The sequence below is a fragment of the Schistocerca piceifrons genome, chromosome 4, assembly GCF_021461385.2.
Source record: "Schistocerca piceifrons isolate TAMUIC-IGC-003096 chromosome 4, iqSchPice1.1, whole genome shotgun sequence".
Classification (NCBI taxonomy): Eukaryota; Metazoa; Arthropoda; class Insecta; order Orthoptera; family Acrididae; genus Schistocerca; species Schistocerca piceifrons.
Window position 1 is genome coordinate 469,448,465 of NC_060141.1, and position 72,089 is coordinate 469,520,553.

Genomic DNA, 72,089 nt, shown 5'->3' on the forward strand with positions numbered 1-72,089 from the left:
ACCAATCTCCTCCTCTTCTTCCTCCTCCCTACCACACCTCGACTGGACCGCTAAATCACCTGATTTTAATACCATGGAAAATGTCTGGGACTATATGGAACAGCGGGCGAAACGTAGAAATTCACATCCCTAGACTATGTTAGTTCCACGGCACCTAACCGTTGATGAGTGTGTTCACATAGATGTACGATGCGTGACGAAAATTGTGGACGCTTTCGTCGACGAACCGACCCCATTATTAACGCTACAGACGATGTTAGACGGTATTAGTCTGATGTCTCCTGAAAGCAACTTTTTTTCTATCCCGTCGTGCTTATGTCACAATTGAAACACTGTGTGATAATTGCCTAGATGCTTGCATAACCACACTACTGGCCATTAAAGCTGCTACACCAAGAAGAAATGCAGATGATAAACGGGTATTCATTAGGACAAATATATAATACTAGATGTGACATGTGGTTACATTTTCACGCAGCTTGGGTGCATAGATCCTGAGAAATCAGCACCTAGAACAACCACCTCTGGCCGTTATAACGGCCTTGATACGACTGGGCATTGAGTCAAACAGAGCTTCGATGACGTGTACAGGTACAGCTGCCCATGCAGCTTCAACACGATACCACAGTTCACCAAGAGTAGTGACTGGCGTATTGTGACGAGCCAGTTGCTCGGCCACCATTGACCAGACGCTTTCAATTGGTGAGAGATCAGGAAAATGCGCTGGCCAGGGCAGCAGTCGAACATTTCTGTATCCAGAGAGGCCCGTACAGGACCTGCAACATGCGGTCGTGCATTATTCTGCTGAAATGTAGGGTTTCGCAGGGATCGAATGAAGGGTACAGCCAACGGTTGTAACACATCTGAAATGCAATGTCCACTGTTCAAAGTGCTGTCAATGCGAACAAGAGGTGACCGAGACGTATAACCATTGGCACCCCATACCATCACGCCAGGTGATACGCCAGTATAGCGATGACGAATACACGCTTCCAATGTGCTTTCACCACGATGTCGCCAAACACGGATGCGACCATCATGATGCTGTAAACAGCATCCGAAAGAATGACATTTTGCCATTCGTGCACCCAGGTTCGTCGTTGAGTACACCATCGCAGGCGCTCCTGTCTGTGATGCAGCGTCAAGGGTAACCGCAGCCATGGTCTCCGAGCTGATAGTCCATGCTGCTGCAAACGTCGTCGAACTGTTCGTGCAGATGGTTGTTGTCTTGCAAATGTCCCCATCTGTTGACTCAGGGATCGAGACGTGGCTGCACGATCCGTTACAATCATGCGGATAAGACGCGTGTCATCTCGACAGCTAGTGATACGAGGCAGTTGGGATCCAGCACGGCGTTCCGTATTACCCTCCTGAACCCACCGATTCCATATTCTGCTAACAGTCATTGGATCTCGACCAACGCGAGCAGCACTGTCACGATACGATAAACTACAATCGTGATAGGCTATAATCCGACCTTTATCAAAGTCGGGAACGTGATGGTACGCATTTCTCCTCCTTAAAAGAGACATCACAACGTTTCACCAGGCAACGCCGGTCAACTGCTGTTTGTGTACGAGAAATCGGTTGGCAACTTTCCTCATCTCAACACGTTGTAGGTGTCGCCACCGGCGCCAACCTTGTGTGAATGCTCTGAAAAGCTAATCGTTTGCATATCACAGCATCGTCTTCCTGTCGGTTAAATTTCGAGTCTGTAGCAAGTCACCTTCGTGGTGTAGCAATTTTAATGGCCAGTAGTGTATGACCAGATATCCCTCCTGCCTAACGGCAAGAGAAAGAAAATACATTCGCAACACAGTTCGCCTACCACACTCTCAGTGCTGCTATGGAGTCTGCTTGCAGCGCACTGCATTCTGTTCACCTTGCCCACCGGTATGTGCGGAGTTGACCGCAACATTCAACGTTCATCGCTACACTTTACAGCGTCCGAAATAGTTGTATGGTAACCAGGTCTTATTTACAGGGCCTATTAGCTAATAGGCAGCTAGGCAGCAACGACTGCCGAAGTTAACTGAGAAGTACAGTATGCGGAAAGTATCCTGACCATTGGAGAAAACTGCAGACGATCGACCGACGGAATCTATAAAACACCCGGGGGCTGAACAATGGTGAGGCTTCGTCTGTAAGACATTATACATTATCCGTTTTGTCATCACAACAAGATGGCTATTGATCACTGGTTCAGGCCCTACCAACCTGATTTATTCTCTGCTCCACTTCGCACTTTAAATGTTACCGAACTTGCCACCACAGATTCGATCACATCAATAGGACGTGTTCAAATTGTTACTGCTGTGACCGCATCTCTTCTCTTCGTAATAATGATGCCAAAGAGCAGTTATGTCAACAGATGAGCAAATTGCTTTCATTCGGTCTCCGTAGGTAACAGGTGAGACAGGAAATATTCTGAAAACATGTCTCTTAAGTAATACCATCCACTGACGCCATAGAACAAAGGATGAGGCAGCAATCTGTCGGCATCGCTCAGGACTCTGTTATTTTGTGTCCTACAATTATTTCTCTCCAGAAACGGTGTCGGCAGACGTATTTTTCGTTTGGTTTCCTAAAACCAGAGAAGAGAGCGACACAAAAGTTTGACATGGGACGCTAGTAAGGATCGAACCCGAGCCAAAGACTGAGCCGTCTTGTGCGCTATCATCTACGCTATGCGAACAACAGACAATAATTGTATCCGGCCGGCTGTTCGAATTTGCGCACGCAACGGCATGATTGGCTAACTTCAGTGCTAATTAACCCGGAAACGGAGCAAAGTATCGATTTTTTTCTTAACAATTGTTTCTTAACGCAGGCTACCATACAACACTCTATCAACTTTTCAGACTAACTACTCTGTATATACATAGCAAATTATTTGTTAGAAGTTACTGCGCCTCAATAAGTGTCCAAAAAGCCTTGGCTTTCTGTTTCAAATAGGGGCTACAAGATTTCATTCAATTTAACGTCTTCGGGAGTCTGCTACATATTTCCGTTGCTTCTAAATGCTTCTTGTTAATCACAACAGTCTTAAGCATTCTCAGACATCGTTTTGACAAATTGTTTCTTTCTTTCCATGTATTGTGAAAAAAGTAGTAACAGTTGTCTTCTCTCTCTAACAACTCATTTTTCTCTTGAAATTCATCTTCTTGCAGCTTTTCTTGTACTTTATATTTCGTGATTCTTCTGTTAGATTGTTGCATGTCCAATAAAAGTCCCTCTCGTGCTCCCATTTTAATACCCAGCAGAGGCGCAGAAGACTGGATCTTAAGAAGCAATTATGAAATACATGAAAACATAGAACAAACAGAAACAGTAAGAAAAAGAAGAGAAACATTTTTGGGGATTTATACAGAATGATCTACAAAAGCCAGACAAAACAGAGGCTCACGTTTCTCCGGAACAAGACATTAACAAGCTACATCCGAGAAGTGAAAAAAAATAATTATAAATACAAACGATAACATGAGACGAAGCAGAAATAAATGCTTTCACAAGGAACGTATTAAAATTAGAAGGAGTGGAAGGCAAAAGCGGTAAAAAAACCGGTATGAGCAAGGAAACCACCAACAGATTGAAAATGTGGAATGCTGGAGGAGAGGAAAGAGCGAATGAGAAGTAACCGGAACCGGTACTTCATGCTTAGCTTACCCTAATGGAAATAAAAACTGGTTCACGCGGAAGTGACACATGACACCGGAATTAGAAGATGTACTGAAAATGCGCTCCACGTAAACTTCCCTCAGTTTACCACCTGGTCCTTCTCCGCACAGCAGTAAAGAAGACACTTGGAGGAGACTCGAAGTGGTAAAAGAAGTTTAAACCGTGAGCTGCAAGAGTTACTCCGCACCGCTCGCTTCTACCTCGGCGCTTTACTGCGCAGTTTGTGTTTTGTGAAGTAATGTTAGCTCAGCGCGTCAAGATTACGTTACTAGCAGCGGACCGGCAGTGACTCACGGAAGTTGCTTGCACGTGATCCCTTCTCCAATATTTCGGTAAACCATCAATGCGATATCGGTATGTCGTATAAGAGAAACGCGCTGTCCTCCATTATTAACGTCAAGCGTGAACATCACTAAAGTGAAAAATTACTTTACAGAAATCATGGATCTTAACTGTGCAATAGGACTCATAGGGTGATATTAACATATTGCATCACGGGAGCAACACTAAACTTTGAATGGGAGAAAATACAGTGGTCAAAATAAATGTTGCTTATCGCCGGAACTTTAATATCGAATGTTATGATCTAGAAATATGTTATTATGTCAATACATTGGTTTGTTCGTAACGTAAATCTTGTTTGTCCGTAACGTAAATCTAGCGGGAATAGCTCATGTTTCTACCGTGAGAGGCCAGTATGTGCAGTCTGTGGCAACCGAGTGACATGTAAACATTGCAGTGCTTGGGCTGTGTGTCATTACGAGAGTTATATTGCTCGAGGACGGTTCATAAAACGATAACGTATCGTCAAACGCTCCATATAGGCACGCTAACGGAGCAGGGAATGACACAGGTGGATGTCGCAGCGAATGTCGCTGTAAGTCAAAGCGTGGTCTCGAGAATGCGCAACAAGTTTCTGGCAACGGGATCAGTTGATGACCGTCACAGAAGTGGCTGCGGAAGGAAAGCAAGATGCGTGCAGGACCGATGGTTGGTTTAAAGGCGGGAGAAGGGACCAAACTACGAGGTCATAGGTCAGGACCGATATCCGCGTATAACAGCAAGCAGAAACCATCAACACAATGCTTCCAGACAATTACAGGATTGCAAGTGTTAACGCAAACGGTACAAAACAGGCTCCATGAGCAGAGACTACGTACCAGAAGACCTGTCAAGGCTCCTCCTTCGAATCGGGTTCGGAGAGAAGCTCATGTCACATGGGCACGAAACCACTCTACATGGGGCAGGCAGCAGTGGGACACAGCGCTATTTTGTGATGAAACCCGTGATAGTGTCCACCCTAACGATCCTGATATTCTTGTCTGGAACCAATGAGGACAACGTTTACATCCTAACTGCAACGTAGACCGCTGTCCTTATCAAAGTGGTTCAATAATGTTTTTGATTGGAATTATGTATAGCCGCAGGACATTCTTTGTGCCAATACATAAGAGGATAACTGGTGCGAAGCGGCCGCGCAGGATTAGCCGAACGGTCTGGGGCGCTGCGGTCATGGACTGTGCAGTTGGTCCCGGCGGAGGTTCGAGTCCTCCCTCGGGCATGGGTGTGTGTGTCTGTCCTTAGGATAATTTAGGTTCAGTAGTGTGTAAGCTTAGGGATTGATGACCTTAGCAGTTAAGTCCCATAAGATTTCACACACATTTGAACATTCTTTTGGTGCTAAGTGTCAGGACAACATCCTTGCACGCATTGTGGCTTCACTTGGTGAACATATTGGAGTTCGATTCACTCTGATGGACGACAATGCAAGCCCTTATCGCCACAATCTTGTGAACACCTCCCTAGTGGAACATAGACTCGCAGGACGGAGTGGCCTCCATATTCTCCATATCTCAGCTGGGTTCAAAATGCATGGGCCATGATAAAACGAGCGGTTTGCAATCGTCGTGTCACACCATTATAGAGGCCGCTGTAGAGGAATGTGACTATATGCCACATGATTATCTGGACAATTTGCTAAGGAATATTCATGACCACATTCAGAAGAGTCTCGAAGTACGAGGAGGACCGATTGCTTGAGAAACAATGTGTTATGCAACATGAAAGAGAAAAGAAACTGTAGTGTTTCTAGTGGAGTCTTTTGTAAGGTTTTTGTACGTCCATCCTTCTGAGTGAGGACTTGAGGGACTTCGGCCGTTCACTTATGTAACAAAATGGAACACCTACAGCCGTCTTTCCGATGTGATTTATTGTACTGCTACCAGTTTCTGTGATTCAGTATACCATCTTCAGCCTTTAATGGAGGAGAAAATGTCCTACGAACATGTGTTCGGAAATGCGTAGTTGTCATGATAGATGGCTCTGACGAATGAAACTTCCTCTGACCACATGTCGTGTGTTCCCTGTGTGTTGCAGGCTGTGTGATTGACTCAGCGTACTATAAGCAGTAGAATGGTCCGTTATTCATGTAATGAATAAGCCGATATGGTGTTTGTGTACGTCCAAACAGGTAGAAATGGTCGAAAGGCAGCACGGCTTTACCAAAGAAGTATGCTCACAGACACCAACCACATCACACAACATTTCTAGCCCTTTTTGGGAGTTTGTTTCATCATGGGTCCTTTCAGAGAGACGAACGTGGGTACATCAAATCTGGAGGACTGGGGTCTACAGGATATGTAGACCAACCCTAGTACAAGCCCCAACCAAGTGGCCCGCCGACATGGAGTAAGCCAAAGTGAAATTACTTGTATCCTGCATGACAACTGCTACCATCCCTATTATCAGCAACGGGTGCAAGGATTATCAGCAGCGGATGTTCCTCTACAAGATAGGATTTTGTCGATGGTTTTTGCAGTCCTCTTTACCGGCGAAGCAACCTTTACCGGAATTGGCATCATCAATCTGCACAATCGTCATTTGTGTGCTACAGACAATTCTCGGAGAATGGCTGAGGTGGCTCATCAGCATCAGTGTGTGGGCAGGGATTCTTGGCGACCACATATTCGAACCGATTATAATTCCACAACGTTTCGATAGAAGAACATATCTGGACGTCCTGCGGATACTCTGCTTGGGCTGCTTGTGAAAGTGCCTTTGGCAATACGACACATTATGTAGTTTCTACATAACGGAGCACCACCTCACTTACGTATAATGGTTCGCCAACACCTCAACACCTTCCACAAATGTTGGAAAGGACGCGGAGACACTGTAGCGTGGCCTCCTAGGTCACCAGACCTGGATTTTTACCTCTGTGGGCATCTGAAAGGGGTTGTGTATGCTGAATTGTGATGTGCAGACCGTTCAATAGCGCGTTTGAGGCGTGGCGCCTTATGTCGCTCCTGTCTAGAGCCTGTTCAATGGTTCAAATGGCTCTGAGCACTATGGGACTTAACTTCTGAGGTCATCAGTCCCCTAGAACTTAGATCTACTTATACCTAACTAACCTAAGGACATCACACACATCCATGCCCGAGGCAGGATTCGAACCTGCGACCGTAGCGGTCACGCGGTTCCAAACTGTAGCGACTAGAACCGCTCGGCCACGACGGCCGGCTCTAGAGCCTGTGTATCGGGAGAATAACTTATGTGTGCACAGTGACAGATGGTCTGAAGTGGGTTCAGTGGAGTACGATGATCTAATTTTCATCCACCAGAGTACAGTAGTGCGCTGAAACATTCAAGAAACAGTTCAAGAGAATATTTTTGCGAATTGTTCTGTTTATTCCTTGAAGGTTCTTATTGTTTATTTATGTTTATATAGGTTTGTATATGCTTTTAGTAGTGTGAATTATTCGTGGATGTGGTCAAAAGTAAATAAATAGATCATTGTTCTACTAATGAAAGTCGTAGTGTGAGAAAGTTTTAAGACAGTGTGAATGCAGACGACGGGAAATTTTGCGTCACAATGTGTTAAGTAAGTTTATGGTAAAAGGAAAGCTAATTCGACCGCAAAAGGAAATAGTTAATGACGTAAAGTATAACAAAATATCAGAATGTTAAATATTTATTTCGGGAAAAAGTTCGAAAGTGTGTTATTTGTTAACTGATTAGTCATGAAAAGCAAGGACTAACGCGGGAGAACAATGTTTATCTATTGGCCTTGTTGAGAACCCTTCCTGGCACAAAGAAACAATGCGGAGGCGATCGAACCGCGGTATTGACCGTCTAGGCACGGCTGAACTACAGACAACCTCCTTCCTAGTGGAATGACTGGGACTAATCGGCTGTCAGACGCCCTCCGTCTAATAGGCGCTGATCATGCATGGTTGTTTACATCTTTGGGCGGGTTTAGTGACATGTCTGAACAGTCAAAGGAACTGTGTCTGTGATACAATATCCACTGTCAACGTCTGTCTTAGAGTTCTGGTAACAGGGGTGATGCAAAACTTTTTTTGATGTACGTGTGTTGCAGCTACAAGCACCTGTTTCCTGTTTCGCAAAAACTATATGACGGACAGTAGTATGTTTTGGACTTCCGCTAGAGCTCCTACGTGTAAAGTGACTCAGACCAACGTGAAGTCTGTATTGCTATATCGGTATCGCGAAACCCGGAACCAGTTACCATTTGCTTATCTAACGGCTTCCAGAGACAAGAAAAATTTTATTTTAAATATTTCATGTAATTATTGACCGAATTCAGAAACTTAAAATGCTGTCATAATCTTCTTATTAACAAACACAATCTTAGGTTTAAAGTTTAGCGTAGTAACACAACTATTACAGCTGGAAACCGTACTTTTGCCTTGAGACAGTGGAACTACCGGCGTGAAAATACCAGGCTATATTCAACCAGCGATTGAGCACGGCATTTAGCGACAACCGATAAACTTAAAGCACAGTTTCAAAACATTTCCTATTCCTGCTTTCGTTTACATGCTTAAAGCCCAATGTTTAACACATTAAGTCATTTGTAAAGTAACCAGAAGTTATAAACGTTATTTAGATGTGAATTCAATTCTTTAAAGGATCGGGGACTAACTAGTGCTCAACAGTCGACGTACTGCAACCTAGCATCTGCTTCTCCTGCAGATAAATGCAGTCAAATGTTTAACACATTAACTCATTTGTAAAGTAATCAGAAATTATAAACTGTTATTTAGATGTGAATTCGATTCTTTTAAAAATCGGGGATTAACTAGTGCTCAACCTAGCATCTGCTTCTCCTGCAGCTTATTTTATATGGTCGTGTGAGACTTTAGATAACTCCGAATACATACACTTGGAACGATTCGTTGCTTCCACGTTCTGCGATTAAGTGTTACTGAAAGGGGTGGATGTTTCATTATTTGATTACGTATTCCTGGATTTTTGTAAGAAGACACATTCCTAAAAACGATTTCAGAGACTAGGCAATGAGAAGGTAAAGGAAAATGTAGGAATATTTTCTAACTACAAGTACACCTAATTAGCAAATACGATATTGCAGTGTTTTTCTGATTACGATGCGAAGTTGCTTTGGGCTTGCATGGAAGTCCAAAGGAAAAGGCACTGTGGCGACTACAGCCTTTATGAAATACATTAAATATGTTCGCAGTTGCGAATAAGGATAACCACCAGATGTAGAATGGAGCGACGACAATGAAAATTAGTCCGGAGCGGGACTCGAACCCGTATTTCCTAATTATCGCGACGGATCGCTTTACCATTTTGCTATCCGTGCATGACTCACGGCCACACCCAGACTTCCATATGCCGTCAACCATGCGTGTACGACCTGGACTCGTACACCTATTATGTATTTTCCCTACAGGTCAGACGTTGTACATGAAAGTCGCTTACCCGGTATCGACAGAGAAATACGATATTGCAGCGTCTGTGTTATTCCGATTACGATGCAAAGTTACTTTGGACAGGCATACATGTCCAAAGGAACAGTGACTGTGACTCTCAAGTATAACGTCTGACCTGTCCGGGAATATACCGGGTGATCAAAAAGTCAGTATAAATTTGATAACTGAATAAATCACGGAATAATGTAGATAAAGAGGTACAAATTCACACACTTGCTTGGAAAGACATGGGGTTTTATTAGAACCAAAAAAAAATACAAAAGTTCAAAAAAGTCCGACAGATGGCGTTTCATCTGATCAGAATAACAATAATTAGCATAACAAAGTAAGACAAAGCAAAGATGATGTTCTTTACAGGAAATGCTCAATATATCCACCATCATTCCTCAACAATAGCTGTAGTCAGGGAACAATGTTGCGAACAGCACTGTAAAGCATGTCCGGAGTTAAGGTGAGGCATTGGCGTCGGATGTTGTCTTTCAGCATCCCTAGAGATGTTGGTCGATCACGATACACTTGCGACATCAGGTAACCCCAAAGCCAATAATCGCAAGGACTGAGGTCTGGGGAACTGGGAGGCCAAGCATGACGAAAGCGGCGACTGAGCACATGATCATCACCAAACGACGCGCGCAAAATATCAAATGGTTCAAATGGCTCTGAGCACTATGGGACTCAACTGCTGTGGTCATCAGTCCCCTAGAACTTAGAACTAATTAAACCTAACTAACCTAAGGACATCACACACATTCATGCCCGAGGCAGGATTCGAACCTGCGACCGTAGCAGCAGCGCGGCTCCGGACTGGAGCGCCTAGAACCGCACGACCACCGCGGCCGGCCGCAAAATATCTTTCACGCGTCTAGCAATATGGGGCGGAGCGCCATCCTGCATAAACATCGTACGTTCCAGAAGGTGTTTATCAGCCAGGCTGGGGATGATGCGATTCTGTAACATATCGGCGTACCTCTCACCCGTCACGGTAACAGTTACAAAACCAGAACCACGCATTTCCTAGAAAAAAAATGCCCGATAACGGTAGATGTGGTAAATCCAACCCATACCGTGACTTTCTCGTCGTGCAATGGAGTTTCCACCACAGTTCTAGGATTTTAGGTAGCCCAAATTCTGCAGTTGTGGGCGTTGACGGACCCTCGGAGCGTGAAATGAGCTTCGTCGGTCCACAACACGTTACTCAACCAATCGTCATCTTCCGCCATCTTTTGAAACGCCCACACCGCAAATGTCCTCCGCTTCACTAAATCGCCAGGTAACAGTTCATGATGCCGATGGATTTTGTACGTATAGCATCGGAGGGTACGCCTAAGTGCCAACCAAACAGTAGTGTATAGAATGCCGGTGCGACGTGCGACTGCACGAGCGCTGACTTCCCCGTGCATAGGCGAACCCACTACAGTCTCCATTTCTTCCTGAGCTGTCTCAGCAGCGTTACGCCTTGTGCTTGGTCGGCCACTACGGGGTCTATCGTCTAAACAACCCGTGGCTTCGAACTTCGATATCATTCTCGCCACAGCTGCATTTGTCAACGGACTTTTACCCGTTCGAATCCCCTTCCTATGGCGATAGGATCGTAACGCTGAACTAGCACATTCCCTATTCCGATAGTACAGCTTCACTAAAAGCGCCTTTTCAGGTAACTTCAACATGCTGCGACTGCTGGCGCATGTGATTCTCTCTCCCATTACAGCTTCTTTTATACACGAATACACGATTGTCATGCGCAGTCGCTGACGTTTTGCTGTCCAGCGCAATCTGACGGACATTTTGTGAACTTTGTTTTTTTATTTTTATTTTTTTTGTTCTAATAAAACCCCATGTCATTCCAACCATGTGTGTCGATTTTTACCTCTCTATCTACATTATTCGGAGTAGGTATTAAAATCCATGGAGAAGAAATAAAAACTTTGAGGTTTGCCGATGACATTGTAACTCTGTCAGAGACAGCAAAGGACTTGGAAGAGCCGTTGAACGTAATGGACAGTGTCTTGAAAGGAGGATATAAGATGAACATCAACAAAAGCAAAACGAGGATGATGGAATGTAGTCGAATTAAGTCGGGTGATGCTGAGGGAATTATATTAGGAAATGAGACACTTAAACTAGTAAAGGAGTTCTGCTATTTTGGGAGCAAAATAACTGATGATGCTCGAAGTAGAGAGGATATAAAATGTAGACTGGTAATGGAAAGGAAACCGTTTCTGAAGAAGAGAAATTTGTTAACATCGAGTATAGATTTAAGTGTCAGGAAGTCGTTTCTGCAAGTATTTGTATGGAGTGTGGCCATGTATGGAAGTGAAACATGGACGATAAATAGTTTGGACAGGAAGAGAATAGAAGCTTTCGAAATGTGTTGCTACAGAAGAATGCTGAAGATTAGATGGGTAGATCGTATAACTAATGAGGAGGTATTGAATAGGATTGGGGAGAAGAGAAGTTTGTGGCACAACTTGACTAGAAGAAGGGATCGGCTGGTAGGACATGTTCTGAGACATCAAGGGATCACAAATTTAGTATTGGAGGGCAGCGTGGAGGGTAAAAATCGTAGAGGGAGACCAAGAGATGAATACACTAAGCAGATTCAGAAGGTTGTAGGCTGCAGTAGGTACTGGGAGATGAAGAAGCTTGCACAGGAGAGAGTAGCATGGAGAGCTGCATCAAACCAGTCTCAGGACTGAAGACCACAACAACAACATCTACATTATTCCGTGGTTTATTAAGTTTTCAAATTTATACTTACTTTTTGTTCATCCGATACATAATGGATGGTTGCCCTTATTCGCAAGTGCGAATACATGCGACAGTGGGGCGCAGATGATAGCGTCTAGAGTGACCAGAAGAACGTTGTCCCATGAATACAGCTGCGGTGTGTCCGTGCAAATGAACGTTTCTCTTGATGGCTGTGCTGCGACACAGGAAACGGGGCCGGGCAGCGACTTTGGGCAGCTGGCAGCAGTTGGGACGGGAGGCCCACGCCACGCCGCCTGTAAGCACGCAAGGCGCGGAGCGCCACGGTAGAGTTGCGCAAGCGGCGTGCGTCGGTTTCCTGGTCCCTGAAGTCTCGCTAACTGCCGCTGATTCGCGCCGCCTCCAATTGGAGACATCCTCAATCCTGCGCCGCGCCTGAGTGGCAGGTCGGGGGCGGCCGCTACGCAGTTCATTGCGCCGCCGTTCCGACCGCTGCCGCCGCCAGATAGGAGGCGAAGACCTCCACAGCATAACACGGTGGTAATTTATTTTTATTTTATTTATTTATTTATTTATTTATTTATTGTTCCGTGGGACCAAAATCAGGAGAAGTCTCCACGGTCATGGAACGAGTCAATACACGAAATTATAACACGATAGTAGAAACAGATAAAATGAAATACAAAAGACGTATTCAGGCAAAAATTCGTAAATTTAAATAAAGAAAATCAACAATGTAACACTGGAATTTGCTTAATTTTTTCAGCTCTTCCAGGAGCTCGTCGACAGAATAGGAGTGACCCATGAGGAAACTCTTCAGACTTAAAAGCGTTTCGGCCACTGCTAAGATTTTTGAGTTCCTGTGGTAACTTATTGAAAATGGATGCAGCAGAATAGTGCACTCCTTTCTGCACAAGAGTCAAGGAAGTGCATTCCACGTGCAGATTTGATTTCTGCCTAGTATTAACTGAGTGAAAGCTGCTAACTCTTGGGAATAAGCTAATATTGCTAACAACAAACGACATTAAAGAAAATATATACTGTGAGGGCAATGTCAGAATTCCCAGACTATTGAATAGGGGTCGACAAGAGGTTCTCGAACTTATACCACATATAAATCGAACAGCCCGTTTTTGAGCCAAAAATACCCTTTTTGAATCAGAAGAATTGCTCCAAAACATAATACCGTACGACATAAGCGTATGAAAATATGCGAAGTAGACTGCTTTTCGTGTTGAAATGTCACTTATTTCAGATACTGTTCTAATGGTAAATAAAGCAGCATTTAGTTTCTGAACAAGATCCTGAACATGGGCTTTCCACAACAGCTTATTATCTATCCGCACGCCTAGGAGCTTGAACAGTTCCGTCTCGCTTATAATATGCCCATTCTGTCTGATCAGAGTATCAGTTCTTGTTGAATTGTGAGTTAGAAACTGTAAAAACTGAGTCTTACTGTGATTTAGCATCAAATTATTTTCCACAAGCTACGTACTTATTTCATGAACTACATTATTTGATAATGTTTCAGTATTACACACAAGATCATTCACTACCAAGCTGGTGTCATCAGCAAACAGAAATATTTTTGAATCACCTGTAATACTAGAAGGCATATCATTTATATAAATAAGAATCAGCAGTGGCCACAGCACCGACCCTTGGGGAACACCCCACTTAACAATGCCCCATTGGGAGTCAACATTCAGGGATAACGCAGACGGGGGAACATAAATATAGGGAACATTGGGCTGGAAATGACAAAGTAGAAAGTTAAAAAGCCAAAAAATGTAATGGAACAACGCCACTAGTTACGAGAAACTACGAATCGTTATTTGTACCGCGTAAACCGCAACAGCATGTACACGGCAACACCATAACGGATAGCAAATAACGAATTTTTACTTGTGTGCATAGAGCGATGGCGCCAGCAGAGGAGAGGGAGGGGGCAGATGGCAGAAGGGACAGCTGTCTCCAGTGATAATTCATTTCGTTTACGGATCTAAAAATAGACCTGCAATCGCTGGGCCCAGATTTTTATGATGTGAAGCACCTCTAAAATGAGCTGAAAATATCTATAAATTAAAATGAAAATCAAAACTTGTAGACTTTCACGGCCGGCGTCTTCATTAGTTAAAACCTCCGTGCAGAGAGGCTGCGGTCGATCTGTAAAACTTCTTCCTGGCGTTTCGTTGCCAACTGCAGGCAACATCTTCCGAGGTGAGTCAACTAACATGAAAATGATATAAAATATACATAAAGTACGCTAAAATGAACTAGAACGATGATACACATTATTGCAGTTTGGAATTGAAATTAGAAAAAAAGGATAATTGTTTTAAAATCGGCTTAGCTTTTTTTTTAAAGAATTCTCGTTCTTTGGAAATGTAAGAAAATTATTGTTTAACTATCTTAGAGCTATGTGTGTGACAGTCAGCACGCACAGTTTCTCGATAGTGAGCGAACAATACATGTACTGACTTAGCAATTATCGTGGGATAGACTCCTAAACCTAATATCGCGTGGGGTCTCCTCTGGCACTGCAGACTGCAGTGAGACATTGTGGAAGTGAGTCTACAAGTCCCTTGTGCTCCTCTGGAAGCAGAAAAAGGATAATTGTTTTAAAATCGGCGTAGCTTTTTTTAAAGAATTCTCATTCTCTAAATATTTAAGAAAATTATTGTACAACTATGTTAAAGCTATGTGTGTGACAGTCAGTATGCACAGTTGTAACGTCCCCTTAGAAAAATTATAAATGACTGTGCATAAACTGACACACAATATTTTTAGCGCAGCGCATTCTGACTTTCAATTACCCCTACAAAAGAATGGCCGTGACTTAGAATAACCTATACCCTTCATGAATTCTTACCTCACAAAAATCTTCGTTACTCCAACTACTGCAATACAGCGAGTGCCAATACTGCCAGTTAAATAAAAGATTCTAACTACTGAAGGCACTAACTACTGGTAGGCATAGTTAGCAAATGAAAGATTTTGATAGAGAACAAACAATGTATTTACGTTAATAGTGTTCAAAAGTCATAATATATATATATCAGTTCACGACATCCAGTCTTACAAATTTACTGTCTGATGGACACACGTCCAGATCATCCGCTCTCGAAACTCCGCCATCTCTCTCCCCACATCCACCGCTGCTGGCGCCTCACCTCCAACTGCGCTACGCTACGCGCTGTTAACAGCCAACAGCCCAACACTACAATACTCAACAACAATGCAAACCAGCCACAGACTGCACACAGCACAGCCAGTGATTTTCATACAGAGCGCTACGTGGCGTTACCAATATAAAAACCTAAACAGCCTACTTACACAGTTTCTCGATAGTGGGCGAACAATACATGTACTGACTTAGCAATTGTCCTGGGATAGACACCTAAACCTAATATCGCGTGGGGTCTCCTCTGGCACTGCAGACTGCAGTGAGACGCTGTGGAAGTGAGTCTACAAGTCCCTTGTGCTCCTCTAGAAGCAGAAAAAGGATAATTGTTTTAAAATCGGCGTAGCTTTTTTTTAAAGAAATCTCGTTCTTTGAATATTTAAGAAAATTATTGTGCAACTATTTTAGAGCTATGTGTGTGACAGTCAGCACGCACAGTTTCTCGATAGTGAGCGAACGATACATGTACTGACTTAGCAATTGTCGTGGGATGGACACCTAAACCTAATATCGCGTGGGGTCTCCTCTGGCACTGCAGACTGCAGTGAGACGCTGTGGAAGTAAGTCTACAAGTCCCTTGTGCTCCTCTGGAAGCAGCTGCCACCAAACAGTTTCAAGAGCGGCAGACAGTTCCGGTCTGTTTGTGGCTGCAGGATCCGTGTCACGGAGCGTGCCCTCCACGACATCATAGATATGATCGATGGGGTTCAAATCTGGGCTGCGTGGTGGCCTTCTCGTTGAGGTATCTAATTTGGCATATTGTGCTTTGCTGTATGTTTAGTGGTTTACATTTCACATGTGAATCACGATGACGCATTTTGTTAAGTGCTAGTTACACTCGTGACGCACGGACCTTGACGAATGTCACAGAAACAGACATGTTCTGCCTCTACCGCCGTGCTCTGGCATCACGCTGCCCTACCCATTCTCTCCCCCTGCCCCCCCCCCCCCCCCCCGCCTCCCTCAAGGTTTCTGTTATAGCGCAGCACAGACTTGCCGCCGCACTCTCAATCGAATACAAACCTCCTTGGAGCTCGCTTCAGTCTGACTTGTCACAGTTTCGAAGACAAAATGCTGAAGTTGGTTTATGCTACACTGAAGAGCCAAAGAATGTCTGAAGGTGCTGGAGGGGGAATGACAGCATGAATCCTGCAGGGCTGTGCCTAAATCCGTAAGATTACGAGGGGGTGGAGATCGCTTTTGAACAGCACGTTTCAAGGCGTCCCAGATATGCTCAATAATGTTAATGTCTGGGGAGTTTGACGACCAGCGGAAGTGTTTAAACTCAGCAGAGTGTTCCTGGAGCCACTCTGTAGCAATTCTAGACGTGTGGGGTGTCGCATTATCCTGCTGGAGTTGCCCAAATCCGTCGGATGCACAATGGACATGAATGGATGCAGGTGATCAAACAGGATGCTTACGTACGTGTCACCTGTCAGAGTCGTATCTAGATGTATCAGGGATCCCATGTCACTCCAACTGAGTACGCACCACGCCATTACAGAGCCCCCACCAACTTGAACAGTTCCCTGCTGACATGCAGGGTCCATGGATTCCTGAGGTTGTCTCTGAACCCGTACACATCCATCCGATCCCTCATACAATTTGAAACGAGAGTCGTTCGATCAGGCAACATGTTTCCAGTCATCATTCAATATCCGTGTTGACGGATACAATAGGCGAGACGCAAAACTTGTGTCGTGGAGTCATCAGGGTACACGAATGGGCCTTCGGTTCCGAAAGACCATATCGATGATGTTCGTTGAATGGTTCGCACGCTGACACTTGTTGATGTCCCAGCATTGAAATCTGCAGCAAATTGCGGAAGGGTTGCACTTCTGTCACGTTGAACGATTCTCTTCAGTCGTCGTTGGACCCGTTCATGCAGGATCTTTTTCCGTCGGCAGCGGAGTCGGAGATTTGATGTTTTACCGGATTCCTGATATTCTCGGTACACTCATGAAATAGTCTTATGAGAAAATCCCCACTTCATCGCTACCTTGATATCCTGTGTCCCTTCGCTCGTGCCCCGATTATAACATCGCGTTCAAACTGAAACTCTAGAATTTATTTAATCTATGGAAAAATGAAAGGGCTGTTACGTTCTAAACTTCGTGTTTAGAGAAAACGCGAATTTTATAGTTAACTATCTCAATCTTTACCACAGTTTTTAACAGATTTGGGAAATTCTAGAGTTTCATACACCTTTAAGTATGGATTGTAAGCTGTGCAAAATTCATCGAAGAATCTCTCTTACTTATGAAGAAAAGTGTATCTTTAGCAACAATTGCAGCCAACAGTAAGTGAAAAAATCATGAAATTTCACATTTAAAAAATATTATTTTTTCGTGTTTTTGAACTTCCACTGCTATGAGTGTGAATCCTGAATCCTTCCTGGTCATGCTGGCAAAGTTTTATGAATTTATTTGTAAAAGTATAGACAGTGTAAATTAAAATGTCCTGTGGTGCCTCTCCTTTTCGAAGTCGGCCCGTTTGACGTACTATCCCCCTTAAATTTTGATACCATGCTATTGTAGCAGCAGTAACCGATGTAACACTGCGCCAGACAATTGTCTTATACAGGCGTTGCCGGCCGCAGCACCTTATTCTGCCTGTTTCCTTATTTCTCTATTTGAATACGCATGCGTATACCAGTTTCTTTGGCGCTTCAGTTTATAATTACTGCATCGACTCTTCAGGATTGATGGACATGTACCAAGAAGTGAAGTCATTGAGGTTGTGTTGGTGGCATCGTTGGGACGAATGTTGGTCAGGATGGCCAGCCATGGAAGTGGATGATGAAGTGGTTTATGGGAGGGAATGGTTTAAGAACACTGACTAAAAGTAGGAGATGAAGAAAGAGTGATAGAACAGATCCTTCGGGCATATATTTCCTATTTTCCTCTGCATTCAACAGAATAATATAGAGCGAGTATCATTCTCTATTTACTTCCCCGATTTATGATGTGTATTTAGAAGGACAGTGTATTGGAGGTACTTCTATCAGCCTCTCGGTGCTTATCTGCTGAGCGGAAAATGCCGATAAGCCACGTAACTTCTTTGGTCAGAGTGGACAAGATGGGCGGGCAGCCTGGTACCAGGCAGGCGCGCCCTGTGTGTGTGTGTCGCGCGTCACAGCTGTCCTGAGCGCAGCGCGGTGCTAACTGTCCCGTGCTCGACACCGGCTGTTACTCGCCACCTGTTTCCCTGCCGCAAACTTGAAATAGAATCGCAAGACTGCGCCGTTCCCGAGAAACATTCCGGGTTTCCAAGGCTGAACGCCAGTGCCGCAGCTGGCGAACATTCTATGTCGTTCGGCAGAGGAGTAACTTCGAGTCGCTACCGACACTTGGCGTTGCTCTGCCGTATTTCTCATTATTGGAACTCCCAGCCGCTGCACGTAATATTTTTCAGCAAGAGCTATCTGCACTACCGAAATTACGACCTCGCAGCATCTCCTTAACGTCTAACCTTTCGGCATTATTGTAGGACTGTTTATGAAAACTGCAACTGGTTATGATAAAAACGTAAATCGAAGCAATAAACGGTGGCAGTCACCTTTTAATTTCTTCGAAGACGTGGTTCGAGACCTTATCTCGAGATCTTGTACCCACGTCGTCAGGTAGATGAGAGGATTAGGTCAACTTGGATGTACCCTGTTGTCTATCATGCATCTGATTTCTCTAAAATTTGTGTAAAACTCTTATGGGCCATCTTTGAATGACGGTGTTTGTGGTTCTGCTTTGCTGTTGTTGACTACCACATCAGGTGCTCTTGAAGAAGTTTAGTAGGTGTTTCCTTGTTGGTAATTTGAGCTCTTCTTTTAGACCACTATTTCTTCATTTTCCTGCTGAACTCTATCTTGCATATCTCGAACAATTTCCTGGTATCAGTGTGGTGAACGTCAGTAAGGAATGTTAGGAACGATCTGATTTCAATAGCTAATTGGCCATGCCCCACGTTAGTTATCATGCCTTGCCTAATACGGATTTCTTCAAGTTCTTTCTCTATTTACTTGATGCTCAGGGACCACCCTGTACGGTGCCATAGAAAGCTAGTCATCTTCTTCCGATGGCATCGGTGAGGATTTATTGGTGTTCGTAGAGTTCAGGATAACGTTTGTTCCATCGCCTCCATATGGTGGGATGTTTGGTGCCACTGTCTTCCGCAGTAATATATTTTACTACAATCTGAGGTCTTTTACAGACTCTTATAGGTTAAGCACAGGCTGTCTGCTGCGTAGAGGGCTGACGGTCTTGGTTCAAAATGGCTCTGAGCACTATGCGACTTAACTTCTGAGGTCATCAGTCGCCTAGAACTTAGAACTAATTAAACCTAACTAACCTAAGGACATCACACACATCCATGCCCTAGGCAGGATTCGAACCTGCCACCATAGCAGCAGCGCGGTTCCAGACTGAATCGCCTAGAACCGCTCGGCCACAGCGGCCAGCTCAAGGCAACATGTCGACACTCTGTAGAGTACGATGGGTTATAACAATGGTATGAGGGCGAAAGTTATCCTGTTGGGAAACGCTACCTGGACTGCTGTTAATGAGTGGCAGCACAACAGGTCGAATCACCAGACTGATACACAATTTTATAGTCAGGATGCATCGGATAACCGCGAGAGTGATTCTGCTGTCATACGAAATAGCACCCCAGACCATAACGCCAAGTGTAGGTGCAGTGTTGGTTCAAATGGCTCTGAGCACTATGGGACTTAACATCTGTGCTCATCAGTCCCCTAGAACTTAGAACTACTTAAACCTAACTAACCTAAGGACATCACACACATCCATGCCCGAGATAGGATTCGAACCTGCGACCGTAGCAGTCCCGCGGTTCCGGACTGAGCGCCTAGAACCGCTAGACCACCGCGGCCGGCGTAGGTGCAGTGTGGTTAAAGCCACTCAACTGGACTTCTCCTAACCAAGACAAGACGAGCTTTCATCAGAAAACGCAACGGAACTCCATCCTGCCCTGCAATGAGCTCTCGTCCGACACGGCTAAAATTGCAAATAGTGGTGGTTTGGGTTCACTGGAACGCACGCTACAGGGCGTCTGGCGCGGAATTTCTTTCCAGTAACCGATTTGTAACAGTTCGTTGTGTCGCTGTGGTGCCAACCCCTACTTAAATTGCTTCTGCTGATGGAGTACGATGAGCCAGAGCCATACACCGAACACGATGGTCTTCCCTCTCGGTAGTGCCACGTGGCCGTCCGGACCCCGGCGTTCATGTGACCGTACATTCTCGTGACTACCGCTGCCAGCAGTCATGTACAGTGGCTACGTTCCTGCCAGGTGGTTATGCAGTGTCGCAGAAGGAACATCCAGCTTCTTGTAGCCTTATTACACGACCTCGTTCAGACTCAGCGAGTGTTGATAATAATGTCTCTGTCGCCTTAAAGGCATTCTTGAGTAACATCAACGCACCACATCCAGTCTCAAAGATAACTAACGCTCACGACCGTTACAGCGAGTGTTTAAGGCAAACATGATTTCCATCCTCACAGTGGCGTTACTAGCTCCACTCTAATGCGACTGGTACGAAATTTGAATAGACATCATCTTTCAGGTACAGAAACACACCTACTAGCTTAAGTCGTACATTATAAACAATAGCAAAGCTGCTTGCAAAACCTCAAAGCAAAATGAAGAATACGGGCTGTTATGTGCACACACATCTGTAGCGGTTCTAGGCGCTACAGTCTGGAACCGAGCGACCGCTACGGTCGCAGGTTCGAATCCTGCCTCGGGCATGGATGTGTGTGATGTCCTTAGGTTAGTTAGGTTTAAGTAGTTCTACGTTCTAGGGAACTGATGACCTTAGAAGTTAAGTCCCATTGTGCTCAGAGCCATTTGAACTATCTGTTGCGCTGTGTAGCAAACGAACACAAAACAAAGACAAAAGTATTCAATAGATCGTACAGATGCAGAAATACAGAGCATTTCCAGGTTACATTACGAGTGAAAGACATAAACAACACACCTGTATGTGTTTTCATACTTAAGCCCTTTTCACACAACTATAGCATTTAAAAAATTTAAAATCTTATATATTTGCGTATTTCTTTAACCTCAGATTGAATTGATAGTTTAAGCAATGAATTCAGGATTCTATAATTTCGATCACCAAAGAATGTTTGGAACTCAACATTAAAGTATATTGACTAGCTTACATGTCATTGAGTATGTTTTGCTATGTTTCCCGTTGAGACGGTAAATTTCCAATTCCTCAAAAAGAGATTCGTTTTGTGAGCTATGTTCAGTTTATAGCTTTTGTTACATTATCATCCATATTGTCAAAAGCAGGCGTGTGTCCTTTCTGTGGGCAGCTGCACCAAATTTTTGTGGGATAGTATGCCAAAATGCATTTATATATTCCCTAAATCTAGCTTCATGCAGTTTGATCTACACAGTGCACCATGCACTAATTGCGTTTTAAGTCGTCGATGCCAGACTTGCGAAATATGTCGTTGTTAGCTTTTACACTGTGCGGTGATGTATTACATAATTTATTGCTGGTGGAGACGCAACTCTAGCACTATGTGCACTCAATAAATTATTAATTTCGTGTTAAGTGGCACAGAAACAAGGAATGCGTGCTGTCGTGGTGTCTGTTTGCTGTTCTTATTTTTGCTTTTATTTATCCCTCTTATAACATTATTGGTCATCTCTTACGTGAGTGCATTTGGAAACTATTTGCAGCTGCTAATTGTTGAAGTGTTGAAATTTCAGACACATGCATTTTCATCTCTCAGTAGCGTTTGGTGAGCTCTATGTACCGTAGATCTTTAAGCTATTAATTTCTGTATAACTGTGGCGGGAAGGTACATGACCCTTTATATTTGTAGTAGTAGGGTTTATGAATACAGTTAGAATACGTTTACTGGTTTCTTCTGACGGCAAGAGGATGAAGTTTTATTGAATTAGGTCATTAGTATTCATACGCAAAATGAATGTTTTCTGCATGCTGTTGAGTCCTTCAAGTAGTGTGCCCACTTTTTGCTTATTGCCGCGTTTTATTATAAACAATGTGTAAATATACACATCCTATATTTGATTTAATGTTGTAACCATGGTATATTAGTGTTAAATCATTTTTCTTCAAGGCAATTAAGGAAGATATCAGCTAAGAAACCAGGTATTCTGGAGGCAGTTGCTAGACCTTTGGGCCGTTTGTAAACTGTATCACTCGAAGCGAAATAACTGTAATTTAGTATCGTTTAAAGCAAGTCAATGTATTCAGTAAATTCTGCCATTGAAATTTTGTTGTGTTTTTTCCGATTATTGATACTGTGTCCTATTAGTAAAAACATTAAAATCTTCACAACGATTTTGCGTTTTGCTTAGTTTTATTGTAACTACAAACACGAACCTTAAGTGAGCAAACCATTCGAAATCTGATCTACGCTCAACTGACTGATGAGATACTGGGAACACTGAAACTGACGAGGAAGTTCAGAAATAAAAATAAATGGGCCAGAGAAAAAGCAACACTCGAAGACGCTATAGTGGTTCCTATGAAACTGAAAATGATATTGATTTGTTGTCAGAGATATTTATGGAAATTAGATAGACGACAAACATGTGAAGCTCTGGTGGATGAAAGAGGCGGAACGAACTTAGAAACTTTAAGTGGCAGTAATGTGAAAATACGAGTATACCACAAAAATGTTTTTATATTACGTGAGTTCGAACATGAAGGTGTCTTTTGTACTATTTTCTTGTCAAAACGTCACGGTACACAGTTGGTGTTGTGATATTCAGTCCGAAGATTAGTTTGCTACAGCTCACCACGTTAGTGTATCACGCGTATGCCACTTCATCTCTGCTCAACTACTGCAACCATCGTCTTTTTTAATCTCTTTACTGAAACTAAGCCTCCCTTCGAATACCAAACTGCCAAGTCCTTGATGCCTCAGGATGTATCCTGTCAACCGACTCCTTCTTTTAGTAAATTTGTACCATAACTTCCTAGTCTCCCCAATCCAGTTATCTTCATTAGTTATCCAGGCTACTTATCTAGTCTTCAGGATTCTTCTTTACTTAGTTTTACTTTTTCTTCTCTGGAAACCAACTCATAGTCTTTCAGTATAGTATTGGGCTACGTCCAAAGCTTCTCTTGTCCAGCCACAAATCGTCGAGGTTGCATCAGCAGGGACCGTCTGGACAGGCCAGAAGGTGTTCCATGTCCTGCACAGCACCACCGTCGCAACTGTCGTCATCCAAGCTACCATTGCCCCACCTGGTCATGTGCGTTTCCACAGGTTCAACTCCTGTCTTTATACTGTCCAGAGCCCTCCATGTTTTCCAGTTTGTTGCGGACCCTTCAGGCACTGCGCATGCTGGTGGACTGTCAGATGGTGGTTCTTCAACGGTCGCCTTTAAGAACCTTTTACGCGTTCTCAGTCGTCCAGTCTCACGCTCAGAGCCAAAGAGAGGATGTCGATAATCGATGGTTTTTCTGAACTTCTTTGTGAATTCGTGAGACGCTCTTCTGGAGCTGCAAAACGCAAGGCCAGAAACTCTGTGTAGCTTTGATAGGGGCGTTGGTTTCATAAACCGCGTTGCTGTTCTAGATGTTTCATTAAGGATTATGCCAATTTTTTTCTCGCGGGTTGATCAGGTCCATACCAGGCAGGCGTATTCGGCCCTAGAGAAGCATAGTGCTTGTGCAGTGATTCCCAGGATAGCAAGTTCTTATTTCCAATTGATTTTTATGCTTTTTCGCGAAATATTATTTACGGAGGCCACCTTCTGATGGATCGTTTCACTGTGGTGTCTGTATGCCGTAGATCTATCCAGCTTCACACCCAAATAGATTGGTTTATCTGTGTGTTCGAATGTTGTATTATTCTAGGGAACATTGAGCTTTAGTTTTGCTTGACGTGCGTAGCACGTAGCACTTTCGTTTGCTTTTACCACTAGGTCGTAAACTGATACACATATATTAAAAGATATTAAATGAACTGTCTACGCCTGTCACCAGCAGAACGGTGGGTGATAAATGATTGTCTTATTGGTCACAGTAGAAGTTAAGCCAGCAGACAGCGTTGTGAAACATGACGTCGCTGAGCCAACATCGGTCACAGAATTTCTTCGGTAAGGTAAATCGTTCCTGCATTACAGGACAAAGTCCTGAAAACGCTCGAATTGAGTGTGTTTACGGTAGAAACGGTGTTGCCTCGATCCGTCATGTGAAGGTAAGGGAATGAACTACGTAAACACCATAACCTTTGCACGCATTAAATAGTTTTGTAAGTGAAGATGTTCACCTTAATACAGACGTACAGAAATGCACATGATACTAAGCGTTAGAGTCGTGAATGAGTGCGTCTTACTATACGCTGAATGAAGTATACACAGCGACGATCCGCATTTGTATACAGTACGCGCTGGCTAACATAAGCTTAACAGCGGTTGTATTACTGTGCTAATGAATACGACTGTCTCCTATGTTAACACCGTAACAGGACTCTTTGATAGCTCCTGGCGTGAAATCTTATGTCTGTCTTCAGTTGTAATGTAGAGCATCTAATGCGTCAGTAATCTTTATAACAAAAGTAACAACATTCAACCTTAGAACTTACGTCCGCCCATCCTCCTCATTCTTATATTGAAGTATTTCGTCGCATCGTACACCAGTCTGTTCTTCTGGACTCATGTGATGTGAATTGATTCCACGCAGATGAGCAACGCCTGCCGCCTGGCTGCCAATAAGCCCTTCTCTTGCGGTTTCTTGTGCATTTCTGGTATCCTACTCAGCGCAACAGTTGCTTTCCTTCTTTTCAAAATTATACGCTGATATATTGTTTCCTCTCGTTCCATTTAGCTAGCAAGAGGTTTCCATAATATTTGCTCCTCATTAACTTGCTTTCCAGGCTACACCTACAGTTATATATCGCATGTTATCTTACGGCTTTGGGCACTTCTCGTAGCACTATTAATTCCTCCCTTCCATGTTCCATTAGTAAACGGCGCGTGGTGAGAACGACTGTTGGTGATCCTTCTTAGCTCTAGGTTTTCTGAAATCCTCCTCATTTCGAGTAACTTATATGGACAAGAATAATATGCACCGTCTCTTCTTGGAACGTACAATCTCAGAACATCAACAGCAAAACAGTGAAAACGAGAAGCTAAAAGAGAAAAAAAGGAATAAGCATGAAGTAAAAGCATATAAGCCGAAGCAGCATGTCTGTAGCGCTACTTCTAGCAAGAATTCTGCACAGCGAGATCCTTCATCCTTAAATTCTGGTAATAAAGATAAAATTCTGTGGTCACATTGTTACCAACAAAACGAAACACCTGTTAAGTTAATTCTCTCTCCAAATTGCTCCAAATTGCGATTATTGTAAAGTTGAAGGCAACATCCTGCATTTCTAGCGTAGTGTGTAAAATATAACGAAAACATCAAAGGATAAACGCACTAAGTCAAGAACCTCAAAATATTAGTTACTTACGACTCCGATTACTTGCAAGTTCTTTAAATCAATAAACCTGTAAAAGCATTTGTAAGATCGTTAGACTTTGCATTAGGGTTGTTCAGCGATCACTCAAAATTGTGCTTATTTTCGGCATGGTGCTTTAATACGATTAGTTTGTGGACAAACTTCACTTTGTGTGACACAGTCTTGAATATCTGTATGTTCATGATAACAAAATGTACAGGCATTAACGCTAAAAATATCAGATTGTTCACACACACACACACACACACACACACACACACACACGCACACACACACACACACATATATATATATATATATATATATATATATATATATATATATATATATATATATATATATAGGAACTTCAATTTAATTTTGTGACATGTTTCGGAATTTTGCACTGGGCTGTGTGAACTACAGTTCAAAACCCCTGGAAGTAAATACGTAGAATAAACCTGTGTGTCTTAAATGTGGTGCTGTACATACAGTAGAAAGATGACTTTACCTAAAATGTGTAAAGAAAAATCCAAATTAAATTTTCTGCAACTGAGACCACAAAATTACTAACCTACTGTAACATGTTTCTACACCAAGGGGAGAATTGTTACATTACACGTGAATCGCTTTAGTGCTACATACTAGGCAGAATGTATGTTTGACAGAGCTTAATTAATTATGCCATTTACCAACAGGGTTGTTTTTTTGTATAATGTTACTATAAGCAAATTCCTTATATAGAGATATTTCTAAAAAAAATTGTAACATCTATCCCCACATTCACTAAAGCGAAGAAAGCAGCTCCAGACACGTTATCTCGGATATCTATGAGCATTTAGGTAGCTAACACATGAGCAGACAGTTGTCAAGCTCATAGCTCCAGTAACGATTGAAGTGATAGAGCGTTTGAGATCCTGCAGTAGGATCGCGATTTAAGAGGCCCATCTCTAATGACCTCGTCATCAACGAAATTTTAAATTCAAATCTTAATTTTCATTTTTTTTTTTTTTTGAGACTAGAAGTCGTAACTGCTAACGTGGTAATCTCTTGGTGGTTTACTGATCAACACAGACACAGGCGCAGACGTGACGACACGTTGTTTGAACACTTTCATATAACAAGTAAAGAGTTTTTCAATCTCTTCCAGAGAAAAATGCTTTTGGAGATTTTCCTCTACTGATGTGTATTGTCCGAAGATTGATTTCATGAGACTCTCCATGCTACCTTGTGACAATCTTTTCATATCTGCGTAACTATAGCACGTATTCAAACCTTGGTCTACTCTACGATTCTTACATGCTTCGGTTGCTAGCACTGAGAAACTAACTGTTCCTTGATGCCCCAATTTGTGTGCTATCTAACTTTCGCTTTGTTTAGTCGAGTTTTCGTGATGTATTTATTATCTATGAGGAATCTGCATACAGTAATAAGTGAAGCATACTTTAACAAAATATCGCCTGATCGTGCAGACGTAACAAGGCAAATAACAACTAGCATAGAGACAAAAATAGTAAATTTTTCCAACACTCCTTTCGTGAATAGATTAGAGAAGAAACTTTAATATATGCTACAACAAATAGTCCAAGCTGCCACTCACTCGCACCACTTGGACTCTATGCACGAGGGGGGCTCAACAAGTAATGCAACACATTTCATCCTCGGTCAGTTTCGATCGTATGAATTCGATATTTGCTATGGGAGAACGTGGAATATTCTCGCTTAAGTCCCTATAGTTCCATAAAGTTGCGACTGGTGGCAGGGCTATATGTAGCTAAGGAGGAGAGTTACAAGCAGAGAGCTGTCACTGAGTTTCCTTTTGCCAATAACCAGAGCATCACAGATATTCATAGGGCCTTGCAGAATGTCTACGGAGACCTGGCAGTGAATAAAGGCACCGTGAGTCATTGGGCGAGGCATCTGTGATCATTGCAGCAAGGCAGCGCAAACCTGTTCCATATCCCGCATGCCGGCCGGGCGCACCCAGCTGTGACTCCTGCACTATTAGAACTTGCAGACATTCTCTTTCGAGGTGATCGACGGATCACAGTCAACCACCTCGCTGCACAACAGGACGTCTCTGTTGACAGTGCTGACACTTCGACTGTTCTTCCGCAGCCATCCTACAGACCACATCTCGCTCCTTTCGATTTCCAGCTGTTCGGCCCAATGAAGGATGCACTCAGCGGCAAGCAGTATGTGGACAATGGGGAGGCTATTGATGCAGCAAGACGTTGGCTGCAACGTCGACCAGTAGAATGGTGCCCTCCAGTAAGAGCCGACCGCGGTGGCCAAGCGATTCTAGGCGCTTCAGTCCGGAATCGCACGACTGCTACGGTCGCAGGTTCGAATCCTGTCTCGGGCATGGATGTGTTATGACACGTCCCCTTAGAAAAATTATTGACTTACTGTGCTGATTAACCTCTTACATTATTTGATTTTCAAACAGCTGAGCAAAACTGAATGCACTAAAGTGACACACAATATTTTTAGCGCGACGCAATCTGACTTTCAAAAATCCCTACGAAAGAGTGGCTCTGACTGTCATTAACCTATACGTTTCACAAATCACTTACCTCACAAAAATCTTCGTTACTCGAACTACTGCAATACAGCGAGCGCCTCTACTGCCAGCTAAATAAAAGATTCAAACTACTGAAGGCACTAACTACTGACAGGCATAGTTAGCAAATGAAAGATTTTGATAGAGAACAAACAATGTATTTACCTCAATAGTGTTCAAAAGTGATAATATATATATCAGTCCATGATATCCAATATTACAAATTTACTGTCTCTGTCCAGATCATCCGCTCTCAAAACTCCGCCATCTCACTCCCCACATCCACCACTGCTGGCGGCTCACCTCCAACTGAGCAACGGTACGCGCTGTTAACAGCCAACAGCCCAACACTACAATAGTGAATATTACAACAAAGCTACCCAGCCACAGACTGCACACAGCCAGTGACTTTCATACAGAGCGCTACGTGGCGTTACCAATATAAAAACCTAAACAGCCTACTTGCAGTGTATGATGTCCTTAGGTTAGTTCGGTTCAAGTAGTTCTAAGTTCTATGGGACTGATGACCTCAGATGCTAAGTCTCATAGTGCTCAGAGCCATTTGAACCATTTGAACCTCCAGTAAGATGGTGTAAGGCCGTCGCACTGAACGCATATTACACACATCAAACAAAGTTTTGCTTCACCCCGGTTCCCAGAACTCCTGAAGATAGACGTTGACTGTGGATATCGTATAACAGACACATTCCCTTTGACTGTTCAGAGATGTCATTAAACCCACCCAAAAATGTAACCAACCATGCATGAGCAGCGCCTATTAGACAGAGGGGGTCCGACAGCCGATCAATTCCAGTCGTTCCACCAGGAAAGAGGTACATGGCTCGTGTTGTCTGTAGTTCAACCATGCCTAGACCGTCAGTGCCGCGGTTCGATCGCGACCGCATTGTTACTTTGTGCCAGGAAGGACTCACAACAAGTAAAGTGTCCAGGCGTCTCGGAGTGATCTAATACAATGTTGTTCGGACATGGAGGAGATACAGGGAGACAGGAACTAACGATGACATGCTTTGCTCAGGTCGTCCAAGGGCTATTACTGCAGTGGATAACCGCTACCTAAGGATTATGGCTCGGAGGAACCCTGATAGCAACGCCACCATGCTGAATACCGCTTTTCGTTCAGTCACAGGGCGTCGTGTTACGACTCAAACTGTGCGCAATAGGCTGCATGATGCGCAACTTCACTCCCGACGTCCATGGCGAGGTCTATGTCACCACCACGTCACCACCATGCAGCGGGATACAGATGGGCCCAACAACATGCCGAATGGACAGCTCAGGATTGGCATCACGTTCTCTTCACCGATGAGTGTCGCATATTCCTTCAACCACACAATCGTCGGAGACGTATTTTGGAGTCAACACGGTCAGGCTGAATACCTTAGACACACTGTCCAGCGAGTGAAGCAAGGTGAAGGTTTCCTGCTGTTTTCGGGTGGAATTATGTGGGTCCGACGAATGCCGTTAGTGGTCTTGGAAGGGGCCGTAATGGCTGTACGATACGTGAATGTTATCCTCCGACCGATAGTGCAACCATATCGGCAGCATATTGGCGAGGCATTCGTCTTCATGGACGACAATTCGCGCCCACATCGTGCACATCTTGTGAATGACTTGCTTCAGGATAACGACATCGCTCGACTAGAGTGGCCAGCATGTTCTCCAGACCTGAACCGTATCGATCATGCCTGGGATAGATTGAAAAGTGCTGTTTATGGACGATGTTACCCACCAACCACTCTGAGGAATATTCGCCGAATCGCCGTTGAGGAGTGGGACAATCTGGACGAACAGTGCCTTGATGAACATGTGGAAGTATGCCACGACGAATACAGGCATGCTCCAATGCAAGAGGACGTGCTACTGGGTATTAGAGGTACCGGTGTGTACAGCAATCTGGATCGCCACCTCTGAAGGTGTCGCTGTATGGTGGTACAACATGCAATGTGTAGTTTTCATGAGGAATAAACAGGGCGGAAATGATGTTTATGTTGATCTCTAATCCATTGTTCTTACAGGTTCCGGAACTCTCGGAACAAGGTGGTGCAAAACTTTTTTTGATGTGTGCGTGTTGAAGAATAGGGTTTTGTAGCCGAAAGATTTGCTAATAATACGGTGTATCGGGATTCCTGAATAAAAAAAGCTACTGCTCTCTGTCAAGAAGCCTGGGACTTCATTTCCATTTCCATTATCAGAAAAAACCGTGTTGCATTACTCATGGAACGCCCCTCGTAAATTAGGGTAGTTCTCTGCAATAGGAGAAGTATGATCATACATTGCTTGTCGGTAGTGTACCTCACATATGATGGTGGGCTGAACCCAAATTGCTGGAATTTTATACCTAGCTATAAGACGAGAATATACGCTGAACTGAGTGGAACAATCGCGTGGACCATTTTCCTTCAACATACACACGGAAGAAAGCTGTTGGTAATTTTCAAAAATGTGATGTGACATCATTTCCAGCACACACTTATTTTCATTCCAAGTTACGTTTTCGCCCATTGTTAGTCCAAGAATAATTGAGTGGCTGAAAGGGGGTTAGGGTGTGTACACTTTCGTTTTGCAACGACTTCCTCTCCGGTGCCAACTTCGTCGTCTCTAGTAGCACTGACAGCCAAAGTCTTGCCCCGATTGTCGGATGTATTCCATCTCTGTCTTCCTTTACAGTTGTTTCCCGTTACAGCTCCCTCACTCTAAGGGCAAAAAGTAGTTTTCTAAGGGGTGAAAAACAAGAGGGTTCAACTGGATTTAGGTACACGAACTTAAATTGTTTTTGAAACGTATTTATTATCATCACTATTTCGTAAGATCGTAGTACTAATTACATAAGTTATCTATACACATATAAATTATATATAATTACATTTTTTCCAAATACACAATACACAATGTGGGGAGATTACCGCTAGTGAACCGAAATGTATGAACAACCTCTTTCAGATATACTTCACCTGCTACATGCTTACTTTTTACCATGTATCTATGACAGCAAAAGTGATATACATACATCATATATCCTTAAATTACTTATGAAAATGCCTTCTACGAGTCGTAGATCGTTCCCTCAGTGGACAATAAATTGTTTCATGCTGCATTTCGCAATAATAAACGAACTAATTCACAGTACAACACAACAGTATCTACGTAATGACTACCACATTGTCTACAAACTATTATTACTGTTATTAATGGCAGTTGCCAGACAGTCAGAAGTCTTCCAGTCCCGTCGATTACACACTGCCATGTGTCAGTTCACCCCAACCTGTACCTCGATACACAGTTTAAATATACACTACTTACGATCGCAGAGTTGCGGGTTTCATTGTAAGACAAAATACGTAGCTTCGACAGCACATTTTTAAATCATTGTGTACAGCGATAGCAAACAAAGCAACAGCTTAACGAGGACTGGAGAGGTTGGAGGCAAAGTCTTGTAATTGTATATCGTCCAGAAAGTGCTGTTCATAGCGGCCTCGATTGTAACAGCTAGCAGTTTCAGAATGTAACCCTACCGTCTCCCACATAACTTTTTCATAGAATTACAGAAAAGTTGGTTGAGGTCACAAGTGTTTGAGAATTACACATGAATGAAGCTCACGTCTTTGAATGATTCCCATTATTTCATCGATCTACAGACGGGTTCTCATCTATTCATTCGCCACTCTGTTAAGGGTTAAGAAGTCGGAAGCCAATTTGTAAAAGCTTAAAATTATGTAACATTTTTATGAAGTGAATCTATAGCTTGTGTCTCAACACACTGTAGCAAGTGTAGACGGAAAAATCCACTACATTTTGTAAATAAGCTTTTGTTTTGCTGCGCTGAGCTCCTCCTCTTATCTTCAAGGTTATTTGCGCTGCGGTGCTTTATGTTGAGACTACGCACATAGGTAACGTTTTTGTTTGCCGCACTTTGTAATGACGCCGGTGACTAGCTTAATGAATGTTTGTAAACTAAGTATGGGGGTCTCATTCAGAGTCGTTGGAGGACCTACTCACGTTTTCGTACTTTCCTCAGTTAAAAAAGAGGAAGGTTTTAGAACATTTGTGTGAATTTTAACGCCAGTATGAGTATTTTTTCCCGTCTGTCTTCTATGCTTAAACACGAGAATTTCTTTGGTGTGTTCCTAGGAAACTGCATAAATGAAGCTTATTGACCCTTGTTTCACAACAATTTCACCGTATGATGCGTACCATATCTGTGAAAACGAGATTTAATTGTGAGCTAGTCATTAAAAAGACCAATGCAGACATTGATCACTATCTGTCGCCACATAAAGTAATTTCCGACCAATTAGAAGCCGTCTATGGATTTTATAAGGCCACCACAACAAGGGCCATGTCTTTCAGCTGCTCCTGACAAACATCTGCAAATCTATATCTACATGGATACTCTGCAAATCACATTCAAGTGCCTGGCAGAAGGTTCATCGAACCACCTTCACAATTCTCTATTATTCTAATCTCGCATAGCGCGCGGAAAGAATGAACACCTACATCTTTCCGTAAGAGCTCTGATTTACCTTATTTTATCGTGGTGATCGTTCCTCCCTATGTAGGTCGGTGTCAACAAAATATTTTCACATTCTGAGGAGAAAGTTGGTGAATGAAATTTCGTGAGAAGATTCCGTCGCAACGAAAAACGCCTTTCTTTCAATGATTTCCAGCCCAAATACTGTATCATCTCTGTGACACTCTCTCCCATATTTCGCGATAATACAAAACGTGCTGCCTTTCTTTGAACTTTTTCGATGTACTCCGTCAGTCTTATCTGGTAAGGATCCCACACCGCACAGCAGCATTGTAAAAGAGGACGGACAAGCGTAGTGTAGGCAGTCTCCTTAGAAGGTCTGTTACATTTTCTAAGTGTCCTGCCAATAAAACGCAGTCTTTGTTCAGCCTTCCCCACAACATTTTCTATGTGTTCCTTCCAATTTAAGTTGATCGTAATTGTAATACCTAGGTTTTTAGTTGAATTTACGGCTTTTAGATTAGACTGATTCATCGTGTAGCAGAAGTTTAACGAGTTCCTATTAGCACTCATGTGGTTGACCTCACACTTTTCGTTATTTAGGGTCAACTACCACTCTTCACATCATTCAGATACCTTTTCTAAATCGTTTTTCAGTTTGTTTTGATCTTCTGATGACTTTATTAATCGATAAACGACAGCCTCATCTGCAAACAACCGATGACGGCTGCTCAGATTGTCTCCAAAATCGTTTATATAGATAAGGAACAGCAAAGTCGATTTTGTCGGCAGTTCCTGGTTTTACCCAGAATCTACACGGCCAGAAGCCCAAGGATATTTTATACAAGAGTGAGGTCGCGTGAAACTTCATTCAGAAACTACTGTACTTTCAATATCAAAATAATTCTTCTTCCTCTGTATCGTATATAACTGCACCTAGAAGAGATTTCATTTCATCCGCATTTCAGGGATTCCTTGACACCTGATAAACGTGAGAAGTATGACTTCGTTATGACGTAACTAATTTTCTTCCGAATATTTTATGTGAGGTACATTCCTCGAACTGTGCTCATTCCTAAATTATCCGGCGTTGTGCTTTAGATCACTTCAAACATTACAAATGAACTCAACGTCCTTAAATTAGTCTTGGTATGGTCCTTTATGATCGAAATTTTTGAGGTAGTGTCAGTACACCATTAAAGATGATACAGTAGTACTCACATTCAGCTTTCTCCTATCAAAATTTCATAAAATTCTTATTAATGGACCAACATTTATGGTGAAGATGAGTCAAGGTCTTCGCAAAATCACGTTTTACCACAAGGATAATATAATTGCCTAAACATTAACTTTCTGCACTTAACACATTTTTCTGAGTATTTTGTCTGCATATTCTTGATGTTCGTGACATGTAAAAGCCATTTAAAAACTGAACGGTACAACTTACTTTTATTCTACTCACTGAAGCCACTAAAATACTCAGAGAGTGTAAATACTTCTTACCAATAATTTCTGACAATGTCTTGTAATGGAGCGTTTGTGGCATTTAATTCTATACGTGATCTGTAATTCTATGAAAAAGTTATGTGGGAGACGGTAGGGTTACATTCTGAAACTGGTAGCTGTTACAATGTGTTTCACATCGAGGCCGCTATGAGCAGCACTTTCTGGACGATATAATCAAGTACTGCAGTTATTTCGGGGTACTTGGGGGAATGTAGTGCAGGCCTTATGGTAGTCTCCAGCTTGGAATCTAATGTTCTTTAATTATATTTATAAATTATAAATAGTTTGCAGTCACTTGTAGTTAAGTGTGCCAGTTGTAGAAAAGTAACACCCTGCAACAGTGAATGCGTAAATTGCATGCAATTATATAATTATTGTCATTTCTATTGTTCTCATAATGAGGATCACAATGAAAATTGAAACTTAGCTCTGGTTTTTGTTTTATAAAGATTTTGATCCACAAAAGAAATTAAAGGAAGATTATTTCCAATCTATGCACAATTGTTACATAAAACAAGACTGAAACAATATAAAAAGTGTTATTCGAAGTTCAGGTCATGCCAGTTCAGTACTTTACTTCAGTTCGTCTAGTAGGTGGTAGTGATTGTAATTTGTACTTACTTTTTTATTCTAAAGTGATTTTTATATTACTCATGAAACTTTTGTGAAGAAAATGAATCACGAAGGCGAGGCCTATGAGTGCTTGAGGGAAAAGTTCTCTAAATAGAGCGAATTATAGCAGAAGTGCGTACTTTTGTAGGTTCGCGGATTCGAGAGCTTTTCAGAGACAAAGTTTTCTTGTAATGTTACATAGCGATGAGAAGGCTGCCTGCGGAAAACTTAAAACTGTATGATCCAATTTCTTAGGAAGTATGAGAGCACAAAATTATAACTAGCCTGTCGACGAAACGTCGTCATGTTATGAAAACCCTGGCTGTATCATACCTCTAAAATACATCTCCTTCACAGCCACCTCAGCTTCTGCCTTGAATATCGTGGAGCAGTTTCTGACGAACATGGCAAGCGATCTAATCAGGATATTACGGTCATGGAGAACAGGTGTGCAGAGAAGCGGCCTCCTGTTATTCTGATTGACTAAAGCTGGTCTGTTATTGGAAGTGCACCTGACGTTCCTTATAAACGTCATCACAAGCGGAAACCAGCCAATTTATAGTTTGATCAAAAATGCTTCAAATAGTCAGGTCGGAACAATGATGACAGTAAAAGTATAGTATTGAATTTGTGTACTCTAGCGGTATCTACTGTTATTTTTATTAATTATTAATTAATAAATTGTTTGTGTAAGTCTGATAATTTCTAAAAGAAAATATAAAAATACGGAACATTCTCCAGTTTCTTCAGTTTTTTTGTTAAATTTAGTAGTTTTGTGAACTTATGTTTATTGACATTTATCATTGCCAGTATTTCACATTACTGGAATGTTACTTCAAAAAATGGTTCAAATGGCTCTGAGAAGTATGGGACTTAACTTCTGAGGTCATCAGTCTCCTAGAACTTAGAACTACTTAAACCTAACTAACCTAAGAACATCACACATATCCATGCCCGAGTCAGGATTCGAACCTGCGACCGTAGCGGACGCGCTGTTCCACACTGTAGCGCCTAGAACCGCTCGGCCACCCCGACCGGCGTGATTCTTCGCCTCAGGAATTCGAAATTATTAATAAATTCCCTATACTACCATTTCTAGGATACATTGCCACTTGAATAAACATGTGTACCAATGATAGAAAAAGGGACAGGTGTTTCGAAAGCTGGAGCTTTCTTTTATATGCCTATTTTTCATTACTGTATAATCTATCTAAATAAATGTAGAGATCCTAAGCATAAATAAGTTACAGATTTTTCAATGAACATTTGTTGCACAGTGTAATTAAAATATATAGTAACTGTTTATGCTTCGACCAAATTTCTTATTTTAGACCACGGTTAAATTGATGCTAGTCCGTCTTTTCGAAATCACTTAATAATGTGAAACTTCCTGGGAGATTAAAAATGTGTGCCGGACCGAGACTCGAACTCGGGACCTTTGCCTTTCGCGGGCAAGTGCTCTACCACTTAATAATGTATTTTCATGTTGGAGCCAAATTACGTAACATACTTCCATCACTTACAGTACTGAAAAGGGATCAGTAATAAAAACCTCAATGAGGCTTTTCTTGGGTGATAGTTATTACATAGAGACAAACAGAAAGTTGACTAATGAACTTTTACTCAGGTAGATTAGTGTATTCATTACAAGACAGAGCGTGGAAGATGAGCTGACGTTGAGTGACCTATTGCTTTCATACTGTGTGAGTGAAACGTCAGCATTTCCAGGCGGCGGATGTAGCTTGTGCGAAGGCTGTGGCTAGGTCGGACTGGCCCTCAGGCGTCCTTTAGCAATGACTCTGCGTAATTGTCATTTCTTACAGTAAGGCCTGAAGTCTTGAGCGACGTGCTACGCGTAGGAGGAAAATGTCTCGCAGTGACACTATGTCTGTCTCCTCTCTCTCCCTGGAATTCTTCAAAATTCGCCCAGGAAGCCTTAAACTTTGTTGATCATCTAAGATTCTTCGTCTCGACAATCGAATTCTTTATTAGCAGCTTTCGTTTCTTTCGGGTAACTTCCTTTTTACTCATATAGAAAACAGGTACAGGTACTTACAAAAAGAAAGCCCTTCTAAATGCAGTCCAGAATGCCGAGTAGTTTTTTTCCTAGAATCTCTAAATTTCGTGCTCCGTTCTTCTAGTAGTCAGGTTCCTATTTTGTGCACTATCGCTGACCTGCAGGCGAACAAAGATCAGAGGCCAACCCGGCTCATATAACGGTGATTGGGACGATACCTGTGAAGTACTTCTCTAGCAAGATGGTTTCTTTCTTGTGCCATCGGGTCTCTTTTGTACAGCTCCAAGTTTAAGCCCTGAATCGGCAAACATTTAGAAAGTAGTCCATCAGTTGCAAGTACACTGAGAAGTCAATACGAACCACGTAGAATACATTTGAACTTACTGAGTGAGAAGACAGAGACAATGTGGTAGGAAGCGTGCAGCTGACAACGTAAGATATGATGACAGAACTTTGAAATTTTCATAGGCTCTATGAACATGAGCAACGAAACACAGTTGTAATATAAATTTATAGACAAACTGAACGTAATAATAACCCAAGGAAGTGCTCGATGCTGCTAAAATTCAGTGCGATTAAATAGACTGAACGCTGCCTACAGTCCCATTTCCATGACGAGAAACTCTTAACGCAAGTAACTTGCCAGTGAGGGAGGATCATGCTCTCAAAGATCGTGTTCATTTTCAGATAATTTCAGTTTCGTGATTTACGGAATTTAGCTCTGATGTCGTAGTTATCACACACATACACTAAAACTCGTCACAGAAAGTGCAGAGTGGTTACCATAAAGATGCATGGGAAATGTTTATAAGCGTGGATGAAATAAGTTACTCTGGTTAGTCAAGGGGAGGATTCTTCTATCCTGAAGTTGCTTGATCTCAAGGGACCAATGTCCACAATTTATAAAATGGTAGGACACACGTAGTTGAGCTGCCGAAATGATGACGGCAAAAGCCTCCACAATGCTCTGGTGCAGTTCTTTCAGTGTGTGCCGGTTACTTCAATATAATGAACGTAAAAATCACATAGTGAGAGATGAGGAGGGATTTGAGGCCTGGAGATTTTCCCTTCTTTGTGGACTGTCCTCTCCTTGGTCAGTACCTCATGAACTAGAGCCAAGGTTGGGTACGCAGTGTATGCTTTTGCTCCATGTTGCTGATAATGTCCGAACAGTCGTTCATCTTCTATCCGTTAGTCTAAAATAAGAGTAAGTATATCCCGGACATGCGTTCATCATTAAGTTTCTGTAAAAAAGGGTGTAGTGATTCCAAAACCAGACATTCCACTCCGTCCACAGTTCATAACATCACGCAGCGACTATTAAGTAAACTGATGAGAATTTTTTGATGCATATTGCCGCTTGTTCTTTGAATTCGAGTATCAATATGAAAAGTCCAGAATCCAGGCGACGCTATATCATTTCACTCAAAGCCAAGGACAACAGAGCACGAAGTTATTAGTCTGGATGCTTTAACCCAATAACAACCTCAAAATTTTAGGGAAAAAAGTGAAGGTCTTTTTTGATTACGTTCTGCCACGAAGATGTTCTAGTTTTCTTTTGCACAGCTAACAAGCCACGCAATGTTGACTGACTTTCCTTCAGGCTAACTCTTGAGTAATGATTTATAGCTCTTGGACTTGTTGCTCTTAGTTGAGGTTCTTATTCAGCAAACAGTCCGTTTCGCTCCATTTTGCCATAATGTTTACATGGCAGATTCTCGTGAATGGTTTGCCAACAACCATCTGTTCTTAAACTCTTGTTAACTGAGCTCAACTTTTCCTTGAATTGTGCTTTGCTTAATACTGAGCAAGAAGCACTTGTTGTTTTGCTGTTATTGACATTTTGTCGCGGCGAAGACAACATACAGGACTATTCAAAAAGAAGGAACAGTTTTCAAACATTTATTGCTTGCAAACTACGAATGATAGGGACACAATTCCCGGAAAGAGAAAAGTTCAAATTTTTATGCATTTAATGTGAGCACCATGTGTTACACGACAAATACCAAAACGGCGGCTCATTTCCTGCCAAACACGAAGCTGCTTGTATCTCGTCATCGAATTCATAGCTTCAACAATGCGATGTCGCAGACTTTCAATAGTATCAGGAATAGGGGGGATAAAAACGCAATCTTTTACGTAATCCCATAGACAAAAGTCAGAAGGTGCGAGATCTGGAGACCTGGGAGGCCACCTGCAATGAAATTCATTTTCTGCTCATCCTCTTCCAATCCAACATCCTGGCATTGTGTCATTCAGGTAACATCAGACGTGCTTAGACAAAGGAGGCGGGGCACCATCTTGCATGAAGATGAAGTCATTTGAATCATCTTCAAGTTGAGGAAGTAGTCAGTTCTGAAACATGTCTAGGCAGCTTAGTCCTGTGACAGTTCTATCTATGAAGAAGAAAGCCAAAGCGTCAATTCGGCCACGCTTGGAACGTATACCCGGACTGTACAAATTTCAAAGTGTTGTCTGTCCAGGAACTTGGGATTAAAGTGCTATCTTTTGTGATTTGGAAGATATAGATGTTTGAAACATGTTCCTTCTTTTTGAATAGCGTTGTATTACAGTCACGTGCCAGCGCATGTGCCCCTTATCGCATGCTCATGCGACTGCGCAACCCTATATCACGCCAAATCGTTTCTGTTTCGATTTCTGATAACATCTTTGCTGGTTAGATAACGCTGTCATAAAATGCTGAAAACATTTTTTGAGAGCGTTTGATTTTGACTAGTCTATGTTAGTTCGATTGAAAAGCTTGTGTACTATTGCGGAACACAAACCGGGAAATCCAGAACATGAATGTGATCCTTTCAATAATCGAATACTTCTGACTAACGACCGCAGATTTGATATAACAGCGAAGTACTGTCTGTGAATTTGCTGTATAACACGTTTTTGGTGCACCTGCTGTGTTAATTTCAGTCCCTGGTTTGATGGAGAATTAACTCGACAATGCATCGAGAACATTTCGTACAAGCGTAGATCTGGGTCACTGATCAACAATGAGCACTCTGTTGGCATAGCACTCCAATCCATTGTTCTGTTGGCATCTCTGTTACATGGAATAGCACTACAATGTATCAACTTCTGATTGTGGAAGGTTAAATTGTACCCATTGTCGGCCGGCCGCGGTGGCATAGCGGTTCCGTGCGCTTCAGTCTGGAACCGCGCGACTGCTACGGTTGCAGGTTCGAATCTTGCCTCGGGCATGGCTGTGTGTGTTGTCCTTAGTTATGTTTAAGTAGTTCTAAGTTCTAGGGGACTGATGACCTCAGATGTCAAGTCCCATAGTGCTCAGAGCCATTTGAACCACTTTGTTGTACCCATTGTTATTCGGTACAATTCTTTGGATGCACAATGTTTGGGAATTGCTCTGAAGATACCGTTAACAAAAACAGCTATTTCGCCTTGTTTATAGTGGAGATAAGAATAACTATTACTCGGCTATTGTTTGCCTGTTTGCAAATAACGCACTAAAAATCTAAGAACAAAAGTTGAACTTAAGCTCGGATTTCAGCGTCTTGTCAATAGGTGAAGTTGGGGTATAATCGAGTAGCTAAGGAGAAATCTAGGTAATGACTGCTGGAACTCAAATTTATTTCAGTGAAAGATAAACAAGTAATGAACAACATATATGAACTATGAAGACTTATTTTTTATGCTTTAAATTGTATTTAGTATACTCAGCATTGTGCAATATACGGTTATACCCTACAACTTGGCTTTCAGGAACTCTGAGGGGCACTAATGTTCAATGTTATATTTTCCGTCTGAGGCATGGGAGGCGCCGATACTCACGCAATTCATCTTCAGTCCACCCTGTACAATTCGCATGGGCCCACTTCTCACACTTTAAATACTTTACCCAGTCATCCGATTTTCTTGTTGACGAGTAGGTTTCTTTGCAAAGTTGACTAGGCATTTCGTTCTCATCTTCAGAAGAGCAGCTTGCCTCACACGTCTTCAGGCTCTTCCTACTCTTTTCATATGGCCTAGACCCGCAGTCCTTTAAGAATTTTTTTAACCTGCTGGGAAGAAGTCCTTTTGCACTGAGTTTATTTTTGTACGGAGACTCTTCACCTGGTTGATGATGGTCTCTTGTAACGAGGAACTGGGTTTAGACTCTCTGGTGGTACAGTGCATGAAGACTGCACATCAGTAGACGGACCAGGATGTAGAGTAGAAGCAGTAACTGACTTTGTTGTGTCGTGGGAATCCGGCATTGTTCTTTCTATTGCATCTGATGGCGCAAATTCTTCTTCTCCAAGAGCATTTGCATTAAGCGGGAAAATACTCGTCTGTTTGAAACGAGATAGGTCTTTTGCATTGTTGATGTTCTGGCATACGCAAGTCCGAAGAAATGAGATGTTTGGTACTGGGTTGCCGTTCTTCCCGAATGGCTGTTTAGCCATGTGTTGATTTCGTAAATGTATGAAGCGGTTAATGGTTCCGTCTCAAATGAGAATATACTTCTTCAATAACGGATCAGTAATCAAATTATTAGTGACAAAAATAAACTAAAACTGGCGAAAAATAATTGTAAATTCTATATGTAATTATTAAGTGATAGTTATTAAAACATACACACACAGCCGGCCGAGGTGGCCGAGCGGTTCTAGGCGCTACAGTTTGGAACCACACGACCGCTACGGTCGCAGGTTCGAATCCTGCCTCGGGCATGGATGTGTGTGATGTCCTCAGGTTAGTTAGGTTAAATAGTTCTAAGTTCTAGGGTACTGATTACCTCAGAAGTTAAGTCCCATAGTGCTCAGAGCCATTTGAACCATGCACATACAAGCAGCGTACCGTTAAAAGCAAATAGTTCTTACATCACATATACAAATTATATGTAACGAAGTGATGGGGTAATATTAGACAGTTCCGATTTCATCCCCTTGCTCCTATCCGGTTTTATCCAGCTTACCTTATCTACAAAATTCCTTGTGCATAAGAAAGAAGGTGAAGAATGATTTAGCATGTCATATGTTCATAAAGCCTGTTAAAAGTGTTGTTCATTGTATTACTGGTTTCATAATACGACGGTATAAGTTCTTACTGAACACAAAATCACAAAGTAAGCTAAACAACCACAAAACTCTAACAAATTGTTTTGCTCAACAACAGCGCATCTGACGCTAATAAGCTTCATGTCGGTACTGAAGTTGCAGGCTGTCTTCATAGCATAACGGCCAAAAGACAGTGTTACCAACTCGTTTCACCACAGCTTCATCTCCATGCCCTATTAAACCCCAACTTCTCCTAACAACCTTTTTGTGATGAAAAGTTAACTCATTAAGATACGGATGAGGACGGAAATGGACTACGAACTTTTAACAGAACCATCTAGACGCATGCTTGAAGACATTTTGTGAAGCTATGTTAAATCTAATTAAGAAGGCTGGACGAGAATTTGGGTCATGCTCTTCACGAATAAAAGATAAGAGTTTTCAGCCTTTGCTACAGCAGTACCTAAGACGCTGGGAGTGTGAGAGTTCCACTTCGCACGTTTGGTTTTCTCGCACTTCCTTCTGCGGAGTTCTTATCTACACTACTGAAGCACGTTCCTTTATGAAATTGTGCTAACAGGCGTCTGGAAAGACACACTAGGATTTTAGATATCTTCCTTATCAACTTGCCTAAAATACTTGATAATCCTGACTTAGGTCGCTGTTGTTCAAAATATCGTTTCTTCTCTATCTCTCTCTCTTTTCTGATGACTGTGTTTGGTTTCAGCTTATGCAACTGAAACACACCATGATCTACAATCTCTTCTTTGCTAGTGCTTATCCCATTGTAAGAGGTTCGCTGTTTCCATGGTTTGGCAAATTAATGTTGTTTCAACGTTGTGGCACAAGGCCCTCCATGATATTCTCGTAAGTTAACGTAATGACGTATGACCAGAAGCAAGTAACTTCTGTGAGCACTAGCTGACATGTTAAAATTATAACAAAAACTTTTATAAATTACAAGGGGGTGGTGAAAATTAATGCCTCCGAATTTTTTATTTCTGTTCTCAGTATCGGTTGAGGTGTTACATGTCGGTCGACTTTTCCCCTTCGCAAACGCAAGTTACAACCCTCTGCTGCTTGAGGTCTTCGAATTGTAGCGTGTCGGTATGTAACTTGACTATGTCTGTGCGTCAGAAACAGTATTCTGCAGCTGAGTTTCGAGTTTAAGAGTTCGTCCACACATGGAAGGAACGTGCTTTCAGCGTGACAATGCCAGACCACACACGATTGCTGTGACATCTGCAACAGTCCGACACTTCGGGTTCTCTGGCATCGATCATCGTCCACACAGTCCTGACTTGGTCCCATCCCATTTTCATCTGCTTCTAAAGCTTAAAGAACACCTCTGAGTGCGTCACCTCGATAATGACGAAGCGGTGAAAACAGAGGTGAAATTGTGGCTCCGTCAACAACGTCAAAGATTCTACAGTGACGGTATCGAGGGCTTGATCACAGCCGGAACGCGCCAGAAAGACGTTCAGGCACCTCTCAAAGATTTTGCTTTTCACTGCTGGAAAAGTTCATCACCGTAGATTTAAAGCAGTACACGTGTATTAAATCGCCACTTAATTGTATAATCTGCCGCTGCTCCGGCACTAGTGAGCGTGAAAATAGGTGAGCAAAGGGACGCAGAGGGCAAGGTTGTATTGTTTATATTAAATCTTGTGGTTTTATTGGTTTGGTTATAGGGAAGTATGGTTTAAAAATCTGAATTTTAGAACAGTATGATGTCTCATTGTAGGTTTTACCATAAGTTTTCAAAATTTTTATGGCTGGGCGGGGGGGGGGGGGGGGGGAGGGGTTGAAGGGGTGCGTTATTGGCACCTAAATTCTAGAAATTATGGAAATTAAGCACTGATGGTATCCACAACTAGTCTCTCGTTGGTAGAAATGGTTTGATTGTTACGGAGACTATGTTGAAAAATAAATTTGTGGGCATGAAGAATAAAGACGTAGAATGTTAATAGCGTTAGGTCTATTAAAAAGCTTTCAGAGCTTACACACAAAATATTCCGATGCATTGCACTTCGGCAATCCGCAATCCCTCGTAGTACTGCAAGTGACTTTGGCCTTGGCGAGTTAGTATCAGGAACTTGCTGCAAATACCTGGAAAAATGGTTCTACTGACGTCATGTTATGAGATAGACACGTGGGAGTTTACAGTATTGTGCTTAAAAACGATAGCAGCCGACACCCTTTTTTCACCGTTATTATTGTTTCACCGTTCTTACTGAAGAACAGTTGTGACGAAAAACAAAAAGTTCTGGAAAATAAGAAATGTTTCGTTGAAGAAATGGATACAGGGGCACACATACGAGGTGCGACAATTAAGTAATGAGACTAATGTGAAAAAATGTTGCTTATCGTTTTAGTCAAGTTTAGTGTTGTCTCCAAAGTAGTTCCCTTCTGATTGCACACCCTTTTTCCAGAGCTTCTGCCATTGATAGTAACATTTCTGGAACTCATCTTCTGTAATATCCTTCAATACCCTCGTCACAGCTTTTTGGACATCTTGTGTTGTTTGAAAATCGTGTCCCTTGACCGTCCGTGTTTTGACTCTTGGAAATAGAAAAAAGTCGCACGGAGCGATATCTGGTGAACAGGTGGTTGTGGTAGTACTGAAATTTGTTTTGAGGTTAAAAATGGGATGGCGCATTATCGTGAAGCAGAATCATTTATCAACAGTGATCCCTTCGAGCACCATTGCGATCTTTGGCGTTTTGCCTCTGGATCTTACTGAAAAACCAACATTCATCACCAGTGATAACACGGCTCAACAATTCTGGATTGATTTCCGTTTGCTCTAACAGATCGGCTGCCTCATTTTTCCTTGTTTCTCACTGTTGTGGTGTGAGATTTTTGGGGACCATTTCTGCACAAATATTTCTCGTGCCAAGATCTTCAGTCATTACTAGACGAACCTTTTCTCGATTGATGTTCAGTTCTTCTGCAATCATTTTCACGGATAATCTTCGATCAGATCGTACGAGTTCACACGCCCTGGCCAAGCTGATATCGGCGAGGTTGATGGTCGTCCACTGCGGTCTTCATCTTCAACATTCGTTCTGCCTTCACTAAACATTTAATGCCAATGAAAAACTTGAGCTCTTGACATAACCTCCTCTCCAAAAGCCTTCTGAAACTTACTGCAAGTTGTCGTCGCGTTTTCACCCAATTTAACGAAAAAAGAAATGGCATACCGTTGCGCAATATTATGCGCTTCCATTTCTGTGACGAGAGGCACAAACACGTGTTAACTTATTACAGCAGAACTCACCACTGAGCAGTTGCATCAATGTGCCGCTTGGACTAGAAGCAGCTTATAGACCAAGGTCAAAGATATTGTGCCTACGCAAGCCTGCAGGGTTGCCACATCTTGAAAAGAAAGCCTCATTACTTTATTGTCGCACCTCATATCTAATTATCGAGGAACACTGTTGAAGGAACTCAAGTCAAAGGGCTTTGTTAAGATCAAGAACTTTTTGAGAATGTCATATGCACTCTTTGAACGTCTCTTATCTATTGTACCATCAAATATTCGAAAGCAAGACACAAATATGCAGCAAGCTATATCACCAAGAGACAGACACTTACTTACTCATCCACTTTTCCAAACAGTAGTTATTGCTTTTATTACAAATGTAGTACTTTTATGTTTACACCACTAAAAGTCAGCTAAAATTTATGGCTGTGCGTGTTACCTTTGCACTTCCCCTCCTGGTGAAACAATATGATTAGTAAATACATTTTGCACTTTCTTAGCTAATTGTGATCATTTATACGAGGACCGTTCAATAAGTAGTGGAACGCACTTTTTCTCAGTCAATTTCGCTTGAGAAAATGTGAAATGTGTTGTGGGACGTCATGGAATAATCCCGCCTCAGCCCCTATAATTTCATGAAGTTACAGTATGTAGCAGAGCTGTTCGTAGCCTTGAAAATGACGCCTGTAACGGATGTGCGTTCCAAGCAGAGAGCTGAGTTCCTTTTGGCGGCAAATCAGAGCATTGCAGATATTGCAGAATGTCTATGGAGAGCTGGCAGTGAACAAAAGCACGATAAGTCTTTGGACGAGGTGTCTATCGTCATCGCAACAAGGTCACATGAACTTGTCTGATCTCCAGCATGCCAGTCGCCTGCATACAGTTGTGACTTCTGCAAGGTGGAACGTGTGGACACTCTCATTTGAGGTGGTCGAAGGATCACAATAAAACACCTCGATGGTCGATTGGACGTCTCTGTTGGTAGTACTGACACATTCGTCTACCATTTAGGATACTGACAGGTATGTGCTCGCTGGGCTTCTCTCTGCCTAACAGAAGACCATAAAGCGCAATGAAGGACCATAATAAGGCGGCTGTGTTTCTTTGCACCATTCTGCTTCTCAACATTGACCTTTTCATACTGACATTGACCACACAAAACGAGTTGGAAGGAAACTTCCAGTAACTGGGCAGTTCGGAAAGTACTTGCAGCAAGATCACATGAAAGTGTTCTCACAAAACAAATTTTCAGGAATTCGACTTGGTAGGAGTGTTTACACTTCAAAGAACTTGCAGAAGTAGCTTCTTCCAGCCATTTGCGGCACTTTATTTGCTTGCGGAGACACATCTTAAGGAAGTAGTTTTTTTTTTTTTTTTTTTTTTTTTTGCTCATGGTATAAATGACAGCACTGACCACTCCATGTTACAGAAGACGTTAGAGGAATTTTTCATCCATTCGAAATACATTCGACTAATTGCAGCTTGCTATTCTCAGTCAACTTGGGAAGTACGATCCGACAACAAATTGTTGCCACCATACGGTATTCGAAATGGACTGAAACGAGGACATCCATAGGCACCAATACTATTCAAAATGAGATTTTCTCCTGCGAAGGAGAGCTTCTGTAAAGTTTGGAAGGTAGGAGGCGAGGTACTGGCAGAAGTAAAGCTGTGAAGACGGGGCGTGAGTCGCGCTTGGGTAGCTCAGTTGGTAGAGCACGTGCCCACGAAATGCAAAGGTCCCGAGTTAGAATCTCGGTCCGGCACACAGTTTTAATCTGCCAGTAAGTTTCAATACTATTCAACTTCGCCTTGGAAAAAGTAAGCCGTGACATTGGTCGAATGATGGGAGCAGACCCAACCCTGTCATTTGCTGACGATGCTGTGATTCTTGGTGACACACTGGAACAAGTATGGAATGATAATTCCTGATTCATCCACATTGTGAAAAAAATTGGGCTGATGGTAAAAGATTCTAAACTGGATATCTCGTCGTATCACACCGCCAGTTCTCCTTTCTTCCATTGTTGTTGATGGGCATACCTTTGAAAGAGTTCAAGAATTCAAGTTCCAAACTGACTAAGAAAAATGAAGTGACGAGAGAAGAACACCTACGAATAATAACGCATATCCTATAGCCTGAAAAATTTAGTCATGTCACGACTGATATCACAGAAGAATTAGATCCAGCTGTACAGGACAATAGCATGGCCAGTACTTTTATAGGTTTGTGAAAGCTGGGTGTCATCAGCAATAACTGAAGGAGCAATCTGTGCCTTACAGAGGAAGGTACTTTTATAGTTTTATAGTCTCGCCTACTGTGCCATCGAATGTAAGGGGGAACAAAGAAAGAAGGAAGACCTTTACGAGCGGTTTGGAAACACACTCATTGGCCGAATATTTGGGCACAAGAGGCTACAGTGGTTTGGCCACATCCCTAGAGCTGATAGATATCTCTCATGCTGGGTCCTCCTTTCTCAATGTGCCGGAAAGCGCCCAAGGGGACGTCCAAGGACGCTGTGGAAGGATCGAGTAATAATAATCCTTAAAGAACTGGAGCCAATAGCGGTGCAGATGAATCTGGGGACTGGCGACGATGGACTGCCATCTGCAGTACATATCTCCTCTTTTCTGACTGAGTGACCTTTTTTCGTTGTTCTTTTGTAATGTTCATTTATGATTTTTTTGAAGAGTACTGTTTTTTCTCCTTTTGTGATGTCGTTATTTCTTTTCTTTTACTGCTGTAGGCTTAAGGTCCGTTAACGCAATAAATGATGATGATGATAATGATGATGATGATAATGATGATGATGATGATGTAAACTTTGCTTTCTGTGTTATCGTATACTGAGGCGGAGACAAAGGAACAGGCAAGCATTCGCCAAAGCGCGCTTGAATAACCACCTAAAACCCATAATCAGCCAGGCAGCGCTCATAAATCCGAGTCTCGCTCTCCTCCCTCTCTTACAAGCTGGCTCGTTACGTGTTAGGCTATAGGTGCACGTCACTACGACTAACAATATCATAAAAAGCTTAACTGCACCGTGCTGGTATTCCACAGTGGTACTTATTTAATAGTTCGTTATGAACCGGATCTCGGCCTTCTCGGTCATCCTAAGGTATGTATTGCAGTAGGATGGGCTAAAAGCCGAGAGCTGGCTCATAAAGAACTATTAATTAATAGTATTTAAGCTTTTAATGTCTATGTTCCTTCAAAAACTGGCAGAATACACCATAAATGTTACGTGAAATATAAATTTACAAAAATTTGTTATTACGTCGAAATATGTTCAAGCCATTGTTTCCCTGCCATTGATGAGAAGTTACCCTCCCTAGAGACGAGGATCCAATTCTCTATTACAACAATCTCGAAGTGAGTGCTCTCGTACCTAGAAAGACAAAACATGCATGCTTCTAGATTCAAAACATATACTATCTGTAGCCTCTATACCTCACCTATCGCCAAAACTCCTTACAAAATTCTGTGTCAATTTAGTAACACGATTAGACACACAGCTGATTTTTTGTTTAATCTGGAGCGGATACTTCAGATACATATGTAATATGAGTAACAATTACACTGAAACTTCCTGGCAGATTAAAACTGTGTGCCCGACCGAGACTCGAACTCGAGACCTTTGCCTTTCGCGGGCAAGTGCTCTACCATTTGAGCTACCGAAGCACGACTCACGCCCGGTAGCTCAAATGGTAGAGCACTTGCCCGCGAAAGGCAAAGGTCCCGAGTTCGAGTCTCGGTCGGGCACACAGTTTTAATCTGCCAGGAAGTTTCATATCAGCGCACACTCCGCTGCAGAGTGAAAATCTCATTCTGGAAACAATTACACTGCTCAACGTAACGATTGGTTTACTATAGCTTATTAATCCATCACAACAATAGTACGAGTAGTTGAATGCTGAATGTACATTGCGTCCGTAGTTCAGGTGAAAACTGATGCAGTCGTCAGTATCATTTATCTCCCTGTAGAACGCCACGGAATTATCTCGTTGCTTACACGACCAACACATTAAGAGACTGACCTACTGGAAAGCCCTGGCGGTATAAGCAGATAAGCGCACAGTCATCTTCTCCTATGGACAACGAGAGCAATTTTCTGGGGCTCTAGTTGGCAGCCTTGACTCTGGAGCTGATTTTCCAACTACCGCAGTGTCGCTTTCTTATCTTGCTCTCAAATACTTTGCTCTGTTAACGCTTTACGTGCTGGTTCTCTAGTCAGTTAGGTTGTTACTTCGTGATATGTTTTTCCATTTCAACAAATTTTTTTCACAGCGGCGTGGTACGAGTCAGTTTATGGGATATGTGTGCAATGACCCATGCTACTCATTTACAAGTTCCTAAATGAACAAGTTATTTTCCAGTACTACTCATGGACCTGCACTTAAAGTAGAACATTTTACTGTTATTTAAACAAACTAGCAGTTATTCAGTAAAAATTCATGTATGGTATAGAAGGAGTTATCTAGTAGCAATTATTTCTCGTTAAATTTAAAACTTGCTTTGCTATCCGTCAGATATTTTATGTTATTAGGTAAATGATGAATCATTTTTATCGATACATATTACCTCCTTTCTGAGCTACCGACAACTTTAATAATGAGAAGTAAAGGTATGGACGTCATTATTTTTCCTAAATTGTGATGGACTGTTTATGACGAATTTCATTAGTGAATATAAATTTTCTGAAGTTGCTGTTAAACTGTATAACTCCTTGAACAGGTACCTACAAAATTACTGCGGGTGAGCACCACTTATGGTTCTTACTTCTCCCTAAGGGCAACCAGTACCTTTCCTAAGCGAAGAGGTACACTAGAAAATTATTCCATAGGACATTATTGAGTGGCAATAGGCAAAAAATGGTAGGAAGTTGATTTGTTTGTTGCGAAGCCTAGCAACTATACAACGGGCAAAAGTTATTGATTGTTTATATCATTGTTTAATCCTTTGTCATATTGTGTGTTATCGAAAAACTCGGCAGTTAAAAATTCGGTTGATTTAGCCTTACAAATGTGAACAGCTAAGATGACGAGCGGATGCCCTTTCTCTCCGTCCCACACAATACTGTGTTGTATACACCATACAGTATGAAATGTCAATTCATGTCTTCGGTTTAATTTACCTATTGCTGTTCTGGAGTTCCTTTCACAACATAGTCTTCTCTTACGGATTACGGTAAGTTAAGGCTATGATCAGGCATGAAATGTAATATGCCCTTTGACAGACTAATACGTTTCAACGGATGCCTCGCATGTACACTTGGTAATATTCCATATACATTACTACAGATATTGTTGAGGTCATCTGGTGTGTGGTAGAATTTAGGAGATAGGATTCCATGTGGTCTAAGTTCGTACTACAGCTCCAACAGTTTACAAAATTCTGCAACTTCGTAAATTCTTTCCGGTTTATTTCCTTTCTCTCAAACCTGAGAGACAACACGGAGGAATGCTGCTCACTGTAAACGTTTCGAAGGGTTTGCGATTCTGAGAGCAAAAGATAGTTCCCATTTGCATCACCCAGTAAACCTCAGAAAGCACTCGTGTTTTGACATTCATGTTATACTACCCTTTTGTCGCCTTCGGCTGGATATTTCAGACTAATGAAGGCAACGAACTGCCACCTCGCAAGAAGGTATTGTCCATTAGTAGACAATATCCACATACACATTCAAACGTGTTTAATGGTTAACGTTCGGCAGACGAATTCATTGGAGATGGAGCAAAAGCTCGAATTAGGGGAAGGGTGGGAATGGAGACGAGGCCCGTACTTTTCAAACTAACTACTTATTTAGACAAACAACGGAACATCTACATCTAAATCTACGTGATTACGCTGCTATTCACAATAAAGTGCCTGGCAGAGGGTTCAATGAGGAAAGTCCGAATTTATATGATCGGACGGGGATCTGAAGTGGTCATCGGCAATGCGAGTTGTGTTAACAAGATTCAGCCACCTCGCTCTGGTACATATTATTCGAAAAGGGTACCGATGTAATTAGCGCGGGAATCAGGAAACTGGATTCGCTTTCTGGAGAAGATGGAGTAGTCTTATCTCGATACCTATCATCAAATTTTCTGTTGCTTCAGTAAATCTCCTGGAATGTTCCTTTCAGTAGGTCTACCGTCTCGGTATCGACTCTCATGAGACTGCTTTTTTTTCTGCATATGTCATTATGATTGTACCAAAGACAGTACTCCCTTGTAAAGCAGTATTGTCTCGCGTTCCTCCGTGAGCTGAAAAAACTATTATTCGTCCTTATATGTATCTTCAATACCCACAGATAATGTATGAAGGACATTTTCAGATTCCTCATTGCGACGTTTGGTTGGATATTGGGCCATTCTTCAAAAATTTTCTGCGCTGAAGTACACTGCTTAGCAATTGCAAAGGAAGAGAGGCATTGTTGGATAATAATAATCACAGACAATGATGAACGACGTGAAAGACAGTAAATAAATAACGGAGGTGGATTAGTATATTTTATAACGGAAAACAGCATAGATTTCACCGCATGCCAAAGCAGGATAACAGAAATGAATAGCGTTCATGTTTGGCACGGGTCAGATCCCCAACACAAAGCTCGATATCAGACTCTCAGTAAGGAGTTTTCCCTCCTCGGGTTCTAACGTACATTTTACACCTGTTATTGTTGCTAGTTACCAGACTGCTGAGGAGTCCTTGTGGGATATTGTCCCACTCCTCTGGCAAGGCGGTTTGCAGTTCTTGTACAGTTGAGAGAGGAGGTGTTCGTTGAGAAGCACGCCTGCCGAGAGGGTTCCAGAGAGTATGCACGCCATTCCATACTTTCAATATCTTCACTTTCCAGTGCGTCCGACACCTTCGCGATCCTGTTTGGGTGGGAATTATCGTCCATAATGAGAATGTCAGGATCTGCCACACCCCTAAACATACGGACAGCATCCAGAATAATCTCACTGCAATAACGCTGTGCTTTAACGGTACCTCTCGTAAAGATATACAGCGGTGTTCGGCCATTGAGCATAATGCCCGCTTGCACCATAACGCCTACGCCATGCAGATGACGTTCATGAGCATTTTGTAGTGTGAGACGTGTTCCCCTCTCTCACCACACTAAATGGTGGCCAGAGTCACTTACCATAGTGAAGTGGGATTCGTCACTTTGAACCACTGTTACTGACCCCAACCAACACGCTCCCTACACCAACGAACTGTTTCTCGACGACAGTGTGATTGAAGTGCGATGCATTTAAGAGGCTCAAAAGCATACAAATCCGCCTGGTTGCATCCGCGCCAGATGGTTCTGGCAAAGGCACGTATACCGTTAGTAGTTGCAAGGGATGGAACGATCTGTCTAGGAGTAAGATGTCTGTTCCTTTTCGCCATTAGGGCCACGTATCGATCCTCTTGCGGTATGGTCGTCCATCTAAGACTTGCAGCATGCTTTCGCGTAACATTTCTATCTTAGCCGGCTCTTTGAATCGCGAGGTTACACTTTTGGACACACCAGTTACTGTGGCCGCAGTAGTGACACTTTGAGCGGCTTCGAGTCGCCCAGCTGCTCGACCGCGATCGTAAGTACTCATATGATGTCTTGAAGACGTTTTGCTGTACCACACACAATGCAGTACTAATCGGGTCCTCAACAAACATAGTCAAACATGGTACTGCATGAACTACCGAATGAATCCTTTTACGACCATTGGTCGGGTGTTCCGTAGCAGATGTTGGCTTTTCTGTAACAACTGTCAGTTTTTCTTGGCAAGTTTCAGTTGTTCAGTAGCAGTTTTTGTCAAGTACCCTAATGATACAGTATCAAGATACAACTTAATAATAAGCATGAAACGTAAGTAATTAGAAACAAAATTATGACGGAAATAAGTAATGAAACAAGAACAAAAAGGACAAATATGTGTGTTGTTTCTTACATAATTCTCTCCAGCCGAATGTGGTTTGCTGCTACCTCGCTACATTTTCGAGTTTTGCCTGCGCTGAGTGGGAAAATAGCCAACAATTCTGCTATCTCAATGTGCAGGTGTTTAGGAACTTGGTAAAAACATCGAGTTTTTATTATTAGTTATAACCGGTGTATTTATTATAAAACTAAATTACAAATGTATGAGTACATGCTCCTTGTTAACAGATCCCACACATTACTTCACTGATCAAGCAATATTTGTCTCCCCCTCACTACGGCACTACCGCCGTCATTTTCATATTTTCCTCTCTCTCGTCCCCTCTCTTCTGTTGAAGGTATTTGGAGTTCGCTGGAGAAGCAGCCAAGAACTGCGCCCAATGGAAGAGCTTTCACCATCCTGGTCCTTCAACCGCCAGTCATCATATGTTGCCGGCTATCACCGTCCGCCCCGTTCCCAGTAACGCTCCACTTACTCTGCCCAAAAAAAAAGAAGTATCCAGGAGACATGATCGGATGTCAATGTAGCTTCGTATGAAAATGCACCATTGTCGAATACGTAAATGATTAGAGTTCCTATCCTCTGTGACAGGTAAAAGGAGATGAAAATCTAATAGTCACGGGGGATTGGAATGCAACGGTAGGGGAAGGAGTAGACGAAAGGGTTACGGAAGAATATGGGCTTGGTACTAGGGAAGAGACAGGAGGAAGACTAATTGAGTTCTACAATAAATTTCAGGTAGTAATAGCGAATAATCTGTTCAAGAACCTCAGGAGGAGGAGATATACTTGGAAAAGGCCGTGAGATACTGGAAGATTTCAGTTCGATTACATCATGGTCAGATTCCGAAATCGATACTGAATTATAGGGCGTACTCACAAGCAGATATAGACTCAGATCACAATCCAGTAGTGATGTAGAGTAGGCTGAAGTTTCAGAAGCTAGACAGGAAGAAACAGTACACAGTGAATTGGGATACGGAAGTACTAAGGAATGCAGTGATGCGTTTGAAGTTCTCTGAAGCTATGGATACTGCGACAAGGAGAAGCCCAGCACCTTATTTCAGGGAGCTTCAGGGGTTAAAACTGTAGAGGAAGACAGAGGATGTAATAAAAGCAGCCAGTAATTGAGGAGGTAGGTTGGAAGCGCTACTCTGAGATGAAGAGGTTGGCACAGGAGGGAATTGGTGGCGGGCTGCAGTCAGAAGACTATTGACTCAAAAAAAAACTATGTAAATAAATAACAGAAACAATCAAAATAAGTCACAGATAGAACGGCCACCAGGCTGCATTAGTATTGTTCCTGTTTAGTGTCATTATCAGGTCTGCTAGGGCATATAAGGGGTGTGAACAGCGTCACATGTTGATAATCACTATGATGAACACGGGGATGCCTCGAAGTCTTGTGAGACAGCATTACCAGCACGTAAGAGAGTTTAAAAGGAACCACACTATGAATTACCCATGGCCGTCTGGTCGAAGCACAATATCCACGTTTGTGGTGCATTCGCAGCGAGGGAACGTGAGGCAGGCGAACTCGCCGTCAAGGTACTGGTCGGGCACGCCTGACCACCACAAGGGGAGATCGCCATTCTGCGCACCAAGCACATCGTATCCCCTTCAGATTTGCGCCTGCTATCCGAGAACAAGTAATACACTCCCTGCAACATTCCGTGTCATCCCACACCATAGGTCACAGACTAGCAGGAGCCATACTGGAGAACTATCGTCCAGTTGTAACACCAATATCGATTGTAAGTAGTTTATGCTGTGTAATTTTGTGCATGTAACTATGAAGTGGTTGTTCTTTACTAATGGAGGTCATTCAATTGTCAGATAGAATGTGGAAGTTTGTAATATATGTTTTATGGAAACTAAAAATAATGTTTAAAAATTATGAAACTTTATGAAATATGGATGTTTAGAATGAGAAATTGTACTTTGAAAACTGGTTCATGCTTAGGGATCTTGTATTGTACAGCACAAAAGGTGTAGGGAACCCCCTCTGCTACAGAAGTGTCCTGGCACTCGTTAAAAGGTGGTTTTGGCGGTCGATCTGGGTGGCTATTGGGTGAGCAAGTTACGCAGTCAGTGGCTAGCCGTTGTACGGTTAACACCAAGGGTGCCAAGTGAGGCATTTGAAAGCCAATTAATATTGAAATTGCCTCGGATGTGGTTCCGGCTGTCGTATGGTGCTCTTGTTATTATGGGATGGTTCTAACGAAGATAACAAGTCGTCAAGAAGAATTTATAAAGAGCATTCAACATCAAGAGTGTGAGAGCAGATAGCCGCCACGTGCTTGCCACCACTATTGTGCCACTGCTCCGCTCACTTCAGGAACTCAGATATGTATCATAGTATGAACCAGTATGTTTGTGTGTTTTTCAATAATAATTCCAGTGATATAAACATGTGTTAGAACCTTAAAATTGTCCTGATCATGAAACTAATGCAGGGCCCCTTCCTAAATGTGCAGAAACTGAGTATCCTGCTTCTAATTAATTAATGGTTTGCTTCTGTACTAAATGTGCTAAAGTTCAGTGCCAAAGTGTGTAGTCTTACCGTAAAAATACCTGCTTCACAGGTAATCGATAAGGCCCACAAATTGAACCTATATGAAAAGTAATTTTGCTTTGATTATTATCGTGAACTATTTTCTGAAGTTAATTGAACTTAATAATTGAATTACTTGCTTTAAAGTATAAACACACAAACTATTTCAAGTGGGGTTAGAAATCAATATTGGCAAATTGCAATTTGTTTCTGAAATACACTCCTGGAAATGGAAAAAAGAACACATTGACACCGGTGTGTCAGACCCACCATACTTGCTTCGGACACTGCGAGAGGGCTGTACAAGCAATGATCACACGCACGGCACAGCGGACACACCAGGAACCGCGGTGTTGGCCGTCGAATGGCGCTAGCTGCGCAGCATTTGTGCACCGCCGCCGTCAGTGTCAGCCAGTTTGCCGTGGCATACGGAGCTCCATCGCAGTCTTTAACACTGGTAGCATGCCGCGACAGCGTGGACGTGAACCGTATGTGCAGTTGACGGACTTTGAGCGAGGGCGTATAGTGGGCATGCGGGACTCCGGGTGGACGTACCGCCGAATTGCTCAACACGTGGGGCGTGAGGTCTCCACAGTACATCGATGTTGTCGCCAGTGGTCGGCGGAAGGTGCACGTGCCCGTCGACCTGGGACCGGACCGCAGCGACGCACGGATGCACGCCAAGACCGTAGGATCCTACGCAGTGCCGTAGGGGACCGCACCGCCACTTCCCAGCAAATTAGGGACACTGTTGCTCCTGGGGTATCGGCGAGGACCATTCGCAACCGTCTCCATGAAGCTGGGCTACGGTCCCGCACACCGTTAGGCCGTCTTCCGCTCACGCCTCAACATCGTGCAGCCCGCCTCCAGTGGTGTCGCGACAGGCGTGAATGGAGGGACGAATGGAGACGTGTCGTCTTCAGCGATGAGAGTCGCTTCTGCCTTGGTGCCAATGATGGTCGTATGCGTGTTTGGCGCCGTGCAGGTGAGCGCCACAATCAGGACTGCATACGACCGAGGCACACAGGGCCAACACCCGGCATCATGGTGTGGGGAGCGATCTCCTACACTGGCCGTACACCACTGGTGATCGTCGAGGGGACACTGAATAGTGCACGGTACATCCAAACCGTCATCGAACCTATCGTTCTACCATTCCTAGACCGGTAAGGGAACTTGCTGTTCCAACAGGACAATGCACGTCCGCATGTATCCCGTGCCACCCAACGTGCTCTAGAAGGTGTAAGTCAACTACCCTGGCCCGCAAGATCTCCGGATCTGTCCCCCATTGAGCATGTTTGGGACTGGATGAAGCGTCGTCTTACACGGTCTGCACGTCCAGCACGAACGCTGGTCCAACTGAGGCGCCATGTGGAAATGGCATGGCAAGCCGTTCCACAGGACTACATCCAGCATCTCTACGATCGTCTCCATGGGAGAATAGCAGCCTGCATTGCTGCGAAAGGTGGATATACACTGTACTAGTGCCGACATTGTGCATGCTCTGTTGCCTGTGTCTATGTGCCTGTGGTTCTGTCAGTGTGATCATGTGATGTATCTGACCCCAGGAATGTGTCAATAAAGTTTCCCCTTCCTGGGACAATGAATTCACGGTGTTCTTATTTCAATTTCCAGGAGTGTAGTCACAGAATTTGCCTGTAAAGACAGTTCCACTTCGTGGGTCCCTACTATATTCTTTTCTATTATAAGAAAGATAAACTAAATATTGCTTTTGCTAAAGAAATCTGAAGCATTTCCATAAGAGTGTGAGTATGAAAAGTGTCTGTGTAATGTTATTTAATCTCATTTGTGGTGTCTGTATGTTAGTTAAACGAGGACTCTTGTCATGCCTAATTTTGCCTCGTAAGGTCTTTAATAACATCTTAGTGCTGACTTAGTTATTGATTGCTACAGTAACTATTATCACTACGATTGAAATAATTTTTAAATTTCCTATGACTGCTGATTTGTGTAAACAGTAGCTACTGATACCCACTGCTCAGTTCGTCCGGTAGTTGTGTGTATGCATTGCAATATTCAAAAGGAGTATTAATGAAAGTCAATTTAGTAACTCATATGTTTTCTTAAAACATAATGTTTCAAATTATTATGCCTAATTAGGCTGGCGACCGTTTATAGCTTCATTTGTATGAGCCTTTCGACTGCCGTTACTCCCAGAGCAAAGCCTGTTCAGTTTTCTATTAATTGACATAAATACGAAATTACTGTTTGACACCCTCTGTCCATTAGGTAAACACACGGTCAAAACATTTCTAAATTCCTCCCAGAAGGTAACGCCAGTCTGCAAGAGCCTTATATTTGGCGCGCACTTGCAGCTTACATGTTATACCATGTACAGGTTGCCATTAACACCACATCACAGACAGGTCCATTTGGAGTGGTTCCCGACTGATAAGCGTGGACTGCTTATATCAGGCGCCACATTGTGTTCATCGATGACTCGCGGTTCTCCTCCAGATGATCGTCATAGGCAAGGATGGCAGCGACCTGGGTAGAGATCCCATTCTTGCAATGTTTTGGAGAGGCACAGCGGTATTACTCCAGACACTAAGATGCGGGAAGTCATAGGGTATGTCTTCAGATCACAGCTAGTAGTGATTAAGAGGCCGCTGACTGCACAGTGCTCAGTCGGCATCCTGCATCGTCGTCTGTTATCTTTCATGCTACAGTATCGTGGTGCCATTTTTCAACAGGACAATACTGATTCACAAATGGCACGTGTCTCTGTGAACTATCTGAATGATGATGTACTCCTACGGCCAGCAACATCCCTGTATCTGTTCCAATAGAATTCATTGTGTCGACACTGGTTTGTCATATATCGCTAACCAGTAACATGTACAATGAAGCCCCAAATAATCTGGTGTAGGCAAGCGTATTCAAAGACAGAGATGTGTAAACAGGCAGAATACGGCACTGCTGTCGGCAACGCCTATATAAGACTGCAAGTGTGTGGCGCAGTTGTTAGGTCGGTTACTGCTGCTACCATGGCAGATTATCAAGGTTTAAGTGAGTTTGAACGTGGCGTTATAGCCGAGGCACGAGCGATGGGACGCACCGTCTCAGAGATAGCGATGAAGGGGGGGATTTTCCCGTACGAGCATTTCACGAGTGTACCATGAATATCAGAAATCCGGTAAAACATCAAATCTCCGATATCGCTGAGGTCGGAAGAAGATACTACAAAAACGGGGCTGAACAGAATCGTTCAACGTGACAGAAGAGCAACCCTTTCGCAAATTACTGTAGATTTCAGTGCTGGGTCATCAACAAGTGTCAGCGTGCGAACCATTCGACGAAGCATTATCGATATGGGCTTTCGGAGCCCCTGGTCCACTTGTGTACACTTGATGACTGCACATAACAAGCCTTCACGTCTCGCCTGGACACGTCAACACCGACATTGGAATGTTGATGACTCGAAACATGTTGCCAGTTCAGACGAGTCTCGTTCCAAATTGTATCGAGCAGATAGACATGTACGGGTGTGAAGACAACCTCATGAGTCCATGGACCCTGTATGTCAGCAGGGGACTGTTCAAGCTGATGAGGAGGGTCTTTAATGGTGTGGGGCGTGTGCTGTTGGAGTGATGTGGGACTTCTGATACGTCTAGATAAGACTCTGGCAGATGACACGTACTTAAGCATCCTGTCTCATCATCTACATCCACTCATGTCCATTGTGCATTCCGACGGACTTGGACAATTCCAACAGGAGAATACATCCCACGCGTCCAGAATAGCTACAGAGTGGCTCCAGGTACATTCTTCTGAGTTTAAGCACTTCCGCTACCCACCAAACTCTCGAACATTATTGAGCATACCTGGGATGCCTTGCAACGTGCCGTTCAGAAGATTTCTCCACCCCTTCGTACTCTTACGGATTTATGGACGCTGTGCAGGATTCATGGTGTCAGTTCCCTCCAGCACTACTTCAGTCATTACTCGAGCCCATGCCACCTCGTGTTGCTGCACTTCTGCGTGCTTGCGGGGGCCCTACACGATATTAGGCAGGTGTACCAGTTTCTTTGGCTCTTCAATGTGTACAGTAATTTTGTGTTTCATTCTCGTTAACTTTCTGATCAGAAATGGAGGGCCTATGAATTCTGGCATATTAGTTCACATTTTTCTCTGTTGGTGGAATGTGGGAAAGCATGGCACCAGCAACTCTTAAGCAGTTGGTTGACTGTAGCGGACTTCTATGAGGTTCCGCAGCAAAACTTCTCATGGGCAGCGGTCACACGAATAAGCCACTTTGAGTGCCTATGCCAGTGCCTTTGACGCTTCAGTGTATATCGTCCGTGGATTCTTGCTCACTGAGTGGCAGTCTCACTTTAACGGTGTTTCCAATGTTTTACTGGTCGCATAACGAGAAACATCTGTTTTCTTTTAATCTTGAAAATCAGATGGGTCATTTTTAATTAAATGAATTAAATTAAATTTTTATTTCGTTGGTGCTGAAATTGCAGCTGCAACGGTACATACGTAGCAGTGTGAACAATTATCAACTTAATAATTGTATGATTGTATTGGATTCTATCTGAGCATAAAATCGGTTGTTTGGTATTTTGTGTGTTTAGTTCGTGAGTATGCAGGCAGTTTGCAGTAGCGGCTGCTGAACACTGGACGACTCATAGAAGTACGTACAGCTGCAGAGATAGCCGTTACTTATCAATGTGTGGGAGCAAGCCCGGACGTCAACTCCGTCCCACCACCAGTGTCTGGAACATCAGGGACCAATTACAACAGTTGCGGGCCAGTTTATCACTAGAGAGGGTACAATGGCTTTCTACATCTACATTTACATCGTTACTCCGTAATTCACCCTTAAGTGCCTGGCAGAGGGTCCATCGAACCGTTTTCATACTACTTCTCTACCATTCCACTCTCGAATGGCGCGTGGGAAAAAGGAACACCAAAACCTTTCCGTTCGAGCTATGATTTCTCTTATTTTATTATGATGATCATTACTCCCTACGTAGATGGGTGTCAACAAAATATTTTCGCATTCGGAAGAGAAAATTGGTGATTGAAATTTCGTAAGTAGGTCTTGCCGCAAAGAAAACCGCCTTTGTTTATGACACCCTTCCCAACCGAATCAGTACACGCGCCCAGAAGAGAGGCAATGCAAAGTCTACTGATAAGTGGGCCCATGCTGCCAAGTTCTTTGTATATTTGAGTTAATTTTTTAATCGCTAAAATAGCGTCACATACCTGAAACTTCATTTCGTTCCCCCTTTCCCTTCTGGTTGCTTCACTTTTTTTCAGGCAGTTTATAGTCTTCTACGGTGAAAATCGAATTACGTGTCAACGGCTATGAACGATTAAAAGGTAAGCTATGTTGCATAACATGTTTTTTGTTTCAAACTCTGCTTCTAACGTCACCCGATGAATTAGGAGAATTTCAGGATTTGTCAGCGTAGTTCCTACGAGAATTCTGACGAACTAAATTTCTGTATTGTCACCAGAATATAGATCCAGTCCTCTTAAACCCACCGTGATTAATAAACGTAAATATCGTTGAACGGCTACTGACTGTTGCTGTTTAATTTTTTTACCCAATAACACCTTTTTATCTTGCTTCTGTTTTAGACGATATTAAGAAATGATTTTAGAGACATGATCTTTGCATGTTACACAATTTGTGCAAAGATGAGTGTCAAAGAGCGCATACCTGTAAATCTGATACGAGGGGCGTACAATTAGTAGCGCAATACATTTCGTCTTGAAAGCGAGTTGACTCTGCTCAGGATTCTAGTACACCAACTTAATTTCCATTCGTTTGGCTACAAAACCCTATTTTTCAACATAATTTCCACTGAGTGCGACGAGCCTACGCCACCTAACTGTGAGTGTCCGTATGCTTGCATGATACACCTCTACCGGTAGCTGTAGGAACCAACGTCTTGCTGCATCAATAGCTTCCCCGTCATCCTCGTACTGCATTCCGCGGAGTGCAGCCTTCATCACGTTAAACGCATGGATGTCGGATGGTGAGAGATCTGGGCTGTAGAGGGGATGAGGAACAACAGTCCACCGAAGTCTCGTGAGCGCCTCTCAGGTGAGCAGACTTGTGTGAGGCCTTGCGTTGTCATGGAGAAGGAGATGATAGTTCTCATTTTTGTAGTAACGAACACACTGAGGTCGTTTCTTCAATCTCCTGAGGGTATCAGAACACACTTCAGAGGTGGTCGTTGCACCATCAAAGAAAATAACCCATTTAGAGTCCCAGAAGACCGTCGCCGTCGCTCTACTGGCCGAGGGTGCAGCTTTGAACTTTTTCTTTAGAGGAGAGGTGGTGTGGCACCACTTCATGGACTGCCGTTGGAAGTGATAACCAACGTTTCATCGTCTGTGACGATGTTCGACACAAATTTTCGCGATCCGACTTGTGACGCGCAAGCAATTCCGCACAGATTCTATGTCATCGCTCTTTATGGTCTTCTGTATGCCGGCGAGGAATCCAGCGGGCTCGCGCCTTTGAATACCCAACAGGTGGACGAGTGTGTCATACCAATAGAGACATCCAGTTTTGCAGCGAACCGTTTAGTTGTGATCCATAGATCACCTCCAATGAGAGTGTCCACACGTTCCAACATTCCAGAAGCCACTGCTGTGTGCGGCCGGCCAGCACTTGGGATATCAGACAGGTTTGCGCGACCTTTTTTCGATGTCGACAGAAAGGTCGTCCAACGACTCTCCATGCTTGTGTTCACTACCAGGTCTCTGTATTCTGCAAGTGCCTATGAATATCTGCGATGTTTTAGTTTTCCGCCAAAAGAAACGCTATGACGACTCTCTTCTTGGAACGCACCTCCGATACAGACGCCGGTGTGGCCGAGCGGTTCTAGGCGCTTCAGTCTGGAACCGCGCGACCGCTACGGTTGTAGGTTCGAATCCTACCTCGGGCAAGGATGTGTGTGATGTCCTTAGGTTAGTTAGGTTTAAGTAGTTCTAAGGACTGATGACCTCAGATGTTGAGTCCCATAGTGCTCAGAGCCATTTGAATCATTTGAAGGCTATGTAAAGTGCCACCACCAATCGGGACTTCATGAAACTATAGCGGCTCAAGTGGGAGTATTCTATGATGTCTCACAACAAATTTGGTGTTTTTTCAAATAAAATTTGCCGAGAAATAAATGCGTTGCATTTCGTATTGAACGTCTCTTGTGTATGTGGTACAAGGCCTCAAGAACTCCCTCTGACACCATTTACAAGTTGGATGATCATACAGTAGGCCGTTTGGTGACGCCTGGGTCGCCTATAATTTCCCCTCCGCCATGACCCATGGCCTGCACACAGTCGGCTTTACGACCACGGCCGTATCCCCCGTATATCGCCCGGAGATACGGAGCGCACCCGGCCGTGAGCAGAAGGCGGTCGTAAAGGAGAGGTCAGGGCGGCGGCCTTCGCTGACGTTATTGCCTTCCGGCTTCCGCCGCCATCTGGACGTGGCGCTTTATGGGAGATGCGGCGACGATACAAGTCAGCTGCTTTCAGGTGAAGAATAAGCTCGTAGGAAGTTCCTGTCATACCCTCGTCCTGCAGCCTACTCGTCTCCCAAATGGAACAAAGTAATATAGTTCAAAAGCTTTAATAGCAAGAGCTGCGTTTGAGCTTTGAAATTAATCAACCGTAACGTGAAAATTTTGGGCTGGGCCGGGACTCGAACATGACTTTCCCGCTTAATGCCAGCAGTCGCCTTAAGTACCTCGGCCATACAAGCATGCTTCCCATCTGACCCAAAGTCACGTCCGAAAGAGCAGACATATATATGTATATACACTGAGCAGCTAGAACATTATGGCCACATACCTAATAGCTGGTATCCGTGCCAAAGGTGTCCACTTTTGGCACAGACAACAGCTGCGACGTATCATGGTATGGAAGCAATGAAGCAGTGAGGCTTTGATAGGTCGCTGGAGGGAGTTGCCCCCACATCTGCACCACAACTTACCCTATTTCCGTTAATGATGGAAGGAAGGCGATCAGGTCTGACACCACATTCAATCACATCCCAGATATGTCCAATCAGGTTCAGATCTAGCGAGGTGGAGGGCCAACACATCAATTGGAATTCCCCACTGAGGTCCTTAAAAAACACTCCACCACACTCCTGGCCCTGTGACAAGGAGAATTATTTTGTTGAAAAATGCCACTGTCGTCGTGAAACAAGTTCGTCATGAAGAGATGTTCGTGGTTCAAACTAGTGTACGATACTCCTTAGCCGTTCTGGTATCTTGCACGAGCTCCACTGGACCAATGGATGCCCACATGAATGTTCGCCAGAGTACAACGGAGCTGCAGCCAGCCTGTCTCCGTCCTGTGGTACAGGACTCGAGGAGGTGCTCCCCTGGAAGAGGACGGATTCGCACTCTACCACAGGCATGATTAACAAGATATCGAGATTCATCAGATCATGCAACGCTGTGCTACAGCGCCAACGTCCAGTGCTGATGATCACGTGCCCATTTCAGTCGTAGCTGCCGATGCCATGGTGTAATATTGGTCGCCTGCTGCAGAGGCCCATCGTTAAGAGTGTTCGGTGCACTGTCTGTTCAGACACACTTGTACTCTGCCCAGCATTAAAGTCAGATGTTAGATGCCTTACAGTTCGCCGCCTGTACTGTTCTACCAGTCTGCCCAGCCTTCAACGCCCGGCATTTGTAATGAGGATTGGCTGCCCAACCCCATGACGTCTGGACGTGGTTTCACCCTGGTTTCGCCACGTGTCGAAGACACTTATCACGGCACTCCTTGAACAGCCAACAAATCGTGCAGGTTCCCAATTACTAGGGTCGTCCATCCGGACCATCACAATCTTCCCTCAGACAAACTCAGATAGATCGCGCACCTTCTCTGCTCTATACACGGACAACACGCTCACTGATACTAAATTCGCTAAGCGTGTGTGACTAGCAGTCTTTCCTCACCGCCGGCCGGGGTGGCCGAGCGGTTCTAGGCGCTACAGTCTGGAACCGCGCGACCGCTACGGTCGCAGGTTCGAATCCTGCCTCGGGCATGGATGTGTGTGATGTCCTTAGGTTAGTTAGGTTTAAGTAGTTCTAAGTTCTAGGGAACTGATGACCACAGCAGTTAAGTCCCATAGTGCTCAGAGCCATTTGAACCATTTGAACTTTCCTCACCAGGTGACGCTGCTATTTTCTCACGGGTTTATGTCGGTAGAAGCTCGGTCCTCATAACGTTGTGGCTCATCAGTTTATACACAGAATGTAACAGACATAAGCTAAGATATATGGTACCTTGATATATATCAGTCTATACACAGAATGTAACAGACATAAGCTAAGATATATGGTACCTTGATATGTACACACATCAGTGTGTTGATTGTTTCTCTCTGAGCCGAACAATCTTCCCTCGCACACATCACGAACTTTACAACGGTATGTTTTCTGCATGGTCGTAGCTGCTGTTAAGTGGACTGCGCCTGTCAGTATAGACTAAATGTTTTACGACCATGCGTCCACACTTCAACACCTGGCTGCTGAGAAGCGCAAAATAAGTATTAATGGTCTGCTTGTGCCATGCGTACCTAGAGGTACTACCCAATCCAAAAACAAACGACTTGTAATTGCTATGGCGTAAATTTCGATGTAATGTTGTTCAGTACGTCGTCGTCAGTCACCAATGGAAATAGCTGCCTAATACTCCTTACAGCCAGAACATAACAATAACGTGACAACGGCCACAGATCCTTTCTTTCAGTACATATGTACACCTGCCTTATCTCTTAGGGGAATCAGGAACTGCGAGTAAGAGGTTCATGTATACATCAGTGCTGTGTAAAAGGCTGGAATCTCAGTCAGACGAAAGCGTGGTCAGATAGCCTAGGCGGGTAGGCGACCTAGTTCAAGTTCTGGTCCACTAAAAAGTTTCACCAGTTACCATTGCCTCATTTCAATGTGTAGATGGGGTTAATGACACTAAAATCTTTGCACAAATTGTATCGCCGCTTGCTCAAATAAGGTGTATGTTCTGTCGGACATGTCTGAAAGAACGAAGAAGAAACATGCCACTGTAGTTAATAATGTGTTTCTTTTATCTCCTCCAAACTGTCTAAAATTTTGTATACGCTCTCTCTTTACAGATGTATATCCAGAATGAGTAAATATAGCTTCCTGTTCGAATTCAGTGTACAACAACCACTCATCCTAACACCATGTCTCTCGAATACGCCCTCCTCACACTATTAAAAGTAATGTATGTGGCATTGATCCAGTGTCCTACAGAACACGCTAGGGAATGGCTTACGTCTGACAAGCGTATAAGCGCATTGATTCTTCTCCGTAATACTTAAAGAATAACACTGCTTGAAGAACCAAACGGAATTCGGTAACATCTACATTCGACTGCACGTGTGAGAACAGGTATGGATTGGGATACCAGTGTTACGCCTGATTTAATATAGTGGCTCTGTGTAATATTTATATCGCCTCTGCTGAAGCATGTGTTACGAAAACCCACGTAGTTTACAGGGAGAGAGAGAGAGGGGGGGGGGGGGGGGAGGGATAAAACCGAATGCAAACAGAGAATAATATTTAAGGTTCTGTCGGGGTACCCTGGCCCACCTCAATTTCTCGCATTTCATGGTAGTTTCTCTCTAATTTTATGTATTCTCAGTTAATTTACATATTTTTGCAGGTTTTTCACGATTTTTTGTTTTTGTGCGAGGATATTTGCATGTCCTATATAGCAACCTAGTAAAAAATCCTAAGAATTCCCCCCTTCCCGATGATCTACAGGTATGCATTTTGGATAGGAAGATCATGAAAAGTACAGTAAACTCGCTTCATATGTACATTGTGGCTCAACGAATGGTGCTGGAAACTCATGATCTGGAAGTAAATGCGTGTACTGCTGCGACGCATCACAGAGCTTGTCTGTGGACTCCTGTAGCAATGCTCTTGTTGGGAAGTCAAAGTCTGGCACATCTCTACACGTTCACTTGACTTCTACTCTATTAATAGAAATCGGCTGTATCTATACTCGTGGACTCATGATTTTTTTATTATTGTCGTCACTATTGCCTGTTTAAATTAGATATTAATGGCTCTGAGCACTACGGAACTTAACAGCTATAGTCATCAGTCCCCTAGAACTTATAACTACTTAAACCTAATTAACCTAAGGACATCACACAACACCCAGTAAATTAGATATTACCGCAAGTCCTATGTTATTTCACACTCCATGACCTCTAATTATGAAGTAGACACCACTTGAATTATAGCTCCTTGTAGAACCTATAAATGATATTGCCTTTCTTGACATGTGAGTAGGTTGCTTGAAACAGGCTGTTATACAGGTTTAACAGGTTGTTTAAATGAGAAATTTGGGGCTGATACAGAGTGTTACCGCACTGCATGACTGCAGTTTACACTGAAGTGCTCGCGACAACGAGAAACGCCTTTGTTTTAATGATTGTCACCTTCCGTCTTTCGCAATACTACAAAGCGAGTTGCCCTCCTTTTAACTTCCTAGTAACATACCATCCGCACATCGACCAGGGATTGTGAGCATACTAATATTGGTATACAATGTATCCTCCACTACACACTGTTCTATGGCTTGGGAAATGCAAATGCTTATGTAAACTAACCACTAGATGAACATCTGAAGGTAGATCAGTGTAAGGAACAATTTCAACAATACTCTTCTGTATTAGATCTCATCGTCGGAGTTATTGAATGATTGTATAGCAAAGGTGTGAGTTTTTTTAGCACCGTTACCAACAAGTGGCGTCCTGTTGGCCTTTATTGTTTCACTATTTCGTCCTTCATTCTGACATCACTACAGAACCAGCCGCGCCTCAAAGATAAACGCTTCGCTAAGCACCCGTAATAAATTCGTCAAAGTGTTGTCACACAACGGAATGTCGATAATATTTTTTTCATCTGTTATGCAATTCAGATAAAGTGGTGTCTGCTTACAGACGTATTGTTGAAGTTATCTAGTGACCTAAACGTACATGTGCTTCAGAAAATATAAAGTAAGATATAAGTCATCAGAATGAGTGCCGGCACACGTAACTCAATCTAACTTGGGGAACCGTCGGATATCAAAAAGAAATTTGAATGTTTTCTCCAACCGGAATTTTAAAAAGCTACGTTCCCAGGAGTATAGATATACGATGTTCAATATGTGTTCCCCTGATTTATAACATTCGTACATAGAGATACCGAAATATACAAAAATTATTAAATATGTTGATAACATTTGTATGTGTGGATTTGCTCGTTGCTCTATTCAGTGGGAAGATAATAATGTTATACTGTGAACACACTTAACAAGAAAAAGGACAGGCGGAAGTTTAGGTCTTAGCATACCATCATTAGGGGCGGATTGGATACAGACAGGGCAGTAAATCGATCGCGGTATTTTTCATAGGACTCATCCAGACATTCTAACTAAAGTGATTGAAGAATATGAATGAAAACCAAGGCATGGGCTGCGGGACAGGTGTTTGATTACTGGATGCGAAATCAGTATCTTAATCACTGTGGCACTTCGCTTGGTAGTTTTAAAAGGTGAGATCTTCGTGCGTGCTAGCGCGCACGAGCGTGTGTGTGTGTGTGTGTGTGTGTGTGTGTGTGTGTGTGTGTGTGTGCGTGCGTCTATATGAGCGTGCGTGTGTGCGCGTTTTTATTAAGTTGTGCTGTATAGTGCCTTAGAGGGATCTCATAAGTCCAGAGTGGTTTGGTTACCCTCTCTGTATGGGCTCAATCAGCCACGCATTTCTCACACTCTTCTTAAACTACATTCAGTAATATGTAATACAGTCATTAAAACACGTTTTATACAGGGAATAAGTTCAGATAATTTTATATGTAGTACTTTAATAGGTACACATCAGTGCATTGGTTGTTTTTTCTCTGCAGCGAACACTCTTCCCAAAAACACATCACAATTCTTTACGATATGATGTTTCCTCCACGGCCGTACTACACTGCTAAGTAGACTACACCTGTCAGTAAAGACTAATCGCTTTGCGTCCACACATCCACACTTCAATATCTGACCTGCTGCCCAACGGGAAATAAGCATTAATGCCTTGCTCTTTCCACACGTACTTGGACATACTAATCAACCTAGAAACAAATGACCCATAATGGCTAAAGTTATTAGCCTGCAGATAATATAAATACTGATGTAATGTTGTTCATTGCAGTGTCCTCAGTCACCAATAGAAACATCTGCACTTACACACGTTACACCCCATATAATGACAATGTAAGTTATTTAAGTTTTTGTGAACTTCTCAGAATGCATGGATTAATCTGTTTGGAAGAGGCATCAGATCTGAGCAACTTTTCTGAAACACTAATATATGGCTTTTAATTATTTTATTCACGTTTGTGTTGTATAGTATTGTATTATATTGTACTGTATTGTATTTGTATAGTGTGGGCGTTTACGATCACACCGTTAAGTGTGATAAATAATAAAACAATAAAATATGTTTTCTTCACAAAAGTATCCCTGTTTCAAGGCCTCTTGTACTTTCGTTGATGTATGCAGTATTATCTTACGAATCGTGGTTATTCCTAAGAGCAGCTAATATTTCAGTGAACGTTAAGACGCGAAAGTCAACCCTCCTTTCTGCAGAATGTCACATTTTATTTCATCTTCAAGCCTAGTATAGTCCAATCTCCTTTAAATTACTTCAGAAAATATTCCATGGCCTGTTCGTCTGCCGGCATCAACTGAATGTTTGTAGTGCAATTTTTACTCCAAAACTCCGTAGGTGCTAACGGTGGAGCTGAATAGATCCCATTATGGCAAAAACCCGGAATTCAAGATAAGGTGGCACATAGACGTTTTCCTTTATGCTCAAACTAACTTTACAAAACTTAGTTTGCAACTGACTTGATGACTTGGTCCTCCTGTCCTGTACCTTTTATCAATAACCTGACTGCTATTGGTCTTACTTACATCAGTTTGAAGTTCTTCATTTATCTGTTAAAGATAATGAAACATTTTTCGTAGCCAAGTGTAAAATATCGGACACATAACAGAGTACTTCAGATTTTTACTGTAGTCGAAATAATCACCGCGAGAGAGCTCGGCAGTTTTGTCGATGCCCACATTTTTTCATATTATTTAATCTTCTGTGTGAATTGCATATTTTTCAGGTATGACTATTTTCGATAACATTTAATCATCTTCATATCTACGAGTATGTAGTTGCGTAATGGACCGTCGTGTTTATCTAAGAACCACATGATTTACTGATGTAGTTTCTGTATAGACCCGAAGGATTGCTTACGGAACTATGTGGATCTAAAGATGGTCAAGTGTAGTCGAAACTAGTTATTCCGCAAAAAATGTGCAACTAAGAGGAAGAAATAAACGATACAAAATGTTAAGTGCGTCAGTCGAATTTATGGATTATATTACACTTTCAACGGTTGTATCAGTCTTGGGATTAGAAAATAAACAAGGGGATTAAGTCGTAGTAAAACAGAAGAAAAGAAAATGAGTGCACAAAAGGAAGTGTACAGGTACTTTTTATGCAAAGAAGGAACAGACTAAATATCCAGTACGATATCCCACAGTATTTAATGTGACAGCAGAACGAGTAACGGAGGATGAAAATTTTCAAGGCTGTAACGACTGGGAAACTTAGAACAGATTACGAAGGACGCTGGCTGCAGTAGGTACACAGAGATGAAAAAATTGCAATACCAGAAAGAAGAAATTAATCTGAAGAACTTTCATTGAGCAAAATTTGAAAGCTACACCAATGGATTTCTCAATAACGGCACATCGATTTAGACAATGTCTAAATATGGAGAGACAATTTCATTTGTTTTCCATGCGACTGACGATTTAACCGTGATATTTTTTTCTTTTTTTATTATCTGAGATATCAGTTTTTTGGTTGGTTAAATGCAGCCCGCCACAAATTCCTCTCCTGTCTCAGTCTCTTCATCGCAGAGCAGCACTTGCATCTAACGTCCTTAATTATTTGCGGGATGTATTCTAATCTCTGTCTCCCACTGCAGTTTCTACCCCTCTACAGCTCGCTACGTTTAGAAACGCATTACTTCGATTATATTTTAAATTGGTCCGTATGGAATATTCTGTGAGACGATATTTGAAATAGGAAATAACATTATTTGAAAATCATTTCTTTCAACACCTGAAATTAAATATACCTTAGTGCGTCATATTTACGTTCCGCACAGCGGTAGACATTTTCTTGTTCCTTCCAGGTTTGTCAACTGTCAAAAGATAACACGTACTCGGAATACATAGTGTGGCAATAGAGACATGGCGATATCTTATTTGCGAAACTGGATAATGTGCACCTCTGTTCATCACATGTTGAAATATATTTACAAGAGACGTACCATCCGCGCGAGTGCCTCATGTAGTCACATTCCTGCACGTATGACCATCCGAAACACATCAGAAATTTACATCAAGGAGCGAGCGTGTCTCGCTTGCTATTATTTACATAAAGGTATACTTATGTACCTTCCTATCTGAAACTTTTCTTCTTGACCCTGGAGTCTTACCTTTGAGCTCTCGATGGATTTCAGGATTTTTAAATCATTTGCTATGAACGCTTTGAAACGCAGTAAGTAAATAAGCATGCTGTGCCAACATTTATGTGTTATTTTAAAACATTTATTAATTGCTTCTGATATTACGGTATTCGGCTAAGTAAGGATTTTCTAAAACACAAGTTAAGTCGCTACAATAGAATGTGATTTCTCTCAGCGGTGTATCTTTGACGCATTTGAAAAGAATGTCTCCGTATGTTTGACTTTCCTCATGCTTTCAGTTTTAAACTCGAAAATGACATGTGTGTTTGCTTTTGGGCTTTCGTAATGAAACGTACGTGTTTGTGTCGGTAATTCACAAGGCACTCAAGTGCATAGAAGAACATTACACAACGGATGATAGTAGTGAATGGCTGTTGCTTTCCCATTACCGCTCGTTTCTGTTATAGGTCCAAAAAAAGTAACCTCTAAGGCGACAGCATCACAGCACCAAATAACACGTAATACACAGTACTGATGAGCTGAATGCCGAGTCTTAGTGGTTAACCGAATGGCGAGACTCGTCCTCATTGACGATTATGAAATGTACTTAGATGGGGTTCGTCTTCTTTACTCAGCGTAGTGTGTCAAGTAATTATTAATGGCTTGTGGACAACTGCAATGAGTAATACAATGTAGTGTTCTGTTGTTGAAGATGATTACGGAAGTAAAGGAAAGGGGAAATGGAAACACAGTGCAGGTATTTAGCGTGTTCCTGCGGAGAAGCACGAAATGAGTTGTCATCTTATCTCACCCTTACATCGGAGGGTCCTCACAACAGATTCTCTTC